This window comes from Miscanthus floridulus, chromosome 10 (genome assembly GCF_019320115.1).
Source record: "Miscanthus floridulus cultivar M001 chromosome 10, ASM1932011v1, whole genome shotgun sequence".
Lineage (NCBI taxonomy): Eukaryota > Viridiplantae > Streptophyta > Magnoliopsida > Poales > Poaceae > Miscanthus > Miscanthus floridulus.
In genome coordinates this window covers 804343-861634 of record NC_089589.1, presented here as the reverse complement: position 1 = coordinate 861634, position 57292 = coordinate 804343, and the positions used below count along the sequence as shown (strand labels likewise).

The 57292-nt window shown below is 48.2% G+C and overlaps 3 protein-coding genes across 4 annotated transcripts; all 3 read right to left on the bottom strand.

The window, feature by feature from the left end:
• Positions 1-10179: 10179 nt before the first annotated feature.
• On the bottom strand, positions 10180-11358 carry LOC136487346 (uncharacterized). The gene is made up of 6 exons (XM_066484506.1): positions 11332-11358; positions 11035-11214; positions 10879-10923; positions 10615-10778; positions 10414-10521; positions 10180-10336 (listed from the first exon to the last, which is right to left on the bottom strand). Exons 1-6 carry the CDS (start codon positions 11356-11358, stop codon positions 10180-10182), a joined length of 681 nt encoding a protein of 226 aa, XP_066340603.1.
• A 10632-nt stretch (positions 11359-21990) lies between these two features.
• Positions 21991-32643, bottom strand: LOC136486045 (clathrin heavy chain 1-like). 2 transcript variants are annotated; one of them, XM_066482821.1, is made up of 29 exons: positions 32350-32643; positions 32053-32257; positions 31144-31232; positions 30833-31039; positions 30289-30387; positions 30088-30196; positions 29843-29922; positions 29492-29716; positions 29338-29403; positions 28457-28573; positions 27800-27997; positions 27573-27689; positions 27431-27490; positions 27227-27313; positions 27030-27113; positions 26802-26936; positions 26661-26723; positions 26486-26590; positions 26293-26405; positions 25940-26192; positions 25707-25843; positions 25337-25615; positions 24227-25229; positions 23634-24119; positions 23361-23531; positions 23095-23280; positions 22833-22955; positions 22638-22748; positions 21991-22540 (listed from the first exon to the last, which is right to left on the bottom strand). In XM_066482821.1, the coding sequence occupies exons 1-29, from the start codon at positions 32392-32394 to the stop codon at positions 22364-22366; spliced, it is 5130 nt and encodes a 1709-aa protein (XP_066338918.1). In that variant the 5' UTR covers positions 32395-32643; the 3' UTR covers positions 21991-22363. The 2 variants fall into 2 exon arrangements, with proteins under 2 accessions (XP_066338918.1, XP_066338917.1); XM_066482820.1 differs by having other exon boundaries at positions 26661-26936.
• A 5618-nt stretch (positions 32644-38261) lies between these two features.
• On the bottom strand, positions 38262-48274 carry LOC136486044 (xylan O-acetyltransferase 3-like). The gene is made up of 4 exons (XM_066482819.1): positions 47680-48274; positions 47155-47526; positions 46877-47032; positions 38262-38947 (listed from the first exon to the last, which is right to left on the bottom strand). The coding sequence occupies exons 1-4, from the start codon at positions 48168-48170 to the stop codon at positions 38539-38541; spliced, it is 1428 nt and encodes a 475-aa protein (XP_066338916.1). The 5' UTR covers positions 48171-48274; the 3' UTR covers positions 38262-38538.
• Positions 48275-57292: the final 9018 nt, after the last annotated feature.

The following is a 57292-nucleotide window of genomic DNA, read 5'->3' as shown; positions in this document are numbered from 1 at the left end:
AGTTGACATCATAAATGTTATTATCTTATCATGTAAATTTAGTCAAACTTGAGATGCTTTGACTCTCCAAGATTATTAGTATGACTTCTAATTTGAGATGGAGGGAGTAGTGTTTGAGTGCTGGCTCAAGGATGACACAAGCTGTAACGCCGTGTCTGTTTCTTTGCCCACAGACAAGTGATGAACAACGCCCATCGGCCGGTGCCATCCCCAAGGTCTTGAGCAACAACTGCTATGGAGATGGCTGCAACAATGAGCTTAATGCCCGGTTCCCCGTCATCAGTTTCAGCGGTAATGTCCCAGGCCACCAATGTCCCCTTCGAGCAAGGGATATGACTACTCCTTGATGCATGCCAAAATCTTTATTCCCGACTTATGAATGACCTATGATATTCAGTTCATCCGCATGGAACCACTCTGCTCGGACCAAGTCCCTGAATCCATCAAATCCGGATGATCTCTTCTCTGCCGAAATGGTATCGTCGTCCCCGAGTTATAGTAATGTTGATTTGATCAGGGTGCTAAGTTTTCACCTTCTCACAAGGCAGCTAGCTATCCTGAATCCTCAGTTCCAGCAGTAGCAGCAAGCACCGCTTTCTCCAATCAACACAGGATCGAGTTTACTCTCCAATGCAAATTAAAGGCTGTGGACAACCAGCAGTTACATACCTTCACACTCATCTCCGTTGCGCGCATCACTTCACTTGGGATTTGCTCCCCTGTCCAGATGTCTCCACGATGCGTTGAATCAGGCATTCAGGCTCCCAAATGAACTCCCACGGTCCCACCCCACCAGCTGGTAGCTGCTGCTTTTGTCCAACGTGAGAAAGCAACAGCAGACAACCAAGCTCAGACCGGAATAACTTGTAAGCCTGACAGTATGCTATTAAGATTCAATGTACTGTTCATACAGAATAAATATCCTGACTCATCTTTTGAACAGGATATGCCTGAAGAAACTAACAGAAGAAAGGCTGAACTGAAAGAGATTTGCTCTCAAATCATCAAGGGTGGTAGGCTTACTTAACCCCTAAGCAAACGACCCTTATCTCTAATTAATCATAACACTAACCGGCTATGCCGCCAGCCTAGGCCCAATAGACCCCTAACGTACTCTAACACTACACCCCACTTGGACATGCAGCTCGTCCTCGAGCTGCAACCTAACCAACTTATAACGATAACTCGACTCGACACAAACCTAACACCTAAAAATAAGCCTTTTACACCTCGGCTCGTTTTGTTATTCTTCCATAAGACACGATGTGAATACGAAGGTGCCCCCATCCAGCAGCTTGAAGACAGACAGTCCTGCCTACAAGAGAGGTGGGGCTGCGGCCTTGATGTTCTTAATTCTTGCTTGATTAGATTGATACATCTCCTCTTCTTATATAGAGAGGTTTACTTGACTTACAAGCAAGGCTTACTTGACCCCTAAGCAAATAACTCTTATCTCTAATTAACCCTAACACTAACGGGTTATGCCGTCAGCCCAGACCCAATAGGCCTCTAATGTACTCTAACAAGGACTAGCAGGGAGTTGATTATTCTCTCATCCGAATGCCATCAGATTTGGAAGAGTTCCCAGAACTTATCACAGAGTGCTCTTCTGGCAGAGGCAGACCTAAACGGTTAGAATTCTGTACAGTTTGAACTTTTTCTGAATTTTAGGTCCCTCAAACTCACTGGACCAGTGGGGGATTTTTTTGCAGCTACTATAAGAAGCACTACATATAAATGAGTAGCAGATATGTCAAGGTAGTTCAGATAACCAACATAATTTAAGTTCTTATGTATTCAGACCCGATAAGGACCAACATGCATTAGTTTCTGTTTTGCTAATTCGGCATATGAGCATCGGATAATTCAAAAAAAATATTGCAAATAAGAAGCTCAAATTATTTCTAGCATATAAGAGTCCATGCACGTATGCTACTAATGTAGTCTGAAATTCCAATATGCACAGTATTTGTGAAGTTGAGGTTTCCTTAGGATTTTGCCGTGCACACAAAAATGTGTAGCAATATCAGCCTATAAATTACCTATAGACAAAAGTGAAACCAAAAATAAAATAAAAAAGGAAGCAAGGGTGGAACCATTGCAGTGGCATGATTTTGGCAAAATAATTGCAACCAAAGTCTTCAAATAGACAACAAACTAATTAAGCAGCCATGTTCAGTAAATCTAACACTCTGCAGCTACTGGTCCGAACCACTGTCACGTGTAGTATAAGATCACTATATGCTGCGCATGATTCCTGGACATTATAGTCTAGAAAGTGACCTGTTCTTAGTACAGGTCACTTTCATTCATTTCACTTATTTTACTGTTTTTTTAGTGGTTTATAGGACTGAGTAAGCAAATGGTATTATGAACGCTTATTGCCTAAATGAGGAAATCCAACATTGTGTAACTGAAGTATGCACACGCTGAAGTCAGAGAGGAAGAGAAATAGAGGAAATCGTGGATAAATCAGGGCAGGAAATGAGATCCATTTAGTTTGGCGCTGGTATATGTCAGGTATTATACTGATTAGACTTCCCTTGATGCACTTACAATGATAGGAATTAGTGAACAAAAAATGCACAAAGAAAACTGTAGATAAACAGAGCAGTTAATCATTGCAATGCAAGCTCCTCGGCTAACTCAATGGGGACCCTCACCTTTTTTTTTTAACACAATGGCAGGATCTACCTTTCAATTAAAATAGGAAAAGATAATTTATGTACAAGCAAGGACACTCTAGATGAAGGTTTCAAACACCCCCCCCCCCCAAGCATGTAAAGGAGGGAAAACACACGCCCCAAAGGGGGGACAACAGCTAAACATAAGCGAGTGCTCTCTTCCTTTGCTCTATGTCTTCTTTATCCTTGCGGCTACTTGCGGCACCGTTTCTATCTTGTTATTGAAAATTCTCCTATTTCTCTCTTTCCAAATATTCCAAAAGGTGTAGATTACTACCCCGTTAAGTCGTCTACGCCCAAATCTTGGCACTTTCCTTGCCGCCTCTTCCCACCATGCCCTGATATGGATGGGGTCTGCCTGGGGTTGTTGTTGCAGTTGAGTGAAGTTTTCCCACGAGAGGATTTGATCCCAAACCGCCTTAGCAAAAGGGCAACATAGGCATAGGTGGAAGCCGGTTTCTAAGGGACCGTTGCACAGCACGCATTGTTGTTGGTGTGGCTACCCTCTCTTTTGTAGGTTTTGCGCCGTAAGAATTTTATCTTGCACTAAAATTTAGGCGAAGATCTTGCATCTGTTCTCCATGTGCGCTTTCCAAATCAATTCCGTACGAAAGGCGACGAGCGAGCCTATGAATTGAATTCTGTAAGCTGAGCGGGTGGAGTAAATCCCATCTTTGGTCCATCGCCAGATGATGGTGTCCTGGATGGCCTGTTGTAGGTGCGCATCCTGTATTCGTATCCAAAGGGACACAAACTCCTCTATGTGGACAGCCGAGGTGATTTTCCTTCCTAGCGAGCGCATCCAATTGTTGTTCCGGAGCTCTTGTTGCACCGTTCGATTTCTCCTTGAAATAAGGCGAAACAAGTTCGGGGCTAGGTACCTAGGAGCTTGTCCATCAAGCCAATTATGGTGCCAAAACTTAGTCTTTGCTTCATCCCCCAAAGTTATAATGACTGAGGAGTTGAAGAGGAGACGATCATCATCAGAACATGGAAGCTCTGAGCCGCTCCAAGACTTGGAGTCGTCCACCCATTCTTGCCAAAGCCAGCGCAACCGGAGGGCTCTCCCAAATCTATGAAGGTCAGGAACGCCTAAACCCCCAAGGTCCTTCGGTCTGGTAACTGTTGGCCAGTTAACTAGGCAGTGTCCGCCGTTGGCATTCTCCTCCCCCTTCCACAAGAAAGATCTCCTGATTTTGTCGATCTTTTTCTTAGTCCATGCCGCCAAAGGAAACACTGTGAGGTGGTAGGTTGGCATGGAGGAGAGGACAGAGGTTACTAGGGTGAGGCGTCCCGCTTTGTTTAGCCATCTACCTTTCCATTTGGGTAACATTTGTCCAATAAGGTCAATGAGAGGTTGCACATGGACCTTTTGTAGTGATCTGATGTGGAGTTGCAGCCCCAAATATTTGCATGGGAAGCCCCCTCTACTACCGGTGAAGGGTGATAGGACTTGGTCTAGGTCGACGTTTGCACAACTGATTGGATGCACTGAGCTCTTTTCTTGATTAATATGGAGTTCCGAGAATGTGCCAAAAGCCTGTAGGGTGATTTTGACGGCTTCTACATCGTCTTTTATTTGGTTGATGAAAATAGCCGCATCGTCTGCATACATAGAGGTTCTCCATTTTGACGCCGTGATGGGTAAGGGGGTGAGTATCCCATGTTGGGTTGCTTGGTCAAGCAATCGTTGAAGCGGGTCCATAGCTAGGATGAATAGCATGGGTGAAAGCTGATCTCCCTGCCGAACGCCTCTGGCATGGCTAAAAGTGCCCCCCTGCCGCCCATTAAGCAAGGCTATCAAGGTGGATGTACGTAGGAGGATAGAGATCCATTCACGCTAGCGCGGTCCGAAGCCCAGAGCCTGCAGAGTCTCAAGCAAGTACCCCCAATGTACCATGTCAAAAGCTTTGTGGATGTCTAATTTCATGAACAAAGCCGGTATCTTCTGCCTATGTAGCCTTTGTACCACTCCCTGGACGTAAAGAAAATTATCATGGCTGCTTCTCTTTTTTATAAATGCGCTCTGGCAGTTGGAGACGAGGGAGTTCAGTCGAGGGGCAAGTCTGTTAGCTAACACTTTGGAGAAGACCTTTGCAATGCTATGGACGAGGCTGATGGGTCTAAAATCTGTAACTCTTGTTGCATCCGTTTTTTTGGGTAGAAGGATGATGCAAGCCGAGTTTAGCCATTCAAAACCCTAGGCATTCAATGTGAATAGGCTGTTCATGGCTGCCATAACATCCTCTTTAATGATTTCCCAACAAGCTTTGAAGAAGGCACCCGTGAAGCCATCCGGGCCTGGCTTTTGTCGGACGGCATGGAATATATAGTATTTTTTACCTCATCACGGGAGAAGGGCACCTCCAAATCGGAGAGATCATGTTGATTGTAGCCATGGGATTGCCAATTAATTGTCAAAGTTCTCGGAACCATGGAGCCAATGTGATTTTTAAAATAATCTCGTATCACCTTTTCTTTCTCTTGATGAGCAACCGCAATCCCCCCATCCGTATGCAGACAATGTATGTAATTCTTTCTCCGGCGTGCATTGGCTCTACTGTGGAAAAATTTGGTGTTAGCATCTCCACAACGGATGTATGTGAGCCTCGATCTCTGTCTGATTCTTGATTTTTCAATGGCTGCGAGCCCATGTGCTACGGGCTTTGAGGCGCCGACATAGGTGCAAGCTCCATGCCAATGAGCAACCTATGCTCTTGGGCTCCTTCTAACTGTAACAATACTTCTTTCACTATGGCGAGCTACAGCCTTCGTATCCCCTATCTTTTTCTTTCTTCCAACGCTTGATTCCTTTTGCCACACGCGCCATTTTGATATGCAAGCAGTTTCATAGGAAGAGCAGAGGCGACCAGCCTATTCAAATGTTTTGGACAAGATCTTGGAAGCCTTCCATCTTAGTCCAGTAATTTTCGAAGCGGAAGGACGTGCTCTGATGGTGGTCAAGCTCTCCCTGTAGTAGCAGCGGGGTATGGTCCGACATGAGCGATGGAAGGGAAGTGTAAGAAAGCACGCGGGGAAGAACAGTTCCCACTCAGGGGGTACATAGTAGTCTATCAATTCTAGTGAGCGTCGGGTTCTCCTGTTGATTGCTCCAAGTGAAGCGGCGTCCATTTAGCTTGATTTCTTTGAGCCTCAAATGATCGATCGTCGCTCTAAATGCCCCCATGAGGCGCCGGTTTAGATTGGAGTTGTTCTTGTCTTCTGCCTGGTAGATGAGATTGAAATCTCCTAGGATGAGCCATCTATTGTGTTCCGGCGGCGGAATGTTCTTCAATTCTTGGAGGAATTGAAGTTTGGCTGCCTCTCCTTGCGGGCCGTATACCACTGTAATTTGCCACCTTGTTCCATCCGCCCTCATGTTGATTTGCGCGGTTATAGTGTTCGAGGTAAGTACAATGTCGGAGAGGTCGAAGAAGTCTTCATTGACAGCAAGGAAAACGCCTCCTCGAGTCTGTTCCGCCGGGAGCACAATATAGGAGTTTACAAATTTCGCTCCTACTGTTCGGCGCACCACATTATGATCCATAACTTGCATCTTCGTTTCTTGTAGACATACAATGGTGGCACCAGTGGTTCTCACTAGCTCGCTCACCAAGTCTTGCCGGGCGCCATCATTCAAGCCCCTGACGTTCCAGTTAAGTATTTGACAATTCAGCTGTGCCATAAAGAAACCAATGGACCCCTGTTGAAGATTAATCTGTGGAGGGAGGCAAGAAGGGAGCCATCTGGGGCTGTGGTACTGGCATTAAGAACAAAGTTAATCACACTGAGACACATGGTCATGAAAGCAGCAAATTGGAGTCACTGATTCATCTGAATGCCAGTGGCTGTCAGCGCAGTGATACAATGCAAGAGTTTCTTACATACAGAGCTGATGCTACAGTGAACTACTAGTTGGAGGGGCCTTCCAGTGTGGTGGGGAGGCGACTGTAGGCCTCTGGCTGTCGCCCCACCGAAGCACCATGACTGGACGCTCACAAACCGAAAGTGGGCTCTAGATGTGAAACTCCTGGAGTGGTGATTGGTTACTATCATTAGTACATTGATGTACCCGTCGCCATCAGCAGGTATCTAAGCGTGCGGAGTGGAAAGCGCTGCTGCAGCATCGAGGCCACACAATGCCGTTAGAGCCTTCATGGCGGCGTCGGTGAGTGGTCCCTTGAATAGGCTAAAGTAGCGCAGTACCGCATCGTCGTGGCTGAGTCCTTCCACGTCGAGGATGCCAAGCCTTTTCATGAGCACCTGTCTGGCCTTCGCCTAAGTATCACCTCTTGGCCAGTTCATGGCTGTAATGCGCACGCTCCTACGTGCCGGAACCACAAGCCTCTTGCATCGCTGTGGCGGGCTGGCTTGGCGTGATGGAACCTGCAAGATGGGTTGAGGCAGAGGGTGTGACATCCCCTCTAGAAATTCTGACACCGCCGCTGCAGTGGCAGGCATGCTGTGGACAGCGTCCTGTACCTCTAGAGTTGCGCTGGCATGCTCCGGCTGCTGCCGCTGGAGATCGTTTGCCATGCGCTGACGGCACGATCAGATGGTGGCCGGTCCACCGGGGGCAGCGTCTGGAGTAGACGAGTCTAGGGCGGAACCGCATCACCTGGGCGCTTCCAATTGGTTGTGCCTGCATCCGGTGTGGGGGGAGCACTTGGCCGCCTAGAGTAGACACGTCCCGTGCGGAAGCGGCGTTCTACAGCGAGGTGTGAGCGCTGCTGTGTCACGATGCCGGGGTCACTGACGGGGGGAACCTGCAATTCATTCAGGCATGAGAGAGGTATAGTGGCCGTCAGTGACTTCGAAGAAGAGTTGCTCGGTGCTGTGGCATCAGGATGGGCGTCCGGCTTCCAGGTTGGAGAGGCTGAGGGCGATGGAGTCATTGCCTGATCATCGAATTGACTTTGGTTAGCACGCACCTTGGGAGGACTTTGTGATGGGTGATGGTTGTCGCTGTTGCCACCACTGAAGTCAGGCGACTTGCAGCGCAGGCGTGGTGCCAGGGACTTTGAGCGTGCCGTTGTGGGCCTCGGCTCCGAACGCGCGTGTCTGTGCGGCCTGTGATGTGCATCCGTTCCCTGCTCTGACCTTGGGTTCGGTGATTGACATCCACGGGGCGGCCGGGGTCAGTCCTCCTGTTGTCACCTGCAGCGATGCTTGGGGTAGTAGAGAGGCGGGCGCCATGGCCAGTAGCGACATTGTCCAGTGGGCGTCGATGACCTCCGTGCTCGGGGCTCGGTGTCGACGTCCACCGTGCCTGGACTCCGAATGCTCTCGCTCCCGGTCCTTGGGCACACGCAAAAGGCTGCGGGTGAGAGAGTACCAGTTGTCACCCTGACATTCACAGCACCCACGACGGTCATCGTCGTCATGGCGACGGCTGCCGCGGATGTCAGTGGAGGGTCGAGGCGGTCGCGCGACGTCTCCTCCCCATCAACGACATTGTAGTCCCACGTGTATACAGGGGAGCAGCAAGCACGTCCATCTGCCCGGTGGGTCCTCCACCAGGTCCAGGTGCACCAGCACCCTGAAGGTGAGTCCCCGGCGACCACGAGCAGGTTGTGAACTGTGAAACTCTGCTTTCCTGCACGACAAGGTCAGCCAGGTTACCTTTGGAATGTCGGACGAGTTGTGCGTCCAAGCCCAGACACAGAGTGCCCTGGTGTCCACACGGTCCAGTGAAGACTTCTCGACATAGTCAAGGTCGCAAGCTCGGGCGACTGCCCTCTTGGTGATGCTCTCATTCCAGACGTGAAGCGGGATGCCCTCCAGGCACAGGCGAACGCGGTACTTGAGGTCGCAGATGTCATCGTGCGTGACCAGCTGCCACAGCCTTGTGTGGATGTCGAGGTTGCGATAGGGGAAGGTCCCCTGTGCCACAGCCTCATCACGGTGGTGTCGGTGGTTGAAGTTGATGAAGAAGTCTTCGGGGGCGTGCCTGACGACGGTGACATCCTCCGAGCGAACCGGAAAGTGGTGGCAGATGGCCCTCTTGATGACCTCTGGCTCCACCACCGGTCGGATCCCCCCCAGCTAGGCCACCATGACATGCATGGAGAGGCGGTCGAGCTCGTGGTCCATGTCGTCGACGGAGAAGGCCACGGCACATGTGTCGAGAGGACGGACAGAGGGGTCCCCAGGCCTGGCCATCGCGTTCGTTCCCAGAGGTGGGAAGTTGCTGTCGTCGAATGATGGAGGAGCAGTCTTGGGCAGGGGGGGTTTGTTGCTGGGAGGATGAAGGTCTGCCTTTGCACACACTGCTTTTATGCCCCCAACGGCCACAAGAGAAGCACCACACAGGGTCCCTGCAGTCCGCCGCAGCGTGGCCAGGGGAGAGACATCTGAAACATTTACCTCTCATGCGCCTCTACAGTTCATCGCTGTGGTGATAATGCGCCAATTTGACCTGTGTGGTTGAGGGAGTTGAATGCATCGTGCCTTTGAACTCAGGGAGACGCCACCAGCGCCTCGGGTGCACCATGGACCATCCGCCTTCATCTTCTGAGGCGAGGTGTGCGCGTGAATGCGCCCCATCGGCCTGCTGGCTCGCCCCGGTGACAGCCCTGAGCCACCCCCTTCAGGAAGGAAAATCCCCATCAAAGCAGGGCGCTGCAGCCTGGAGGGGGGGAGTTGAATGCTCGGCGGATTGAGAGCCAGAGGCATGCTTCACTGCAGCGGATCTAAGGCAAGATTTCGTGGACGCAGCGCCGATGGAGTAGTAACATCTCACAGAGTGGTTGCAGAGGCGAGAGGCGAACTTGACGCGCTTACCAGACGTGCTTCCTGTCTTGTCCGACGCGCCGGCAGCAGCAGCGGGTGCAGCAGCGGTTGCGCCGAGCCGGAGCTCCAGCCCCACGGCGACTAATTTGGGGACTGGGCGACTTCCTGTCTTGTCCGACGCGCCGGAAGCAGCAGCGGGCGTAGCAGCGGGCGCGCCGAGCCGGATTTCCGGCCCCACGACGACCGATTTGGGGACTGGGCGACGGGGAGGCGACGCACGGGGCGTCAGGCGGCGGGAGACGGGCTCGATCTGTGACTGTGGGCCACTGCAAGCTTTGCGAGTGGGATGAGGAGGACGGCCGCGGGGTGGGGAGCGCGCAGTAGCGCACGACGACAGGGGGCCGCGGCCGGTGGCGGTGGATCTGGGTTGGGGAGCGGCGTGCGGGGGCGGGGGCGGGGGTGGGGCGGAGCAGGAGCGGGGGAGCGTAACGGTTCCATTGTCCTACCGGGGACCCTCACCTCAATGTAACCATTTCAAGTGTTTAGCAGGTCCAGTTCCCACATTTGAGAACCAATGGAACAAAACTAACCTAACTGATCTCAGCCAAACAAGTTGCATATTAAGGCACTAATGATTGGGAAAATATCACACAGTACAAAATCAAATGAGTGATGGCAAACAAGAAAGATATTCCGCCGGTCTAATGAGTATCACTCCAGCTGCTTCTATACTCGGTCATACCAAAACTAAACTGCGATCTTCTCAGGTAAATAGTGATTTCTTCCCTTCAGGAGCTTTCAGGAGCTTGGGCTCTTCGGCCTTCTGACCATTCAGCACAGCTTCGATTTTGTTAACCGCATCTTCCAGCCTCTTTGTCAGATCAGACTGCTGTGACACCACTTTCTCCAGCGCCATAATCCTGGTAGAATGCTCAGCGATGACATTATCAGTCATCTCCTGCTTCATGTCGATGTTATCCTTCAAAAGCTGTGTAACCTCGGTAAGCGTTCCCGGAACGGAGTCCCCTTCACTTCCCAGCCTAGAAGTCCAGTAACGAAAACCACCATCGAGCCAAACAGATAATCAATTCCAGTCGCTGTAAGCCTGAATCCAAATACAAATTTCAGTTCAGATATGATGACAGTTCAGATACGATGACTGAATTAAAGCAACAGGAGATGTGGCAGTACAACTCACCCTTCCTCAATAATGTACAGAACAAAGTCTGACACGAACTTCAGTGGCACCAAAACCAACGGCAGCGCATTCTTCAGGGCCTCCAGGCTTTTCTTGCGCTGGTCAGATCCATCAGAGAACTTTCCAACGGCTACTCTCAGCTTGTGACAGAGCTGCTTGTAGATCTATAGTAGAACGATATAATAATGAATTAAAGTTGAGGCAACTTAGGCTGAAACATTATATTCATTCAAATATGACTTTTTATGGTTCCTATTGCATTACCTCAGGTTTCGGCAGTCTGTATGATACGTCATCTAGCTCAATGTACTAAGCAACAAAATACACATATTAGTATGGAAAACAAATGCATGTTTTTTGGATTCCAATGTGGCACATACAACGAAACAAATAGTAGAGAAGGGAATGTAGTCATAATACCTCACAAGTAGAGTTGCCAGGGGTTCCTTCCAGACGAAGAATCGCCAGGTGCAGAAGTTCCGGACCTGCAGCATTGCAATCCTCCCCAAGACTTCTGCGACTAGAAAATGAATAAAAGAGCACGCACAAAGAAATATTTAGTAACTTGCAGAACATCAGATTAATAACTTGCAGCGGGGTCTGAAACAATAAAAGACCAGCTCAAAATGATTTTCACACCAGTGTTTATTTGTCTGATAGCAGGATTCTACAATTTTTTTAAAAGAATACCTAGGAGTCTAGGACCCTGACTATCACAGAAATACTATGGAACCGATTGTCCATTCTGCTTAAAATCTTATTACAGACAACATCAGCAGTTAACAAGACAAAGCTTCAAGCAATAGTAGATGATACATCAAAATCTGAAAAGAGTGGTCAGAAACAATAAAAGACCAGCTCAAAATGATTGCCACACCAGTGTTTATTTGTCCGATAGCAGGATTCTACAGTTCTGTAGTTCCCTGACAAACACAAAAATACTATGGAACTGATTGCCCATTCTTGCTTAAAATCTTATTTCAGACAACATCAGCAGTTAACAGGACAAAGCTTCAAACAATAGTAGATGATCCATCGAAATCTGATGAGTGGTCTGAAACAATAAAAGACCAGCTCAAAATGATTGTCACAACAGTTTTTATTGAGTCTATTTGTCTGATAGCAGGATTCTACATAGTCTATTTGTCTGATAGCAGGATTCTACATTTTTTTAAAAAAACTAGGACCCTGACTATTATAAAAATACTATGGAACTGATTGTCCATTGTTGCTTAAAATCTTATTTCAGACAACATCAGTAGTTAACAAGACAAAGTTCAAGCAATGCTAAATGATCAAACAATTTATCATACTCCAGCATGATTTTAACCAGAAGACATACAGCATCTAACAACATGTATATAAGGTAAAAATTCAATGCATCTAACAACATTTTTAACAACGGCCTCAGGGCCCAAAAGCAAATCTGGTTTTATATGCATATACCTTTGTAAGCCATATTCTTATATTCATCGTCATCCTCTGGAATAGCCATCAAAGACATCTCTCTCCCCCAACCTCCTGTTCCTGCTCGAATAAACAAACGCGCCGATAAATCAAACGGGGATCGGCAACAGAACGGCGATAAATCAAGGGCAAACGAGGATCTAACCGTAGGTGGCGAAGGTCCCACCGATGAAGCCGCCGAGCGCCGCCACAGCGGCGAACGGCAGAAACCTCACCGCCCGCTTGCCGAGGGGGAAGGCGTCGGGCAGGACTGCGACGACGCCACCGCCTCCGATTGGGCTCCAGAGTGCTGTAGGAGGGAGGACGTAGCCGCGACGAGGAGGTGGCGGTGGCGGGGGCGAAGCTGTGTATGTGACAGTGGGTGCAGATGCACCCACGCCAAAATTAAGGGTGTGTTTGGATCTAGTGACAAGAGGTGTCACGTGAGGGCGTCGCATGAGGTGTTCGGATACTAATAAAAAAATAAATTACAGAATCCGTCGGTGCTCCACGAGACGAATTTATTAAGCCTAATCAATCCGTCATTACTGTAGGGGACAGTGACGCCTAAGAGGGGGGTGAATTAGACAACTTAAAATTCTAACTCTAAACTATGGCCTCTTTTTCTAACCTTAACAAAACATATGCAAAAGATAAACTATCTAAATATGCAACTACGGTTTTGCTAGTGTGTTGCTATCTCTACCGCAAAAAGGAGTAATACAATCAATGTAAATGCGGAAGCTAAAGAGCAAGGTAGAGATATGCAAACTCCCGTCGACGACTCTAGTATTTTTATTGAGGTATCGAGAAGCACGCAAGCTTCCCCCTAGTAATCGTTGGAGCCCCTCGTAAGTAATCCCTCGCAAGGGCCTAGCTCCCGGTCGGGTAACTCCGTGGATAGTCTCGGGCCTTCCCCACACGCAAGTGGGTCTCCGACGTGCCTTTCGGCAAGCCTCTCCCGAATGCTCCCCGCCGTCTTCACTATCAAGCTTCCGGCCGAAACGTCGCGGGCCTTGTTCCCTCTGGTACACGGTGGCGGCCACACCACAACCGCAGTTGGTGTAATCTCGCAAGACTACAAGCCCCTCCGATGTACAACAATGGTGCACGCAAGCACCAAGTGGTAAGAGGTATGTAAACATCACTAAACACTAGGCCTAAACCTAGAGCAAGCGTATAAGCGGTGGTCTAATCAACCTAAGCACTTCGCAAAGCACCTACGCTAATCACCAAATGAATCACTAAGTACTATGTAAATGAAGATCACTAAAATGATGTATCAACACTCTTGATATGTTTTCTCAGCTCCACACACCTCATTTGGCCGGTTGGGGGTTGTATTTATAAGCCCCTCTAAGAAAGAAGCCGTTGGGGACGAAATCCTGCTTTTTCTGCTACTGACTGGACACTGATCACGTCCTGACCAGACGCGTCCGGTCGTCCCGACCGTTAGAGCCGCGATCAACTGATCGGACGCTGCCAGCGTCCGGTCACATACCACCGGACATGTCCGGTCGCAATTTCGTTGCTCTGCTGCCAGCGTCCGGTCACATGCCACCGGACACTGCAGTCCTGCGTTCGGTCGCTGCTGTTGATGCCTTTTGTTGTCGAGCCTCTTGATCGGAGCGTCCGATCACTTTCTGACAGCGTCCGGTTCAGCGTCCGGTCACCTCTGTGAGCTCGTTCCTTCGTGATCTTGCGTCCAGCTTTGTTTCTATCTTCGTGCTTGGACTTTGCTTGATTTCTTGGGTCTTCTCTTGTGCTCCTAGGGTCTTGCTTATGGTGTTGATCATTGGATCATCACGTCACCTTCGTCCAAGTCACGTCTTGCACCCTATTGAACTACAAAACAATCACTTGCAAATTCATTAGTCCAACTTAGTTGTGTTGGTCATCAAACACCAAAATCCAAAGTAAATGAGCCTACGGTCCATTTTCCTTACAATCTCCCTCTTTTTGGTGATTGCTGACAACACAACCAAAGCAAGCAAATAATAAAATTTGAAATTTTGAAAACTACCTACTTGCAAGGATGCAATACAAGGGGCAAGGTTATATGATGCTAAAAGATACTACTTGTAAGGCTAAAAGATACCACATAAAAACTTATCTTGCCCTTGCAAATGTCCCCATGTGGCATTATGGATTTAAGCCTTGCTTTCTACAAATTCTCCGCATTACATAGACTAATCCATAATACATTATCCTCCCTTTCTCGGACCATTACCACTGGTAGACCATTACCACTTGTAAATTATTATGATATAGCTTTTGGTCCTACCAATTAATGCTTGCTTTTGGTCCTCTAAATATCTCCTCCTTTGGAATCAAACACCGAAAAAGAAGACATTAGTAGCACAAGGGAGGGTCAAACTTTGTGATCCTTTGTATGTAGAGTGAAATAAGTCACAAAATTTGACTCTCACATTATATAGACTAAGCTCCCCCTAAATATATGCATACATATGGTAGAAGGCAAAGCATATGCATAATTGGCAAATTTTTGCTCAAGGGAATTTAATATATATCAAGCATGGAGAAAGCATATAAATATCAAAATGAAATCAACATTATGCTATCGGTTTAGAAATACCACATGTGGAAACCAGTTTGATTTCTACCACTTGTAATAGGTGATGGATATTTAAAGTATGATGCTTAACTCCGGGGACTCTATTTTCCTTACAATGAGACTACTACACATATGATAAGCTTGAAAATGTGTTAGTCTCAAGACATCCAACTTGTAGAGTAATCTCCCCCTAAATTTGTGCACACAAGTATAGAATACTTGTAGGAAACTTGCACATTGATTTTTAGAATAAAAAATACCACTTGAAAGATGACATCATATGAATGTGAGTCATTTTCAAAGGCGATATTCGAGAGAAATTATCTACAATTTAGACTTTGGCACATATTAGATGAACAATCGAAAGACAAGCTATGTGCCGTGCTCTTAAATACTTTTAAAACATGTAGATTTGGTCCAAGGGTTAAGAATGAAACCGAGCAAGCCTACCATAAGATATACCTAGTGTATGCATGGCAAGAAAATATAAGCATGCAAATACAAACCTAGGCATGAAAAGTAACTAGATGCTTAAGGATGACACTAGTAGGAAATTAAATCTAGTAACACTTGAAGAAAATTGAATCTAGTTACCTAACATGGGAAGGGGAATTTGGGTTCATAATATTCACTAACCCACTTGGCAATGATCTTGTCCATCATGATGCACCTCATGAAATGCACCCATACTTTGCCAAGTCTTTAAATTCTCCGAAGTCCATCGGACTTCTCACTTCTCTTTCGGGATCCAAACCTTCTTGGTGCTCTTCATGTTGGAAATGATTTCCTTTGGCACCCAAAAGCGTTTGACCCCATTGTTGGCTTGCTTGTTCACCTTTATGGCCACTACCTTGTCATTTTTCTTCTTCTTTAACAAGTATGGTGTGGAGGCCTTCTTGTCCACCTTATTAGTGTAGGTGTTGGAGAGCTTGCTTGTTTGCTTTTTCTCTTTCTTCTTTGCTCCTCCCCCATTCTTCACCTTGCACTCATAGGACTTATCACCTTTCTTGTGGCACACGTAGCAAACCATGGTTTGTCCTTCATCAAGCTTCTTCACTCTCTTGACGGTGTTATCTTGATGAAATTAGGCTTGCTTCGCCTTGCCTTTCACTTGAGTCAAGTCCTTGGTGAGGCGAGCTACTTCTTGCTTGAGTTGCTCATTCTCCTTTGCAACCTCTTGTATGCATGTATCTACAACAACTTTCTCAACACAAACTTGGTTGCACAAATATGAGTCTAAATATAAATCATTACAAAAAGTAGAGGCATCCTTTTTAGACATGTTAAAGATATAACTTTTCTTTTTAGATGCCTTGGTGGGGGTTGTACTAAAGGCTTCAAGATTAGCAACTTTATTAGTTAGCTTATCACAATGTTTGCACATGATTTTCATTTTAACAAGCAAACTTTTATAAGCATCTTGTGAGCTAGCTAACTTTTCTTTTAATTTTTCATTTTTCTTTACAAGTTACTCATCATTGATTGTGCATGCATTTGTTGTTGCACTAGCCTCAAGTTGCTCAATTTTAGTAGATAGTTCAATATTGAGATTAGCAAATGTCTCATATTGTTCAAGCAAAGTTTTATATGCTTCTTGTGAACTATCTAGCTTTTCTTTTATTTTTTCGAGCTTCTTTTGTTGACTAGTACAAACTTTAGCATAATTAAGATTTTATTGCACAATTTCATCATAAGAAGACATTTCATCATCACTATCACTCTCACTAGAGGATGAGCTTTCGTTACCTCGTGCCATAAGGCACATACGAGAAAAACTTGATGATGAGTGCTTGTGCCCTCGCCTCTTGTGATGGTCTTCCTCTTCATCTTCACTTGAAGAATCATCCCATGTCCTTATTGATGTGAGGGCTTAGTTCTTGCATGCCTTCTTCTTTGTCTTAGGTGTGGGCTTGTTTGGACAAACTTCCACAAAGTGTCCTAACTCGCCGCATCCATAGCATCATCTCTTTCTTTACTCATTTCTTTGATTGGTGAAGATGATATCTTGAATTTGGATGGGCACACCCTTGACATTGAGCCTTTGGATCATCTTCTCCACCTTGTTGTTAAGTTTGATTAATTCTGCATCAAGGTCGGAGGTGGAGGAGGAAGATTGATCATCATCACTTGAATCTTCATCATCATCCTCATCTTCTTCTTCATCTTCACTTGAGGAGCTTGAGCTTGAGCTTGTCTCAACTTGCTTGCCCTTCATCTTCTTTTTCTCGCTACATACGAGAGCTTTGCCTTTGCTTGATGAAGAGGCTTCTTCTTGACCCATCTTGCATGACATTTCAAATGCCACTATCTTGCCAATGACTATGGCCGGGGTCATGGTGCTCAAGTCCTCCATGTTGTGAAGGATGATGATGATGCTTGCGTATTTCTTTTGTGGTAGCACGGAGATGATCTTTCTCACGATGTCTGCATCATATAGCTTTGTTAGTCCTATTGAATGGAGCTCATTGATAATTAGATTCAAACGAGAATACATGTACGTACAAGCTCATCACCATTCATTGTAAAGAAATCATAATTTTGTTTAGCTAGACAATGTTTTTGCTCACAGACATTAGATGTGCCGTCATTGAGCTCTTGGAGTTTTAACCAAATTTCATGAGCCGTATTTAAAGTGAACACTTGGTTAAACACATCCATGCTAAAAGATTCAAACAAGCAATTCTTAGCTCTAGCATCGAAATGTATTTCCTTTTCTTCACTCTTTGTGGGTTTATCGGGATTCTTAATGGGTTTCATCTCGTCACGAGTGACTCTCCAAACTCCTAAATCAATTACCTTAAGGTAGCAAGTCATTCTAGCTTTATAATAGGGGAAGTTAGTGCCATCAAACTGCGGAGGCCTAGAGGTATCCATCCCAATCACTCTAAATAGCGTCGGCTCAACGGCGGTTAAGCCAAAGGTCCAAATTGAGCCAACCGGCTCTGATACCACTTGTAGGGGACTGTGACGCCTAAGAGGGGGGTGAATTAGGCAACTTAAAATTCTAACTCTAAACTATGGTCTCTTTTTCTAACCTTAGCAAAACCTATGCAAAAGATAAACTATCAAAATGTGCAACTACAGTTTTGCTAGTGTGTTGCTATCTCTACCGTAAATGGAGTAATACAATCAATGTAAATGCGGAAGCTAAAGAGCAAGGTAGAGATATGCAAACTCCCGTCGACGACTTCGGTATTTTTATCGAGGTATCGAGAAGCACGTAAGCTTCTCCCTAGTCCTCGTTGGAGCCCCTCGTAAGGGCCAAGCTCCCAGTCGGGTAACTCCGTGGATAGCCTCGGGCCTTCCCCACGCGCAAGTGGGTCTCCGATGTGCCTTCCAGCAAGCCTCTCCCGGATGCTTCCCGCCGTCTTCACTATCAAGCTTCCGGCCGAAACATCGCGGGCCTTGTTCCCCCCGGTACACTAGCCCCTTCGATGTACAACAATGGTGCGCGCAAGCACCGAGTGGTAAGAGGTATGCAAACCTCACTAAACACTATGCCTAAACCTAGAGCAAGCGCATAAGCGGTGGTCTAATCAACCTAAGCACTTCGCAAAGCACCTACGCTAATCACCTAATGAATCACTAAGCACTATGCAAGTGGAGATCACTAAAATGGTGTATCAACACCCTTGATATGTTTCCTCAGCTCCACACACCTCATTTGGTTGGTTGGGGTGCCCCTCTGATAAAGTAGCCGTTGGGGACGAAATCCCGCTTTTCTGCTACTGACCGGACGCTGATCACGTCCTGATCGGACGTGTCCGGTCGTCCCGACCATTAGAGCCGTGATCAACTGATCGAACGCTGCCAGCGTCCGGTCACATGCCACCGGACGCGTCCGGTCACAATTTCGCTGCTCTGAAACCTTTCTGTACTTGATCGGACGCTGTAGTCCTGCGTCCGGTCGATTTGCCGCCAGCGTTCGGTTGCTGCTGCTGACACCTTCTGTTGTCGAGCCTCTTGATCGGAGCGTCCGGTCACTTTCCGACAACGTCCGATCCAGCGTCCAGTCACCTCTATGAGCTCGTTCCTTCGTGATCTTGCGTTCGGCTTGGTTCCTATTTTCGTGCTTGGACTTTACTTGATTTATTGGGTCTTCTCTTGTGCTCCTAGGGTCTTGCTTATGGTGTTAATCATTGGATCATCACGTCACCTTCGTCCAAGTCACGTCTTCCACCCTATTGAACTACAAAACAATCACTTGCAAATTCATTAGTCCAACTTGGTTGTGTTGGTCATCAAACATCAAAATCCAAAGTAAATGGGCCTAGGGTCCATTTTTCTTACAATTACCACATGTTTACTGTAGCATCACATTGTCAAAACATAGACTAATTAGGCTTAAAAGATTCGTCTCGTAAATTAATCGCAAACTATACAATTTATTTCATAATTAGTCTATATTTAATACTCCATGCATGTGTCCAAACATACGATGGGACAGCGACTAAAGTTTAGGAAGAGCAACCAAACACCCCCTAAAACTTAGTGCTAACTATCATTTTTTTACCACGTGTGCACCCCCTTGCTAAAAATTAATGCACCCACAGATCCAGCAAACTAAGGTTGAGCGGCAAAAGAAGAGTTTTAATCCCACGCCAGCTATCAAGCATATCATATATCCCTAGCTCGGTTGATTAAACAAAGCCAAAGTCCTAATAGTTGCATGCAAAAAGTATATTATACTCCACTGTTGAAACCAACGTATTTTAGTTTTTCTCACACTTTTGTATTTTAGCTTCAGTGCAAAATCATATACCGAAAATAAAATTGTGCACCCCATCTTTCTTTTTTGTCTAAGTTCCCATTTGGTAGAGCTTCAACTCGATTAAGCTATGGCTCTGGCTCCTCAGTGTACTATAATAGAAAACCATTTCTATCTATCTTATTAAAATGAAGTAGAGAAACCACTATAACTACTATTTTTTGTTTCACCGGCTCGGGTGCCTTCGTGCACTATAGCAAGCAGTCGGAGCCATGACAAATAATGCATGTGGACATGCCCGTCCCACTTCTTCACTGCTAAAAGATGTGCACATCAACAGCGAGATATCTACGATGAATTCGTCAATCTCGAAATTTGCCAGTCCAACTTAGTATTTCAGAGGTGTTTATAGGATAAAGTGTATGTGCCTGCGTTTATAGGGATGAGTGTGCGCTCATGTATATGAGGGTACGCTTCTATCTGTGTCTCTCAGAAAACAAATCGTCAAGATATGTACAAACTCGTGTTATAGGATATGGTAACATTTATAAAATATGATATTTTAAAAAAACATGAAACCACCAAAATTTATGAATTATATCTAAAATTTTGTTAAAAGTTTAAACTTTACTCGCACCCCCTATATTTGGCTCTAGCTTCGCCACTGGACGGTGGTGTGGACGAAGACCCAAGCGTAGGAGTAGAGGGAGGAGGCGGCCTCGGTGGTGTACACGTGGAAAGACGTGGGGGCGGACCAGATCTTGGGGTAAGAGCGGGAGGAGGACGAGGAGGCGGAGGCGGCGGCGGAAGAGCGTCATTGCGGCCTTGCGGGCTTGCGCGAGGAGATGACGAGTGTGGTTTCAGGTGCTCGCGATATATGGTCTCGCTCTAGCGTGGTACTGTGTTGCCACACGCGCGATGCGATGCGGCGCGACCCGAGCCGAGCTTGGCATGGTCTTTTTTTATTTTGGCCTAGCATGGTTCTTTTTTTCAACTTGCAAAGCATGGTCTTCCTGGTCGCACCAGGATTGTTTTCCTATGCAGGAGTCGGATCGGAGCCTTGTTTTTTTATTAAACTCAGATCGTAGTCCTGTACCTAAATATCTATCATCATCGTGGTTTACCTGCCGATAAATTTAACTAGATTTATAGAAAACATATCTCCAAATAAATATACGCAAATGCTACGGTGAGAACGTCCAATCCTACCTACGCTCCCGTTCACGGGCTGCAACAAGACCAATGCCCCAATAATTGTAGCCTCTCGTCCACAAGTCCCTAACCGAAGCCTGTTTCTATTCTCCAGAAAAAATCACCACATCTCGAGGGTGGACCTGGCGTTCTCCACGGCGGCCGGAGGCCCGACGGCCAGCATCTCCACCGTGCCCGAGCACAGCAGCCCGCCTTGATCCCTCGCCATCGCCCGTCTTCCTCCCTCTCCACCGTGCCTTCAGCCCGCCGTGGCCTTCTCCAGCTCGCCGACGGCCTTCTCCACCGGAGCAGCGACAGCTCGCGCGCAGACCCGCCACGGCCTTCTCCACCGAAGCGGCGTCAGCTCGCGCCAGCACGAGATCGGGAGCGCCACCATCCAACGTCGTGCCGATCCACCTCGCCCCGTCGCAGAAGGGGAAGTAAGGGAGGCCTGCGCCTGCGCCCCTATCCACCTCGCGTCATCGGAAGGGGAGGCCTGCGACACCGTAGTTCCCCACCAGGTAGGTCATGGACGCACGGCAATACTATGTTCCTGAACGTTTTTCAAACATGTTGTAAGCATATGTTTCAAGTGTTTCGTTCAATTGTTTCAGATGTATGTTTCAATTGTTTCATGCGGATGTTGCAAAAGTAAATCGGGGTGTTCCATATGTTGCAATGGTTGTACACGTATGTTGAAAACATCTATCCCCAATGTTTCATCTGTTTTTTTTACACATATGGTGCAAGTGTTTCAGACACATGTATCAAGTGTTGCATCTGAATATTTCAAAAGTAGATCAGGATGTTGCACTTATTGTAATGGTGTTTCAACTGTATGTCACAAATGTTTAATCTATTTTAGACATATGTTGTAAATATTTCATCTAGATGTTGCAAAAGTAGATCTGGTGTCATAATTTTGTAATAGGACCCACCTGCTTTGTAGCTGTTGGGCCCACGTGCATACGTGTGGGAGCGGAGGGGCGCGAGCGACAGGCGCTGTTAACAAGAGCGGGCACGAACCGAGGCACAGCCCCACATGGGCACGTGCATGCACAGGAAACGAAACGTCATGGGCCCCACATAATGCAGGCGTGAGGCAGGCGCAGCTAGCGCAAACGTCCGAACACTAGCACCTCACAGGTTAAGGGATGGAGTACAAACGTCCGAACACTAGCACCCACATGGGCACGCTAGCAGTTCCAATAAAGTTATTATAAAAATAGATCCAAGACCTTTCTAATGATATTAATTATATACCATAAATATTAATATTTTTATATATAGAGTCAGTTATTTGCCGGCATAGGAAAACAACAGTTAAGGGATGGAGTACATTACACATACTTTTTCCATTTTAGCTTCATTTGCCCTATGGTATGAAGTATTGCAATACATTTATTAGGATCCAATATCATAGATGGGCAAAATATCAATCAAATGTACTGTCCTCTTCAAGAAAAACACATACACTACTAACAATTGCAATAAACAGGCCGTAACAAAGTAACATACATTTGTCGTCCTTCATTGTGCCGACAAGTATCATACAAGCAAAATGTGTCTACCAAGATTTTATCACACTATACAAATGGTACCAGCTTTCAACAGCTCATGCTCAACCAACCTAACCCTCATCCTATCCCATCGTACGGTATAACAGGTTGCAATCCTCAAACTCTGGCTAAGATTTAACTCGCCAAAAAAATTCCTGGTACCATAAAGAATATTAATGCCAAACTGTAACCATCTACAACTCCAAAGAAGTTCCACTTTTGCTTACACCTGGAACAATTCAGATCATCTAAGCTCTCTGCAAAAACAACTCAGTAGCTTCCCATCGGTGGCATCCCAAATGCTGGCATCGGACCAGGGCCCATCGGCGGCATACCCATTCCACCCATTGGAGGCATGCCCATCCCACCCATCGGAGGTGGAGGACCACCCATGCCAGGCATTGGCGGAGCGGGCAAAGCAAGGGGAAGCAGTTGCGCATACATGTTCTGCACAGCACAACGGAATGCAACTTGTCATGTCAATGCCTCAGCATGAGATGATTGATGATTACACAAATAAAACATGTGAGCAGTTTTAGGTTACCTGCTGAGCCACGAGATCTTTCTCCTCCTTCTCTTTGGCTCTTTCTCCCTTCTGCGACTCAATTTTATCCTTCACTAAATCATCCACCTTGCTAGTGTATTCACGGATGAACTGCACACGCAGCACGGATGTTAGTTACTATAGTAAACAGTATGTAAATAAACATCAGCAAAGAAATGGACCGAAATAAGTTACCTGCAACAGGTATGGGAAGGCAAAGTCCAACATGTTGTTCAGCCATGCAAGCTCAAGAGCGACATCTGGCCGGATCAAGTCATAGCAAATGAAGAGGCAGGAAGCAAAGCATTCTTTCTTACCCTGCGTTACATGATTGTATGTGTTTACTAATCAGAATGCAATGCCAAGCAGACAGACTAAGCCTTTTGGTGTATATAGTATTGAATTAGCTTATCACTAGTCTCATATCATCAATCAATAGAATGGGTTTGAACCAAACCTGCTCAATGAAATAGACAAGCAAGTCCTCTGACAGTTCACGGTCACCAGATTGTGAGCATGTCTCCATGCAATCCTTGTACATGTTGTCTTTCTTGGATAGAGCAATGGATTGCTTCCACCTGCCAGCCTTCTTGTAAATGTAGGCAGCAATCCTCCTCATCTCCAGCAATTCATGCTTCTCAAGCTGCTCAAGAAATGAACACAAGTGATTAAATTAAAAGAAGTAACAATAAGCATTTGCATGATTATCTGCCTCTTTTTTACCTTCTGGGCAAGACCTATCTGGTCAAAGTTGTCATGCATGTCAACTGATTCACGGAGTCTCTCATAGTCTTCCTCTTCAACATAAAGCTCATTCAAGGCTTCATTCACAGCAGAGACATTGTTACTCTGAACTGCAACCATATATGGTTTCACAAGATGCAACTGGCCAGCCTGTCCAAAGAGCAACAAGACAATCAGAATTTTGGGATGGAATTGAAACAGGGCTTCTATTCAAAGGGCACCAAGAAAATTAATTTTCATTCAGATGCTAACCTTGCGCATTATGTCTACAACTCTGGTATGATCTAACCGAAGTGCAAGCACATTTAGCATATCATTGATGAGATCCGGATGCTCTTGCAAATAGAAGTGAACTGCCTTGTAATATAGCTCAACATTTGCAACTTTAACGCAAACATCCTTAAACTGCATATGATCCCATGCATCTGGAGAGTGGTTCATAATAGTGGTGCCAGCATTGTCAAATTCATCATACTGTATGTACAAGTAGGTGAGTTCTTTCCAGTGCTGCTGTTCATCACAAGCCCGGATAAGCTTAGGAATATTTAGACGGGTGGAGAAAAGTTTGATGTGTTCCATAAGCTTCTCAGAGCGGTATCTAGCATATAGAACTCCCAATTCTGTGAAGATGCCCATGTGTGCTCGTTCAAGTCCAAGACCACTCTCCATGAGAGCAATAAGTTCACTGAAGCATCCTCTATTCTGGTAGTATTCACTGACTTCTTCCAAGTCATCAACCTAAACAAAAATACAAAAGCAGGTATGTAAGAAAGAAACATATCATAGAAGCTTTGTTATAAAGCAGACTAGAAAAAACTATCAAGTATGCGCTCCTACTTGTATACCTGAACAATAATATTCAGACCACATATTTGTGCAAGACGGAACTCCTCGGCATCAACACAAGCAAAGCAGACCTCCTTCCATGTTTTGGCACTGTTAGCCTTGCGAGCAGCATCCACGGCACCTTGGAACTGCTTCAGCTTAACCAGGGTAACAGCCAGCTTAGCCCAGTTTGAGATGAAAGCATAGATGATCTTTGCAGCTTCATATAGTTCTTCATCATACAGACGGTCACCAACATTTTGAAGGTTGGCAACATTTGGCATAAGAATGAATTCCTCAATGTCACTGAGCCTGTCAATCTTAGCATATGCAAAGATGAGTTCTCCATCGACTTTGGGTTCCCGTGCCTTTTGCCTTACCATCAGAAGGTACTTCACTAAATCATTGTACACATTAGCTTCCTCGGCAGCACGGATGACATCAAGGAAGTGTGCAGCATCATCTGCGCGAATGAATGACTCAATTGCTTCACTGACCAGACCTTCACGTAACTGGGCTTTGGCAACCTGGCTCCAAACAGCATCTTCTTCAACACGGAAAGCAAATTCCTCTGCTCTTTCTATGCTCCGGATGTTGTCCAAGAGAACATCGACAGCCTGCACATTTAAGTTGAACTTCTTGAATATAGCAAAAGCCTCCTCATACAGTTGTGCTTCAACAGCAACTTCTCCAACAGCAGGCCCATCAAAGTTATCAAGTCTGTTGACATAGTCCATGACTCTGGATGGATCTGCCTTGATAGCAGTCAAGATGAGCAGGTTCTGCAGATTGAAATTTCCACTGAAAGCAGAATTCTGAAGAACAATCTTTTCAAGAAGCTCAATCAGTTCATGAGGAAGGTCAGCTGTCATGAATGCCTTAACAGCAGCAGAGACCTGATCAGGGCTCTTGCTTTCAGGCAATGCAGTCGAAACAACTTGGTCAATGAGTTGCCTTCTATATTCATTCTCAGGCTGAAGAACTTTATCCCACAGATCACCATCCATTCTCTCAACCACATACCTGGCATTTTAAACAAATGCAATATGAACATGTAAGCCATTTCTCAATATATAGAGGATTGGAACAAACACAAGGCATCAGTAACAATAACAAAAGTATTTATATACCTAGCTTGTAGCTTGAACAACGAGTTTTTGTTGGTGACATTAATAAGCTCATCGTCACATTGCCCACGTCTATAAGCAACAACAGCAAGTGTAGGATCTCGCTTTTCACAGTATTTGCCCACAACACGAGAGTCATAAAATGGGTTGGTAGTAAGGAAATGCTCAGGGTTATTGTTGCTGTCAATGATGATTTTCCCAAGAGCATTGTGAACATGCACATCTTGGCTACCCTCACTCACTAGATGCTCCAAGAATTGAGTAAGCAACCGTAGGCGGTTCCTGATTCACATATTCAAACAGATGTGATCCACTTAAAAAGGGAATGTGAAACTTGTCACTTTGCGGACCTAAAGGAACAAAGAATTCAAACCTCTTCTCGCATTCATCAACTAGTGGCTCAACAGGAAGGAGAGAACGAACAGAGAGAATCAAACCCTTGATGAAATCTTCAGGGCATTCATCATCCAGAAGTTGCCCAACTACCAAGGGAGCATTACCAGGATTCACCTACATACAAGATAAAAAGAAACAATCAAAAGCATGCTCGACATGCCAGATGAAGAATGACGCCCAAAATAACAGTGAGTTCAAAGATGTACATACTTTCTGTACATAGCCCTCAATATACCGAAGCATATTGTTTGTATATAGATAGTGAGTCAGATCTGGAACAAACCCAAAGCGGTCACAAACATTAATCAGCGGACGTGCATCAGGTAGCTTTGCTTCCATCAAAAAGTTCTTTGTCTTCTCAGCATCATAGAAATTAGACTCCCTGGTTACACGTTCAACTTCTTTGATCTGTCCAGTTCTTGCAGCTGCTTCTATGTATTTGAAATGGATATCTGGATCCTCACTATTGGATGTAAAGAAATTAAATATCAATGCATGCCACATTAGAAATTTGATATTGAGGTATGGCACATTAAGAAAATATCAACATCAGGAGTAACTACCTGGAGCTCAGATAGGATCCCAAGAAAAAGTAGAGGCCCTCATAAGATTTGAATTGTTCAAATAATTTTATGCAAGCATCAACTCCTAGCTGTTCAGAGTATTCTTTCGCAGCCTACAAATGTGCCACAGGTTGGAGAAAAGTTATAAATCTGGAACAAGCAAAAAGATGGAATAAAAATGTTACAGGAATACCTGCACAACAATTTGAAGATTTCCCCTCAGATTGACCAGTAGAAGGTCCTTCATGCACTCTAGTGCCCACTCCCTTGAAAGGGTGCCAAAGAACTCAACAAGTGCCTGTGCAAGGAGTTGTTAATAGACAAGAAATAACAGATACGTTTCAAGAACGTAACTGAAGACTACAGACCTGGGGCTCGATGGCATGGGTATTTACAATGACACGCTTGATATCAGGCAACTCTGAATAATGCTGCAACAGAAAATATGAGATTAGTTTAACAGGGAGGCAAAAGAGGAGATCAGCCAAATCAATGCACAGGTTACCGACCTGGAGGGCACGCAAGTACAATCCAGCCTTTTCACACAGCTGAGCAATACGAGGGCGGTCATAATGACTGAACATGCCATTAGCAAGAATGGCATCTGCAACATTTGGGTAAGTCACTAAGTTGATCTCCAAAACCTACATCGCAATCCAGCAGAGGCCATTGAGTAATTAAACAGCAAGCAGGTCTAAGGCACATATTCATATTGAAATGAACAAACAAATACTAACCTTGGTTTGAAGAAAAGCATGCTCTGGCAAGTTTGGCTTCAGAACATCCAGCAGAAAAGCCGTTGCCTCCCGTATCATGTTTCTCTGTTAATAGAAGGATGTAAGCGGAAGCATGAAACCAAATTACATGTTAAAGACCATGTGGAGAGTTGCTAGACAGCCAATAATTTATATAATAATAGTAATACAAAAGATACCTGAAGGAAGAGATCAGTTATAGTGTTATAATCTACTGGACAACCCCCCTCCATTTGTGACATCATCAGTGCAAAGTTGACAGCTCCCTGGTCCAGAAGATAACAATGACAATGAAGCAAGGATATCTATGATAAAAGGTACTTGTACCAACCAAATAAAATGCCTTATATTAAGCCCAAAAGTTTGTTTAAACAACCAATTACCTGTGGATCTGTACGCAAAATGGTCTGCAGGAGGAAAAGATAATCTGGGGTATATCCAACCTGGAAAATAAAAGTTCAATGTCAATAGTACATTTCAAAGCTAACTCAGGTATAGACTTTAACAAAACCAAAAACAATGTACCTGCTTTGAATATATAAGAATCTTATCAAATTCCCTCCTTTCAGCAAAAGCAGCAACAACTTTAGGGGTTGCCCTGGCCTTTATGTATATTTTCAGTGCAAGATCATTGTCCACAGTCTACATCAAAGGGTAAAAGAAATTATTAGCAACAACCAAGACAAATGAACGTAGTTTGGCATAGTACAGAAAAACCACAAAATCAATAGACAGCATAGGACCCATCTTACCTTGACAAGATCTCCCAATTCCTCACTGCACTCCAGTTTGTCTTCAGCCAACCAATTTTCCAGAAGATTCTTTTTGTTCTGATTGACAACAAGTCGAGATAGCTCAAGAGACTCGAAGGCATTGAGCTTCCCTCGAGTTAGCAATGTGCCAAAGTACTGCAAGAGTGGGGGTGTTTGCCCAGCTTGCACAGGGACACTCTGCAATTTTAATAAACAAACATAAGAATAATTCAGTCAAACAAAGGAGCCTATAGAATGAAAGTTGATTAAATGTACATGAGTCATGATAGCAGGAGTACATGACTAACTGTAGTACTTATCATCTGTATCTATTAAAAGTATAAAACTGAGAAATGATCAGTACATGTGAGAAAACTAACTGTAGTACTTATCATCTGTATCTATTAAAAATATAAATAAAACTGAGAAATGACCAGTACATGCGAGAAAACTAACTGTAGTACTTATCATCTGTATCTATTAAAGGTTTCTCTTCCGCAATACACAAAACTAAACCATGATATTATCAAGGTTCAAGCACCGTAGTTATATTTCATTGAATCCCCACTATGGTTTAAGAAAACATGCAGAGGGGGAACATTTAAAGGAAGTCCATGAACCTCAATAACTTCATATGTTGAAGTACCAGAAACTCACCTGAAATTTTGCAACAGTCTCAGGTGTCCTCAAGAGGCCCTGTGGAGACTCTGCAGCCAACTCAGCTGCTTCCTTGTATTTTGTTTGCGAAAACAGTTCCTGGAACCTTTGCACAACCTGCAATACAATTCAGAATTTCATGAAATCCCCTTCAATATCACTGCATATAAGTTTAACCACACATAGTCTATTCAACAAATAGTATAAATAAAGCATCGTTACTTGCATGAAGGCAACGACAATGGTGGATGCAGTTTGGCAATGAGAAATGGTTTATGTATGAAAAGTAGTTTCTGTTAAGAGATCATGAACACCTAGAACATGATTTTGAAGCTCCAACTATTTTGGAGGCTGTTTACAAGGGATAAAAAAGTCAGTCGTGTGTGCATTTTTAAATCCCTGGGTGTGTACATGCGAATAGTTTTTGGGGACCAGTAAAGTACAAGTGGCATAAACCATAATCGCTCCTGCAGCAGTGTCATTGACAGAAAACCCCCTAATATAACAAGCTCTAGGTGGAACACAGCGCCATATCAGCCAAAGTATGTGGTGTTTTGAACTATAAACAAATCTGGGACTGAAAAGCTGTGAAAAGAAGTAAAGAACTGATCAATCATACAATTTTACAAGATATGACATTCAAATAAATTAGTTTCGGGAGATTGGGTGGACTCCTTTCTTAATCATATTGGTTTTACTCATTTTTTATTTGCTGCACATAACTATCATACACCAATCAATTAGGGCTTGTCCCTCCTGATCTCTCAAGAAAATTAGGGTCACGTAGTTCAGTGATATAAAGGAACAGTACTGTAATTCACGGGAGCCAGAGACAAAAAGTGGTACAGGAAAAACTAGGCGAATAAGTAAGCAGAGCTTACCAAGTTCTCTGCACCAGGAAGATTAGCTCTCTTGGCAAGATTAACAGCAAGCTCAAGGTTGTTCAACTGCATATCGGAATTGTGTTTAAAAAAATTATTTAACACATCGATCAGGAAAGTCAACCCAGAAGTCTAGAAGTGTAAAAGATCATACCTGACCGCTGACAAAAGGCACAACGGTTGCATCATTAACTGTGGCATGTAAAACCTGCCCTCTTCTGTTTATGGCATAAAATCCACCAGTAGAAGATTCTGCTGTCAAGAATATAGGGTCTGGACTGATTCTATTTCTGTAAACTGCTGCAGCAGTTTCCAAGTCATATACAAACAAAAGGCCAAGCTTTGTAATTACATAGATAAGCCCATACTTTTGTGAAACCTGCAGCAAAAAATGGAATAAAAACATAATATTACATCCAACACGCGATGTTCTAATTGCACATCCCCCCCCCCCCCCCCCCCCCCGGAGTGCACATTATTGTCCCTAAGATGCTCAATTGCTCACTTGCATAGCTACAGGAAAATCATCCTGGAAATCTGGTGGGAAGAAGAGGTCGGCTTGTTTCTTCGAAAATCCAGGTTTCCCTACAACCAAACGACCAGTAAGAACGATGGTACCAGCCTGCCGAAATGTCTTTCAAAAGAAAAATGAAGCCCACAAAGCAAAATAAGCAGTGCCACACAAGATGTTTGAAATGTAGTGCTAAGAAGAATGAAAACAAAATCAACTTGAGAACTTTTAATACAAACCTGGCTGGGCGCCCAGTTCAATGACATGCAACTTTGAAGTAATCTGTCCAGCATTAGTTGTCTTTGAGGCGAAACAAATAAGAGTTGATGGGTTCTCATTACCAACCACCTGGACAGATTAGATAAAGAAAGGTTGGTATGTTACTAAATACAAGAAATAAAACAAGAATATAAGAAAATAAGCATCACATGAAACGGTACCTTAAATGTTGCAAAAGAAGCTGCATGGGCTTCAAGTGCCTGGCTACGCTGTTGATCAACAGAAAAAAGTTGCATATTTCCCTTCACCAGTTGTGGCCTCTGGTTGCGCGAAAAGGAGGGCATGCCAATATGAGAAACACTTTACAACAAAGTATTGTGTAATTACTAATTACTACATACAGAAACTGCTTTAGTTCAAGTTCAAAAACAACTGAGTTTTAGAGAGACGATTAAATCATAAGAGGATTGGAATTTGGAACAAAATCAGCAGGAAGGGGGGCAACAGTAATATTATCTGTTTATCAGCACTCATTTGAAGTGTGATCTGTCTATAACCAAGAATGATGTAACTAGCAATAAATTTATGTAAGATCATAAGAGAACTGGAATTTGGAACAAAATCAGCAGGGAGGGGGGCAACAGTAATAATATTTGTTTATCAACACTCATTTGAGTTCCCCTCAAAGAAAAACACTCATTTGACGTGTGATCTGTCTATAACCAACAATGGTGTAACTAGCAACAAATTTATGTAAGATCATACCTCCGGGGCACCAGGTGCAATTCCAATAAGCACAAGCCACTTCTCCGCTGGGTCACATCGGTAGTTGATAATCTGGTTGTTTGCCAAATTAGCGGCCCTATCAAACATCTTGGTGGGCTCAGAATCACCTTCAATTGACCAGTGGTAAACAGATGCTTGTGTCACTAAACCCAACAATTTGGGAGTGATCCATTTCCAAAATACAACCTGCAGTTGAAAAGTAAATATATGGAACGTGCTACTTCAAGTACATCTCGTTGACAGCTAGAAAAATGATGTCATATGCAACAATATTGAAAAGTGTTTTGTACCTGCTCCGGCATCTGGTGAGACTTGATCTTAGTCTTAGCCTCAATGTTAAATATTTGAAGGTGATCCTGTGTTGTTCCAGGTATTTGGGCTGTAAAAAATTCAGCAGATGTTTACCATTGTTTCAAATATTCTCAAACTACACGTTAAACAGCTAATATATAGCTACTCAATGTCTGAACCAGTCATTTGATTTGCAATTGCTAGCATCAATCTGAAGGTGGTAACGAAGCATGTTATGTAAAAGATGAAGTAACTGAACTAAACCCCAATTCAGTGTCCAGACTATAGTAAAGTACCCCAGCCAACAGCAATGCTGACAAGCAAGACTCTATTAACAAAATATATACTCGAACTTAAGTTAAACAAGCAATGCTCAGTAATAAGCAGGTAGAAAGTCATCAATCCAATATGAGCAGCAACACCGAAGACCGAAACACACATGGGTGTTAGAATCCTAATGGTTTCATTTATGCTGAACTGAAGTGAATTTGACTCGTTGCAGTGATAATGATTATAAATATGAATTACATATATGAGGCTAGAATTATAGCACCACCAGCATAATGTTGCCAGAGCCTTGTTCACTCTACATGACTTGCACAACATCAGAGAAACAGAGAGGTATACATAAAACTCTGTAAGCAGTTACTGCACAGATCTCAAGCAAAGGCTTGATGTCACTCACTAGTGCAAAATTCAGATGCCATAGTAAGGAACCAGAAGCTTGGATCGCTGCCCAGTTCCTAGGGAGGCGACTATTCAACAAGGACTTTGACTAGTATGGGCGCAAGGGGAAATCTCATGTGGGCAGCAGAAGCTCGGTATGGCATGATGAGATCCCGCGCAGTGGAGTGAGGCGAATGGGCTAGATCTAGGAGGTGCGGGCGGTAGGTAGAGCAAGTCCGAACCTTTGAGGGCGAGGATCCTGGTGTTGGGGTTCATGAGCGCGGAGTCGGCGGTGATGGGGCGTCGGAGCGGCTGCATGGGCATGGCCATGTCGATGATGACGACGCTGTTCTGCGGGGAGGTCTCGCGGACGCAGATGTACTTCTCCGACTCCATGGTGACGTGGGTGAAGGTGACGAACTGCGGCGCGATGCCCAGGCTGGTGAGCTGCGGAGGACAAGCAACGAATGATCAGTGAGTGGATCAGTGGAGGCGAAGCGGGAGAGATCTGCATGAGAGGGAGGGGGTGGTGGTGTTACCGTGAGCGCCTCGCGCATGGCGATGGGGGCGTTGGCCGCCGCCATGGCGACGGGCGGCGGTGACGAGATCTCTCCCGGCTAGTCTGGAGCGGGAGGGGGAGAGCGCGGCGGCGGCGTCGCGCGGTGCCTCCGCTCGGTGGAGAAGGAGAGGGAGAGATCTGATCTGAGGAGAGGCCGCGACGGAACGAACCAGCACAGCCAGCGGTGCGGGGAAGGGGAAGGGGAAGGGGAAAAGGAGAGAGCACGAGACGCCGGGGAATTTAGTTTAGTGGGAGTCCCATGTGGACATGATGCTTTAGCTCATTTCTCCTCCATTATTATTCCTCTAATTTCCTCGTGCCAATTTATACTCTCATCGAGTTCCTTCGCTACCAAGGTGAGGTTGGGGGTTTAAGTTTAACCACGCCCAAAACTTCCTCCTCTAATCAAGGAAGGGAGGGAGCTTCCTTCATCAAGGTTGAGTTTGCTAGAATGGTAGTATGGTTGATCTCCATCTCTACAACTAAAACATTCATAACTATTTCGTCCACAGGTGCAACACCAAAATCGTTCCATGCGATCAGATCAGGAAGGCAACGCGCACTCGCTCTATGCGATCAGCTCAATCCCCATAACAGCCGCAGCAAATCAGGAAGGCAAAAATCAATTCCCGTAACAATCGTGATCAATTCCACGATCACCCCACGCCGCCAATCACGCGATACCGTGCCGTCACCTGCACCGTGACCTCCCTGGCACTCTATAGTCGCACGGCACCGCGTCCTCACCTCCTCGTGACTGGCCCTCGCGCCACCTTCGCCATCGCACACGCCGTCCGCCGATCAACGCCATTGTTCAGTCGCGCCCTATCCACGTCCTACCTGTACCGGCCCCGTCTGACGCCCCGTCTTGTCCCCGTCGCCTCGACGCCACTGGAGTGCCCGTTGCCTCACCGCCCTGCCCGCTGACGCTGGCGTACCCTGTCACGACGCCGAGCTAGCGACGAGCACCCACCAGGTACGTCACCAGGACCCTATATCCCCATCTGTCTTCCCTTCTAGCTATGCGAAATGGAACACCCAAAACCAAATCCTAACAGCAGCACGTGGGCGAAGACGACCACGGCTAATCCTAGCAGAAGCACACGGACGACGACAACCAGCGGAGCCGTCGCTGAATCGCCCCGCTCAAGTCTCCGTGGCGTCGCGCCCTCCCCACCGACGCTGCTGCTTTGCGCCGCCACGGGCTCAGGTCTCCACTGCCGCTGACACACGCCAGGCACATGGAATCAGAATGCTGCTCCGATGTCCATTGCAACAGATCGCTGATCTCGCCACCTGCAGTCGCGGAGCCTGCAATAGATCGGTGATCATGGCGAGCGGTCGAGCTCCTTAGCGTGAACCACCAGCCACCACTACCAACTGGGCAGCACAAGCATCACGCCCGCGAACTCCTATGCCGCACCGCCATTGCCAAGCGTGAGCTCGCTTCGGGGAACAGCCAGTCCCGGCCTTGCTCCTCCACCTTGGTAAGCCACAGGTGAGCTTCCTCGCACCCCTGCGCTCCTTCTCCACGCACGCGCGCGCGCAAGGTACACTGCGCAACCGTAAGCTCGCGTTGCTAGGAAATGGCCACCGAGCACCGGTCGTGCTCTGTTCCGTGCTCTGCTTTGCACGAGCGTTCCTAGCTTGTTAGCTTGATGACATCAGGATAACATATCCACACTTTCTTCCCGTCTTCCTTCAGAAGAATAAAAGAGAAAATACATTGGAAATATAAGGACTCATACCTTTCAGCATGGACTCAATCTATGGTGGACCGCTCACACACCACACCGTCGATCCATGGTTCATGGATCTGTCAGTGTTTTGTTTTTTATGTGGACATTCTAATAAGCATCATGTTAGTTGTTGACAATTTTTCTGAGGATGTTTATGAAACTAGAATAGTCTCCCTTTGCATGATCGGTTATCGAGACCATAATGTTTATAATTATATTTTTCATTACACTATGGTCAACTACTCAACTGGAAGCTAAATATGCTCCTTTTCTTTTTTTCTATCTCCGCAGTATGGCAATGCTTTAGATTTAGTGCATTTTGGATAGTCCAGAGTGAGCTCATTTGTTTGAACAAGAACATATGCCGTGCTGTTTGGGTAATTTACAGTGAGTTTGTTTGGTTTTAGTCCATCCATTTTGGTTGGAATTTTGAGCTTTTTTGCACTGCCTGATGATTGCCAATTCAATCCTCATCCTACCATGCAAACCAACTGCAGCTTGGTATTCGTGCAAAGCACGTTCTCTTAGTCGAACTATTGAGAGATTAGATTCTTAATTGTAGAATATATTCTAAAACATGTATTGTGAAACATAAACTTGTTATGATTATCTTTCCGTAGCACTTGATTCCTAAAGAAGTGCAAGCTTATCTTTCGCGTATCGTAGGCATAAAGTGATGCGACAATTGAAGTTGATGTTTTAGTTTTGCATTCAAATTTAGAGTTATATTTTAACTGTATCTTTCGTGAAGACTTATGTAATATTGATTGAAACATTATGATTGGGGTATCTATTTTAGATAACTGTACAACACACGCTCATACGTATGTTATCGTGATATTATGTGTTCCCGTTGCAACGCACGGGCATTTACCTATAACTCAAAATTTGATTTCAAACCAAATCTTCAAAATTGAGATTTATAAGGCGTGGTTAGCTCTCGTCATACTATTTTGGGTTATGTTAAAAGTTGAGTCATGCTAGAGTCACATAGAGATCATATTCAAAGAGCTTTGTCATGAACGATATAAAAGAAAAGGAAAAAAAAGAATGTCAGGATATGTCAATTTTTTTTACCACTAGTCGTTAGAAAAAGAGTGACAAGATATGTCACTCTTTTTTTCACCACTAGTCGTTCGTAATTATTTCATATTTTGTCTGAAGGTATAAATATATCCTACGATTACACTTACTTTAAATTTATAAACATGGTGTGTGTTATGGTCATAAAAAAGACATGAAAATTCATGAGAATAAAACAAAAGCTCTGGATAAAGTCATTTCCAATCATAAAAATTATAAGGGAGCACGTCGAAACATATGATTACATTTGTATCATTTCTTATCTGTTATCTCCCACCGCTAATTCATAATATTAGCAACATTTTGACTTGGGATAGGGGTAAGGATACGATAATATTTGGGCTCATTCACGACACAGTTCTTTGTCCATCAGAGAGGTAGTGTGAAAAACTAAATCAAGCAACCACTAAGGTCTAGCACATTTTCTCTCATGCAAGGCGATAATTAAAATATTTGTCTCCAAATAAAGTGACATGCCACGTAACTAGGGGAGTTGTGAAGCCATTGATCATCATCATCATCATCATCATCATCATCATCATCATCAACAACAACAACAACAATAACAACAACAACATAGTCTTTCAGTCCCAAGCAACACAAAAAAATATCTCATCCAACGCAAAACATATCCCATGTCGCTACATGGGCATACGGTTCTTCACCCCAAACAAAATTACAAAAGTGTCTTCTGCTAACTCCCATTCATCTCTCTTCGTAAGAGACTCCCGTGGTCCAGACCTGTCACATATCGTAGCTTCTGACCACAATATGTGCTTAGATGGGAGTTCCTGCTTTTTGTCAAAACTCAAAACAAGCATATGTTACTTCTGCAAGCTACTCCCACTTCGCGAAAAGTCGTTAATCAAGGTGACTGTTGTACATTGCAATGCAAGCCAAACACCTTGTCTAGTCTTTCATCTTGGTTTGCTAGATCCCTAGTCAATACGCCTTTATCACATTGCAAAATATATGGCATAACCAAATTGTGGCATGTCATGATAGCTAACATGGCTACTAGTTTTATTATATTTTCCCTCGGTAATTAACGTTGTAACCGATTTATTATTTGGCTAAGGATGAATATATGTTTGTAAATGACCTTATTCACTATTAGCGGAATATATCATTGATAGCCTACTAATGTGGGTGATATTATCATTGGTGCAATCTATAGATGGTGCAAGTTGAAAGGAACAATGTTAAATTAAAAATACATGATATTTTTTTTCTCCAAAAACATGTGTATACATTTTGCCTACTCCAGTGTTAATGGAAAGTATCCACTTTGAGTAGGTTACATGAGTATTAACAATGCCTTTTTTATTTATTTATATAAATGACGTGACGTGATATATTCTTGACATTTTTAGAGGACGCGCCTATGGTCCAAGTCCATATTTATAGTTAATATAAAAAGAATCAACTAAATTACATTACTTTGTAAGCAGGTATTTTCTCTTTGACTCAAATCATTGCATTTGATGATAATTATTTTGTTCAAAAGGTTGGATCCTGACTTCTTGAGTTGTTCAGAAACAATGGTTAGGGCTCGTTTAGGAATACTTAAATTTACAAGGGTGTATTTAGAAAATTACTAGAAGAAAAGAAGGGCTGATGCCGGTTGGGCTACAAGCAGGCAAGGCCACAACCACCAAGTGCTGAGGCTTTACCTGAAAAAACAATTGGGCTACTGGCCTGACCTGAATTGGGCTTTTTACCTAATAATGAGCAAGAGTTGCATAAGAACGAGGAACAAATGAAGGCCTTTTAGTTGCGGTAATGCCAGGAACCAGACGTCTGTCCACGCGCGGACATCCCTGCTGGTGGATCCCGACGTCCAAAAAGCTATCCTATCCGTTCATTCCTATCCACTCCTCTCCAGTCACCGCAGCGCATCGCCACGACCGCGCTCCACAGCGCCTCCTGCACGCCTTCCTCTCCACCGTCGTTGCGCCCACATCGCTGCGGTGTGCTCCCTCCATGCCCGCACAACCGCTGCCACCTCGCCACGCGAGGCCGCACCCACCTGACTGTTGCTGTCGTCTCCACCGCGGGCACCACTCGCCGAGGGCACTGCACGCGCCCTACCGCGGGGGGCAGCGCAGTCGCTCACCGGGGGCCGCGCAGCCGCCCGCACGCTACCATCCTCGTTCTCCACCGCGACTGCATAGCGGGATCCCGCTGTGAAGTGCTCTACCCGCTTGCTTGCCAGGTTTTGCTGAAATAGCATGTTGCAAGCGTATGTTTTAAGTGTTTCAGATGTTTTAGAGTTATATTGCAAGCATTTAGAGATGGATGTTGCAAAAGTAGATCTGAATGTTGCATATACATGCACATTGCAAGCATATGTTTCAAGTGTTTCCAGGTGTTTCATACGTATGTTTGCAAGTGTTTCATCTGAATGTTGCATAGTTTGCAATGGTTTTCAAATATTTTTAAGGCGTTTTCGCAAGTGTTTCATACACTTGCTTCTAAGTATTTCATTTATCTTTTTTTTTTTTTGTATGTTGCAACTGTTGCATTTAGATGTTTTAAAAGTAGATCGGGTGTTGCACATGGGATGCGTGTGAGAAGCGGCTGGCGGCGCGCACGACGTTCGGGGCGGTGCGGGCCCACTGCTGGTGCGCTCACTCGTGAACCCGGCATGCTAGGTGCTCGCTCTTTCCCTGTGCAAACAGTCTCCGGACGCTAGTGCCCGGATCGGACATCCGGCGCTAGCAAGTCCATTTTAGTTGCGTAGCATCACAACAGTTTTCATCATTTGAAGGAAAGAACACTATTCTGTTCTTTACAGCTCCTTGTTGGCTGTTGCAACCGAAAATTGAAAAGGAAGGGGATCACTGACGGAAGTCTACAGGCTGAAATCAAATGGGTCTCCAAAAGAAGATACACACGCCTGCCATTGAAATGATCTTGCGCCTGTCCTATATACTGTACATTACTCACACACACAAGGGGCCCAGGTAAAACAAAAAAGAGAGAACCTCTGTTTTTTATCCCCGTGTTATTATATTTTCCTAAGCATTAAGAAGCAATAGGCATTTCAAAACAGAAAAAATGGCACATTTTATATCATCCAGCAGGGAAAAGGTTTATATATAGGTAATTCTGCCTGTGAACTAGTATATGTATATTATATATCCAGGGTGCACTTTGTACTAGATCGCTGTTGTTTCCTCAACTAATTTACACTTCAGCTGAACCATCTTACATGCTATACCATCAGTAATCAGCACACCATTTTTCTTTTTGCGCTAACCTTTACTCAATCTACCCAAAAAGAAAGAAAGAAAAATGAATAATCCTACATTCTCCAACAAAAACCAACACCCCCCTTCTGATTCTCATTGGGGAGGAACAGGCAGGGACTGGGATGGAGGGGGGCTAAAATTAGAATGCCATGATGATTTGGAAAGAATCCTCGTGTAGAGTATTTGGTTCCACACGTCTGGCACACCAGGAAGGCACCAGTGGATGCAGTCCGCGAACTTCTCTGGGTCTTCCTTCTGCTTAGGCGTCAGCAGCTTCCCTTGCCGGAAGGTGTACAGGCCCGTGTGGGCGTCCTTCCGGTAATCTGACATCTTTGTGATATCGATCACTGACACTGGGACCTTCTCCATGGACCTGGCCACATTGACCACTAGGTCATACAACCGCATGTCGTGGTAAAGATCCAGGGGTTGGCTGTAGTTCTGATACGGAAGCGTCTCCTTTACACATTTGATCCCATCCGGGTTTCCCCAATTTTGTGGGCTGTTATCACAAAAAAAGTAAGCAAGTTTTAGCAAGACCAACACATAAAAAGGCATGTTAAATATTGCGCTAATTTACAGCCCAAAGCAACAGAAATTAACGACATGATGCCGGATATATGTTGCCAATATCTAAACACAATTGCTTTAAAATTCACTAATTTTTTAGCTGGTAAACAAATTTATCAATATAAATGTAGGAAACAAATACGATTTACAATAGATTACCGCCAAAATATGTGCAAGCCTATGGCTGTAACAAGTGAGAAAATAAACTCAATTCCCAACGTGCAGGGTGGCTGCTGCAGTGCTGCCTCTCATGCTGTTTAGTCCAGGACATGCCCATGTGGAAGCATGTGGGTCAGATTCGTGTGGATTTTTTAGCATACTAGACACTGACACTAACTTTGCAAAATAATACTGCATAGGCTATGAGGCACTCAACACTCACAGGATATCTATATTTTACTCTGTTCGCTGTTCCAGACACTGACTATGACAATAAAAATGCACAAGACTCCAAGCCTAATGAGAGACGTTACCAATTTAAACATAGCTTCTGCATCCAGATTTCATTTAATGATGCAGCATCAATGATAACACCTCTGTTGATTTTTATTTTTTTCTTCAACACGTAAGAGAACTGCGTATCAGTTACTACAATGAAAAATGGGGCAAGAACCCATAAACCACACACACTCACATCAGTAGGTTCTTATATAACCTCTGTTGTTTTACTACTCCTGCCACTATGTTTCTGTTCAGTTTTGAGTGATATGAATTCTACAGTTCTACAAGATTCTTGGCCAGGTAGACAGGCAGGCAACATCGAAGTAGACATCTCACAGATATTTTGAATACTCCTAGTATAAGTTTTTTTTCATAACATTAGTATAAGTATTGAGTGTTTCATCGGAGTATGGACCTGTAGTCTTTTTTTTCATGTATCAACCTAATACCAAAGACTCCATGGTCGCGTGTTCAATTAACAATGGTACGTACCAGCTGCACAATAGTTTTACCAGGGTAAAAAGGAGCTTCTATTCATATCAGAAGCAGAATAGCAGAACACAGATGAGATGACAAATATTGGACCTTGACATTCACTTTACATAATAAATACTGCAAACAGAATTTTAGAAGGCGAGGGTTTTCTATCAGGCAAGTGACCATATCAAGACTTTTTTAGGCATTAAAACAGATCAGCACCAAAGGGTGCTCACAATATCATAGCCTGTGTCTCAGGAATCAGGACAACTAGACATTCCAGTTAGATACTGGTATGGCGACGGGATTTACTTCGAAGGAAGTACGGAGGAGATCGAGGAGCGTGAGAGCGTGAGAGGGTTCGGCCGGCAGGAGCCGTGATTGGGATTGCGGCGGCAAGGGGGTGACGATGAACAGGGAGACGCCGGGCGCCCAAGGGTGACTTGTAGTCACAATCCCAGGCTTACCTTTATTGATCCATAGAGTTTGATACATATAGGACTCAACTTAACCAACTATCCCTAGCTTTTAGGACTCTGTAATCTCAACTAACCAAACTCTAATGACTCTCAATCGGTTGAGCCTAGCCACTTCGGCGTCTATAGACTCTACCGACCATAACATCTCTCCCTCCCTCGGGAAACAGCTCGTCCGCGAGCTGGAAGGAAGGGTGGGCTTCCCGGAATGAAGGAACCGGCTCCCACGTAGCCTCGGACGCAGGCATGCCAGACCATTCGACGAGGACGTGCCAGACGCCACGACGAAGTTCAGAGCGCAGTACGCGTTCCGGTTGCTGGAGAGGCCGGCCGTGGCGAAGTGGAGGAAGCACAGGCTCGGACGTTGGCGGTGTACCACAGAACGGCTTTAACACCCCGACATGGAAGACGTCGTGAATCCGGGCGCCCTCCGGAAGACGAAGACGGTAGGCCACCTCGGCCACCCGCTCAATCACCTGAAAAGGGCCAGCATACTTGGGCCCCAACTTGCCGCGACCGCTAGGGGCTAGGGACTGCGTGTGTCGATGAAGCATGCGGAGCAGTACCCAGTCCCCGACGGCAAACTCCAGGGCACGGTGCTTGGCGTCGTAGAAGCGTCGAGCGTACTCCTGCGCCTGGAGGAGGCGAGCGCGTACGTCGTCCAAGAACTCATCCCGGTTGGACAACATGGTGTCGACGGCCTCCGTGCCGCCTCCCCTAGAACATACGGCAGCAGGTCGGGCGGAGGACGGCCGTAGACCACCTGAAACGGAGTAGTCTGAAGCGCCGTGTGATACGCGGTGTTGTAACAGAATTCCGCCCAAGGCAGCCAGTCCAGCCAGTCGCGAGGGCGGTCACCCGTGAGACATCTCAAGTACATGGTTATGGCCTTGTTCACCGCTTCGGACTGCCCGTCCGTCTGTGGGTGGAACGCAGTGCTCATCCGAAGCTGGACGCCGGCGTGGCGAAAAAGATCGCGCCACACATGCCCCGTGAACACCGGGTCACGATCGCTAACGATGGACTCAGGAAATCCATGGAGGCGCACGATGTCCTGGAAGAACACCCGCGCCACTGAGGACGCCGTGTAGGGATGGCCCAAGGGAATGAAGTGCGCATACATCGAAAACCTGTCAACCACGGTTAGGAGAACACTTTTACCATGGACCTTGGGAAGCGCCTCAATGAAGTCGAGGGAGATATCTGCCCAGACTCGCGAGGGCACCGGTAAGGGTTGCAGCAGTCCCGCGGGGTGCAACGTCTCCGTTTTGTTCCGCTGGCACGTGGAGCAGGAACGCACGAAGTCGCCGCCGACGCGCCGATCATGCTCGACGTAGAACTCGGTACGGAGCCGCCGTAGAGTCTTTTGGATGCCCTCGTGGGCTCCTGTGTGGGCGAGCTGGAGGACGTCGTCCAGGAGCGGGGACGCTGCAGGCACGAAGACGCGTCCGTCATGGAGTATGAGCCCCTCGTGGATGGTCCAGGAGGCCCCGTGCGCACCGGCGGCCACGGCGTCGCGGCGTGCGCGCAACGTGGCGTCGGTGTCCAGCTCCTAGCGGAGGTCATCAAAGAGCCGGAACGTCGGAGTCGAGAGCGCCGCGAGGGACGCCGCATCAGTGTCGCAGAGACCCGCCAAGAGCGGGGTGTCGCCGTCGCGGCGGGACAACGCATCGGCCACCACGTTCGCCTTGCCAGGGCGGTACTCAATCCTGAAATCATACCCGAACAATTTGCTCACCCAGTGATGTTGTGGAATTGTCGAAAGGCGCTGGTCGAGCATGAACTTGAGGGCGTAGTGATCAGTCTGGACGACGAAAGCGCGCCCCCAAAGATAAGGGCGCCAATGGCGGACCGCTTGGACGAGACCGATGAGCTCACGCTCGTACGCAGCCGCTTTGAGGTGCCGAGCCGCAAAGGGCCGACTGAAGAACGCGATGGGATTCCCGTCTTGATGAAGGACGGCTCCGAAGCCGGAGCCGGACGCGTCGCAGTCAACGACGAACGTGGCGTTGAAGTTCGGGAGATGGAGCACTGGCGCCGCACACAGCGCGGCCTTGAGGGCCGTAAATGCCGCGTCGATGGTCTCTGACCACCGAAACCCCTCTTTCCGCAAGAGCTGCGTCAATGGGGCGGCGATGGTGCCGTAGTCTTTGATGAACCGGCGGTAGTAGCCGGCTAGCCCGAGGAACCCACGAAGGCCGCGCGCCGAACGCGGCTGCGGCCACGACTGTACAGCCGCCACCTTGGTCGTGTCCATGGCCACCCCCTCAGCCGTGATGACATGGCCAAGGTAGTGGACCGACGAGGTAGCGAAAGAGCATTTGGACTGCTTGAGATGCAGCCGGTGCTCGCGGAGGACGTCCAGGACGGCGCGGAGATGCTGTAGGTGCTCGGTCCACGTGGAACTGTAGACGAGGATGTCGTCGAAGAAGACGAGAACACTGCGTCGTAGGAACGGCTTGAGGACGAGGTTCATGAGCGCCTGGAACGTCGAAGGCGCGTTGGACAAGCCGAAAGGCATGACCAAGAACTCGAAGTGGCCGTGGTGTGTCCGGAACGCCGTCTTTTCCACATCAGCGGGGTCGACGCGGACCTGGTGATAACCTGAACGGAGGTCCAACTTGGTGAAAAATTTGGCGCCATGGAGCTCGTCCAGAAGCTCTTCGACGACCGGGATCGGGAACTTGTCTTTCACCGTCACGGCGTTGAGTGACCTGTAGTCGACACAGAAGCGCCAAGTCCCGTCCTGCTTCTTGACAAGCAGTACCGGCGCGGAGAAGGGAGAAGTGCTGTCCCGTATGACCCCCTGCTGGAGCATCGCCTCGCACTACCTCTCCAGCTCATCCTTCTGGAGGTGGGGATACCTGTAGGGGCGGACGGCGACGGGTTCGGTGCCGGGCTTCAAGTGTATCCGATGATCACAGGGGCGCGTGGGTGGGAGCCCTGTGGGCTCCGCGAACACGTCAGCATAGGTGTCGAGGAGACGGTCTAGGAGGGCTGGCTCCGCCCCCTTGTCGGTGAAGATGTGGCCGGAGAGTAGCTGCTCTGCGCGGCCCGCGCTTGGCGAGCCAATGCTCGTCCACAGGACGCGGCGGCTGCGGAGGACGAACGCCATGCGAAGACCCTCAAAGTCCCACAGGATCGGCCCCAGGGTCCGCAGCCAGGCGATCCCCAGGACCATGTCGTAGCACTCCAGTGGGATGGAGAAGCAGTCCACTGGGAAGACTTCTTCGCCGATCTCGAGCTTGGCGACGCAGGCGAGACCACGGCACGCGACTTGGTCCCCGTTCGCCACCACCACGTGTGCACCGTGGCAGTCCTGAAGCTGCAGGTCCGCGCGCCGAGCCGCCTCTGTGCTGATGAAGTTGTGAGTTGAACCGGAGTCCAGGAGCGCGGTGAAGAGGTGCGCGCCAATGCGGACGTGGAGTTGCATGGTCTTTTCAGCCCGGATGCCCGTGATGGCGGACAGAGAGATCATGGGCGCGTCGGGGTCGAATGGCGGTGTAGCCGGGGCGTCCTCCGTGTCATCCGGCTCCTCCACGATGTAATCTGAGGCCTCGAGGTAGAAGAGCCTGGCACACTTGTGCCCCCTTATGTATTGTTCATCGCAATTGTAGCATAAACCCATCTTGCGCCGTTCCGCCGTCTCCTCCGGTGTGAGTCAACGTGCGTGGCGCTGATGCCGAAGAAGTGGCACTGGAGACGGCTGGTGCGGGCAGCGCGGCTGGTGCGCCAATAGGGCGGTGCGCCAAGCGCGGTGCCGGCAAGGCAAGAGCCTGCGAGGCGTTGCGGCGCTCATAAGCGCGCGCAAGCCGCATGGCATGCTGCAGGTCCTGTGGCTCGAGGAGCTCGACGTCGACACGGATGTGTTCCGGCAAACCGCTGGTGAACAGGCGCGCCTTCTGCAGCGTAGAGAGGTCGCCGGCGTGTGCGGCACGGGCTTGAAACTCCGCCATGTACGCGTCCACCGATCCTCCGAACGGCAGCCGGGCCAAGTCGGCGAGGTGGTTGGTGCTGAGGGCCGGGCCGAAGCGCTGCTGACACATGCGACGGAAGTCCGGCCATGCGGGGCGGCCTATGTCGCCTTCCAAGACGAGGTACCACTGTTGAGCCACGCCCGTGAGGTGATACGATGCGAGCCAGACCTTGTCCACCTCCCGTGTCATCTGGCCGCGGAAAAACTGCTCACACTTGTTGAGCTAGCCGAGCGGGTCCTCTTTGCCGTCGTAGGTGGCGAACGTGAGTTTGTGGTACTTTGGCACAGCCACGCCCTCCACCTCCGGCGGTGATGGGATATGTGGCGGCGTCGAGGACATGTGCGACGTCGGCGCCGAGACATAGGGCAGTCCTGTAGATGAGAACACAGGCAGCGGTGACGGTGAGTGCGGAAAATTAATCTGGGTGATCGGCACACCCGTCGACGGCGGTGGAGCAGGCGGCCGCGATCGTTGGACCGCTGGAGAAGATAATGGCGCAGACGGCGGCGGCGCCACGGCGGATTCCACGGACACCGCAGCGACCTCGGAGATCACCGGCGCGGAGGCCGCGGGTAGGGCTGGGACCCCACCGAACCCCGGCAAGCCGAATTGCGGGAACGCTGGCCGGCCGTCGAGCACCGAAAGCCGGGCACCCTAGTCCGCTAGGTGGTGGTTGACGGCTGTCATCTGGAGTTGGAGGCCCGCGATGGCCTGCGTCAGCGCCTGGAGCGCCTCCGCGGTCGACATGGGTTGGGACGCGGACGGCACAGTGGGCACAAGGGTGCCCGATGTGCCAACCATCGGCAGCAACACGACGGATTGTGGCACGGCGGAGGCAGACACGCCGGTCGTGGGAGCAGTGGAGGAAGGAGGGACCGTCGCCGATGAGTCCCCGGATGTTGCCATGGTCTCTGATACCAGGTTGGTATGGCGACGGGATTTACTTCGAAGGAAGTACGGAGGAGATCGAGGAGCGTGAGAGCGTGAGAGGGTTCGGCTAGCAGGAGCCGTGATTGGGATTGCGGCGGCAAGGGGGTGACGATGAACAGGGAGACGCCGGGCGCCCAAGGGTGACTTGTAGTCACAATCCCAGGCTTATCTTTATTGATCCATAGAGTTTGATACATATAGGACTCAACTTAACCAACTATCCCTAGCTTTAGGACTCTGTAATCTCAACTAACCAAACTCTAATGACTCTCAATCGGTTGAGCCTAGCCACTTCGGCGTCTATAGACTCTGCCGACCATAACAGATACAGTGGGGCTCCTTTTTCTTTCTACACTAGAGGTTGTTTACAGGTCAAATCCTAGCTTGCAGGTTTCTTGTGATGCAACAAAAATGGCAAAGCAATCTCAGAACACCCACAACAGTGACACCCCACCCCACATAAAAAGGTACCCCTTTATTGTACCAACTGTTTCTTTTCTCATTCTATTTGAGCTGGACCCTCATACAAGTTTGTTGGCATCTAGGACACTCTGCACCAACAATTCCCATTTTTTTCCCAGCTACTAGCCAACTTATGAGTATGGATTCTATTGTAATATTTTCTGCATGCTTTCCTTACTCTTGGCTTGAAACTTCGTCACTTTGAACAGCACATGAATCATACAATACCAAAACACCAGATTCCAAACCTAAGGTTTTCATTTGACTGTAATACTGATCCTTAAACCCAAGTCAGTTACTGTTTAATGTCACCAGCAGTCTATAATCTCATGCTTGCTGACTGTGAACACTCAAGTGATACTCAAGGAGTCAAGGTCTACTTGTTGAAGCCTGGGCTCATATAATTCAATGTGACATGCTTCTAGGAATGTTGAATAGAAGGGACATAAGTTTGGCCTATTGTTTTGTTCCTACTTCCTAGTGGGTCCTGAGCCAAGGAAACAGCTGATCCACTGAGCACATAGTTTGGAGAATTGGACAATGACGTCACGAGGAATACTTATTTTCTGGAAGGTGATATCAACTTTACAAAACATTTCAATCAAGGTATGTATGGCATCAAGCCTACAGTGCCCTCATTTTCTGATTGCAGAATGCAAATATGACAAATCATAGAAATATAAATTGAGATCTACTAGTGAGTAGTGAGTGAAGCCAGAAAATTGAACTAAATTTGGATTTAGCATCCATGCATTAGGCCGTCACTTTCCTTGTGGGTCATGATCTAACCTAAAAGCTGAGTTCCATGATTTGGTGAAGTGGACAGTGACATTGTGCCTAGCTAGCTGGCCCTAGAACCAGAGGAAGGTTGCTTCTCTAGAACTCTATAGAAGGCAATTTGGGCCTAACAAACCACTTGAATCAAGCCTATGTATGGTGTCCAGTCCAATTGAACCGACAGTGGTCCACAAAGTTCAAGGTTGCATTGCAAATCACTCCTAAAGGAATTAATCAATCAAAAGTCCACAGCCAACCACCATTGGTTGTACCATATAGAGGGGGGGAAAAGGAAATATAAATGCAGCAGCTTTCGGTCACCTGAGGTGAGGAGAAGAAATCGTCATGAAGAAGACGGACGTCCGGGCAGGATCGATGTTGTCATTGAGCCAATCAGACCACGTCTTGAACACCTGGCCATACGCCTCAATCCTGGGAACCTCGTCGTTCTCAGACCAATACTTCGAATTCGGTCTCCTGCAAAAATCCACCCAGCGAGATCTCAGAACACGATCCCATTGCTTGATTGCAGAAAGCCACAGAGAAAGAAACAACGCATTCCCAGTCCAGAACCCAGATCAGATGTCGTAGGTGTTGACCTGACTTTGATGTCGGCGTTGTTCATCCACCAGATGTAGGTGTTGAAGATGAGGTAGTCAACGTCCTTCCAGTTCTTGGCGTGGCTCTCGATCCGCTCGGGACTGATGATCCGTTCCTTGATGCTGTGGAAGTTGGGGTTGTCAGAATTGGACTCGACGAGGAAGGGCGCCCAGTAGAACTCGAGCGTGGCGCGGTACTCCTTGGCGTAGAAGGTGTTGAAGGAGCCCCGCTTGACGATCTTCTTCCTGCCCTTGGACAGGATGGGCTGCACCAGGCACACCAGCGACTCCCACTGGTTCCGGTTCAGCGAGTCCCCCACGAACATCAGCCGCTTCCCGCGCATCGCCTCCATGAATCTCCGGGCGTCGAACCTGCCGTGCCGGGGGAAGGAGGGAATTCAATCCAATCATCGATTTGGGGAGCAATATAATAAAGACGCAATCTTTAGCGCAATCAGGCAACTAGGCAAGATGCGAGCTCGCAATGAGGTAATTGGTGGAGATCTGGAGAGGATGAGTCCATACGTGGGGAGGGCGCAGTCGTTGGGCTGCCATCTCCAGTACTGCCACATATCGTCGGGGCGGCCGTTGGCGAGGCAGGTGACCTGCTTGGTGAGGAAGGTGCAGTCCTTCTCCCGGTACGCCGGGACGGAGACGTTGTCGAAGACCCAGCGGCCGCGGGAGAGGTCGCAGGTGGGCGGCGGCAGCGCGAGGGGCGGCAGGCCGGAGACGTTGTAGAGGTCGGCGTCCGGGTAAAGGTAGTCGTCGATGGAGAGCTCGGCGATGGTGCGCGCGTCCTCGCCGTACATGACGAGCGCGAGGAGGAAGAAGGCGGCGGCGAGCGTGGTCACCGGGAAGCGACGCGCCGAGGCGAGGAGGGAGCGCGCGGAGGCGGCGAGTGGGGCGAGGAGGCCCGCGGCGGCGGGGCGGGACGACGACTTGGGGGCCGACGAGGTGGTGGTTGGGAGCGCGGGGTCGGAGGTGGAGATGGAGGTGGGCGGCGGTGGTTTGGCCATGGCGGGCGGAGACTGCTGCTGGTGAAGGGGAAGGGGGTGGGTGGGTGGTGGCGCCTGGCACGGGCACCCAAGGAAGGTGAAGCCCGCCACCCCGATGCCCCGATCCCGCCTCCCGCGGCGACGAACGCGGCTTGGGATTTTGTAGGCTTGCGGTGGGAGCAGAGCAGAGCAGGCAACTGTCGGCGTCAAGTTGGGTGAGTGGGTGGGTCGCCATAGTCAAACTCACTGCTCTGCTAAAATACAGCGAGGCCCTGTTCAGTTACACCCAAAATACCAAATTTTTCAAGATTCTCCATCACATCGAATCTTTAGACGCATGTATGAAGTATTAAATATAAATAAAAAATAAAACTAATTACACAGTTTAGACGAAATCCACGAGACGAATATTTTAAGCCTAATTAGACTATGATTTGACACTAATTGTCAAATAACAACGAAAACGCTACAGTAACGTTTTGCTAAAAAATTTGACATCCAAACTGGCCCAAGCATTTATCCAAGGTCAACGAATTTCCTGATGCGGCCCGTTGCATAGCCATAGCCCATAGCCGCCGCGGCGAGCGAGTCGTGCCTTCGCCGCCGGCTCCGTGCCCCAGCGTATATACGCCACGACCTCAGGTGAAAGAGGATGTACAATTACAAATTGGTGTTGTTCTAAAAATCCAACTGTAGCTCAAAGTATGGTCAAGCTCAACCGACTCTCTATGGGGTTTTCATCAACGAATGTTCTTTCAACGGCTAGTAAGATTTTCTCGTGTCTTGCAATTTTCGAGCCCCGGAAACAATGAACAATCAAAGTGAGAAGTTGGCTTAGGATCTTGATATAGTCTTTTCTTTCAATAAGAGATTGTTTTGTGTCGATTGTCCTTTTATACCATCTATTGTTTTCATCGATAAAAAAGCAGATATGAGACACTCTTTTTTGGTGTCTCTTATATTATTACAAAAATTGGAAGCCCTCGTAGTACTTCTTTTATTAAGGCAATGTTTGCTTAGAGGACTCAAAAATTGCCTAGCCCAGATCTTTGCCGAGCTTCCTAACGCTTATCATTGTTAGGCACCAATCAAACAAAACCTGAGATCTGCTACCAACCGAAAAAACTCTTGAGGTCCGCTTGCAAATGGTGGACGGAAGGAAGGTAATGTCGCCGGCAGGCCGGTGGTAGCCTCTGAAGGTAATAAAGATGGCGCTGGAGTCGATAAACTAGGTAGTGTTGTGATGAAAAATGCAACAAACACATGTCTGCTGCTAAACCTCTGTTCTAAGACATAAAGGGTGTTTGGTCCTTACAAAAAAAATATTCGGAAATGCTTAACTATGTGCGCGTAGGATCCAGAGGCTCGGCGCGCACACCCGCGTGGCCGTCTGATGCGTGGGGGGAAGAAGACGCACTAGCCCGCGTGGCCGTCCGATGCGCTCGACGCCGAGGCCGGAGAAGACGCACGCTGGGGCTGAGCTTGACGCCGCTGCCAGATAAGGCACCACCAACACCCCACCACGCGCCCACGCCCCACTCGCCCATGCCCGACCGCGCCTGTGCTGGCTCCGGCGAAGAAGACGGAGGCGCCTAGGGTTCCGGCGAGCCGTGCCACCCCTTCTTCTCCAACTCCGGCGGGATATAGAAGGGCCGACTAGGGGGAGGCAGGTAGACCCGGCGGTGGGGATGGTCGACGGACGATTTAGGGGAGCTGGTGGCAGTCGTGGCGGCCGGACCAGGTCGGGGCGGGGCGCCATGGCCGAAGTCCGCCAGAGGTCGCCGGAGGTCGCCATGGCCGCATGCGGGAGGACGTGGGGGGAGGGGGAGGGTAAGAAGGTGGTCGCCGCCGGTGGTAGGGTCTCGTCGGAGCTCCACGGCCGCCGCTGCGGCCGCGGAGCTCCGGCGAGACCCTACCGCCATCAGCGGGGCAGTGGGAGGTGGTGGAGGCGGGGGCGCCGTCACCGGATCTGGACACGGGGGCACAAACTCCGGCAGGAGGTGCTGGTCGCGGCGAGGGGTGGTGGTGGAGGAGGCACCGAGGAGGGAGAGAAGACTGGTCGGGGGGAGAAGAGGAATAGTAGACAACGGGGGTACGGAGAAAGCGCGCGGGCGGTTGCTTATCCTCCTGCGCGCTCAGCCACTAGTAAAATCCAAAAATATTACATACTCCGCAAGAGGCTGTTTAGTTGCTGTTCTAGCCTAGGGGCGGTGTCTACCTAGGTATCTTGATCTAGCCCTATAGGCACTCAAAATAAAATGCCTAAGGGCACTATCTGACTTAGATTAGTTCTTCACTATGAGAACGAAAGACACCATAGTTTCTTCATCCGTTCTGAAATCTAAGTTACTCAAGTTTGTCCTAAGTCAAATATTACATTTGTTTAAGTTTATATACAATTCTACCACATCATATAGGTAAGTTCCAAAAATATATTGCATAATTTAACGTAACTTTTGATGTAGTAAATATTTTTCCTAAAAGCCTCAGTCAAACTTTACATAATTTGACTTGGGACAAACATGGATCCTTATATTTTTAGGATAGTGTAGTTGCCTGTGCCTAGGTCATGTGTGAGCTATATAAGCTTGTCGGGTATCAGTATTAGAGATACCTGAAGAGAGGATCTGAGGACCGCGGACGATGACTCGCCTAGATAATCAAGGACGTGTTTTAGTCTTGACGAACCCCAAGGGGACGAGCTCTGTCTTGCCCAACCCCTTGGGCACAGGCCCCGTGTCGCCTGACCCCAAGGGTACGGGTTCTGTCTCGCCCGACCCCTTGGGCACGGGCCCCGTGTCGACCGACCCCAAGGGTACGGGCTTCGTCTCGCCCGACCCCTTGGGCATAGGCCCCGTGTTGCCCGACCTCAAGGGTACGGGAGCCATCTCACCCGACCCTAAGGGCACGGGCTCCGTCCCGCCTGACCCCTAGGGCTCAGGATCCATCTCGCCCGACGGGGACCCATACTGCCTCCAACCACTATGGGTCAGAAGGTATGACCCTGGGGTCAAACTTCTGACACCGGGTGGGAGGCAGGCACGTCTCAACATGACCCATGGCCATGCTAGGCCACACCCCGGGGGTTCACATCACCAACAGTGATGGGTGCATGGTCACTGTGCTACCTACTCCCCGTACGGCTGCTGACTGGCACGTCAGTTCGCCACGCCGTCCACCGGGATGGGATGGGACGCCATGACTAGCTGATAATGTTAGGGCATGGCACCAATGGTGAACAGGAGCCCGACGTGGAGCCATCCCTGTCACCATCTACAGTGTCAGCGGGACCTGCATGAAGGAGAAGAAGGACCTGGTGGCCCTGGAGGCCTTCTTTTCCTTAGCTTTTCTCTTTCTTCCTCTCTGTAACCTACGCCTTCCCCTTCACCTATAAAAGGGGAAGCAGGACGCCCCAAGAACGGGCGAACACATGAGCACACGAAGGAACACATAGCTGAACAAGCTTAGCAAGACTCAACTCCATTCGATCTTTTCACCAGAGACTTGGGAACTTCTCCATCTCTCGCCCGTTTGTAACCCCTACTACAAACTAGTACCGGTAACACGAGCAGCAACACACTGGACATAGAGACATTCTGCCCGAACTAGTATAAATCCTTGTGTCCTCCGAGCACACCATCCGGGCCAGACACGCAGATACAAATTTACTAGCCAGTGATCCGAAACACCGACAATTGGCGCGCCAGGTAGGGGCTTTTTGCGCGTCTCGACATCCACATCAGCCCTCGGATGACTGGTCACGACGTGAGTTGGGTCCCGGGTGCGCACGTGCACTTTAGGAACCTAGACTTCATTGTCACGACGGAGGGAGAGTTGACGCAGGCCCCCCCGCCATTCAGCCTCTCCACTCCGCTGGCCTCGACGCGATCGTCGAGGCGTGTGAGGAGCTGTAGCTGCACGTGCTGGAGGCCCATGTCCCTAGGAGCAACCAGCCCCTCGGCTTCGATTACGGGAGGCTAGAGCACTAGCTCGACGTCTTCCTGGGACCCCGACCGTCTTGGGAGAACCTGCGCTGCCTCACCTTCTCGTTCGCCAACGTCATGACGTAGCTTGTCGGGGGGAACCGCTCTCCCTGGAATACCTCATTCGGAGCACCCCGACAGCATTCCCATTCGGTTTACACAACGCTGTAAGGACCGTTGGCCACCTCATGGCGCAGCACATGCACCCATCCCCTACGAACAATGAGTTCGAGGGGATGACTGAATACACCATGGAATCTTTCCATGACCTTCTCGCGGGAGATTCTTAGTCGCCCTCCAACTCTGACTCCAGCAGGGAGAGCCATCACCCCTCGTGAGAATGTTTTATGGCAGGCACCCCTGAGGGATGTGTCGAAAGCGTCCACAAGGGAGGGGCTACCCCACTGAATGACCTTGACGACGAGGTCGAGGAAGATGCAAGGGCTCCGCCTCCCCTACAGGTGGAGCAGCTGAGGGCGCGGCATAGGGGACTCGAGGATGCATGACTCCAGCTAGAGTAGGACCACGTGGAGCTCGAGCAAGAGATCGAACGCCGTGGAGATGGTGGGTGTGCGCGCGCCATGGCCCATGATGTGAACCAAAGGATCATCGAGGATGATGGAGCCCTCCCACACTTTGCCCAGGCAAGACAGAACATCACCACCGCGGTGGCCTTTCTCTGAGGGCTTTCGGAGCCCGCGACACCCGAGGATCATCGGGCCCATCACGAGATCCGCACGTTGCTCGAGCATGCGGCGGTGCAGTAGGCGGAAAGCTCACTGTCTCAGCAACACGAGCTCGATGCTAGTCAGCGCGCGCCATCGGGACAACATGTCAGGAATGTGTCTGTCCACCAGGCATCATGCGTCGGTGGGGGGCCCGCTGCGGCCCCAGTGCATGGGCATCTTGGTCTCCACCGTGACGCACATAACACCCTGGATGCCCTTAGGCATGGACGAAGCGGTGAGAGAGAGAGGAAGCCAGCCGCAGCTATCACCCTCGTCGCGGCGGACACTACAACAGCGGCGAGGACCGTAGCCCGAGCCCCAACCTGTCGAGACCTCAGGCCTTCGGCCGACACATCCTCAACGCTGCCTTCCCACTGTGGTACTGACCGTCGACCAACATCCCAAAATACGATGAGGAAACGAACCACAGACTGTGGCTCGAGGATTACCGGCTTGCTTGCCAAGCCGGTGGAGTGGATAATGACAGTTTCATTATCTGTAACCTTCCATTATTCTTGGTTGATTTGGTGCGAACATGGTTGGAGCACCTTCTGCCCAATCGGATTCAAGGTTGGGTGGACCTAAAGGAGAATTTCGTAGGAAACTTTTAGGGCACCTACACGCGTCCTAGGAAATCATGGGATCTCAAAAACTACTGACAGAAGTCTAGGGAAACTCTTTGTGAGTACATCCAACGCTTCTCCCGGCAGTGCAATGAGCTGCCTGACGTTACTGACATCGATGTTATAGGAGCCTTCATGTCTAGGACCACCTGCGAGTCCCCGGTTCACAATCTAGGATGCAAGGGCCTATGAACCACCAAGGAGCTCCTCAACATCGCCACCAGCCATGCCTCGGGCGAGGAGGCGGTCGAAGCGATTTTTGACCGCCCCAAGGGCAAGGCAAAGCGGGACGAGGATGCCGACGAAGGCGCCTCCAACCACCCCAACAATAAGAAGAACAAGCAGCGGCGCAAGGGCTCACTCATGGCCACTGCTGACCGCAAGGGGGGTCGGAAGCCCACCGAGGGTACCCTAGACCACTTCGAGAAGCTGCTCGAAGGGCCATGCCTGAACCATGCCTTCCCCGTCAAGCACCTATACAAAGACTGTGTCCTCATGAAGCGGTTCCTATCTGGTGGCTCCAACAAGGGGGCATAGGAAGGAGCCCAAGTCAGCGGCAAACGACATCGAGGGGAAGGACGATGGCTTTCCGACATAGGATGGCTACCTCATGATCTTCGGAGGGTCGGCGGCCTATGACTCCAAGCGCCCCTAGAAGCTTGTGCACCGCGAGGTCTATATAGCCGAGCCGGCCGTGCCTTCCTTCCTCCGATGGTTGTAGTCCACCATGTCCTTTGATCGGACTGACCACCCAAAAAGCGTCCCATAGCCGAGAAGATACCCACTTGAGGTCGACCCGATCATCGGCACAAAGCGACTCACCAAGGTACTGATGGATGGAGGTAGCGGCCACAACATCATGTATGCTGAGACGCTCGATGCCATGGGCATCGACCGGTCACGCATCCGGCTGACTAGGGCGCCTTTCCACGGCATCGTGCCTGGAAAGCAGGCCATGCCACTCAGGCAGATCGATCTACCCATCACCTTTGGGAATCTGACCAATTACAGGATGGAGACCCTTACCTTTGAGGTGGACAGGTTCCACGGGACCTACCATGCCATCCTGGGACATCCATGCTACGCGAAGTTCATGGTCGTCCCCAACTACACCTATTTGAAGTTGAAGATGCTGGGTCCATGTAGGGTCATCACCGTCGGCACCTCCTTCTAGCATGCCTATGAGTGCGAGGTCGAGTGCTGCGAACACGTCGTGGCAATTGTCACCTCCAAAGAGCTCACGACCATTAGAGAGGAGATCGTCGAAGAAGCGCCTGACCCCAAGCGGTCACCTGGGTCTTTCGAGCTCCTAGAGGGCACCAAGGAGGTCCTCATAGACCCCAGCGGCTCCGAGGGCAAAGTGGTGAACATCAGCACCACGCTTTCCTCCAAATAGGAAAGTGCGCTCATCGACTTCCTCTGCGCTAACAGAGATATCTTTGCATGGAGACCCTCAGACATGCTAGGCATTTCTTGAGAAGTCGCCGAGCATGCCTTGAAGATCAGGCCAGGCTCCAAGCCGGTGAAACAGCGCCCGCGTCGCTTCGACGAGGAGAAATGCAGGGCCATCGGCGAGGAGATTGCAAAGCTTTTGGTGGCCAAATTCATCAAGGAGGTGTATCACCCTGAGTGGTTAGCCAATCCTATTCTTGTAAGAAAAAAGTGTGGGAAATGGAGAATGTGTGTTGACTACACGGGTCTCAACAAAGCGTGTCCAAAGGATCTGTTTCCTTTGCCGTGCATAGACCAAGTAGTTGACTTGACCTCAGGGTGCGAAACCCTTCGCTTCCTTGATGCGTACTCTAGGTACCATCAAATCGTGATGAAAGAGTTCGATCAGCTCGCGACGTCTTTCATCACCCTGTTCGGATCATTCTGCTACGTCACAATGTCGTTCGGTCTGAAAAACATGGGGGCTACATATCAGCGTTGTATGCTCAAGTGTTTCGGGGACCTCATCAGGCAAACCATTATGGCCTATGTGGATGACATCATGGTCAAGTCGAAATGGGCTGACCAGCTCATAGCCGACCTTGAGCAGACCTTCGTGAAACTCTGAGCAAACGGCATCAAACTCAACCCCAAGAATTGTGTTTTCGGGGTCCCGAGGGGTATGTTGTTGGGTTTTATCATCTTCGAGCGTGGAATCAAAGCCAACCCAGAGAAGATCTCGAGCATCACGAGGATGGGCCCAATTCAGAACATAAAGGGGGTACAACGAGTTATAGGGTGCCTCATCGCACTCGGCCATTTTATCTCACGTCTCGGCAAATGAGGTCTCCCCCTCTATCGGCTTTTGAAGAAGGCCGACTATTTTGAATGGACGCCCGAGGCCCAGGAGGCACTTGACAAGGTCAAGCAGCTCCTAACGAAGGCCCCGATCCTGGTCCCCCGACCGATGGGGAACCATTTCTGCTCTACATTGCGGGCACTACGCAAGTGGTCAGCGCCACCCTGGTGGTAGAGAGAGAAGAAGAGGGACACACCCTCAAAGTACAGTGTCCCGTGTACTTCATTAGTGAGGTCTTGTCCGATTCCAAGACTCGCTACCCCAAATCCAGAAACTCCTATACGCCGTCCTTATCGCCAAGAGGAAGTTGCGTCACTACTTCGAGTCGCACCCGGTGATGGTCGTGATGTCATTCCCTCTCGGTGAGGTCATCCAAAACCGAGATGCCATAGAAAGAATCATGATGTGGGCACTCAAGCTGATAGGTCAAGGCATTTCCTATGCCCCTCGAATGGCCATCAAGTCCCAAGTGCTTGCTGATTTCATCACAGAATGGACCGAGATCCAAATGCCACCAGCAGTCGTTGACCAAGAGTACTGGACAATGTACTTCGACGGATTGCTGATGAAGAAAGGCGCTGGTGTGGGGCTAGTCTTTGTTTCGCCCCTCGGGGTACACATGAGGTACATGGTTCTCATCCATTTCCCTACCTCTAATAATGTGGCCGAGTATGAGGCACTCATCAACAGCCTACGCATCATCATCGAGTTGGGCATCCGATGGTTTGATGTCCAGGGCAACTCCTAGCTGGTCATCGACCAAGTCATGAAGGATTCAAGCTACCACAACGCCAAGATGGCTGCGTATTACCGAGAAGTCCGCCAGCTAGAGGACAAGTTCGACGATCTCAAGCTCAATCACATCTCGAGCAGCTCAATGAAGCGACCGACACGCTGGTGAAAATGGTGTCCGGCCGAGAGCCGGTGCCGACAGGCGTCTTCACCAGCAATTAGTACAAGCCCTTAGTCTGCTATGAGGAGCCGGAATAGACCGGTGATGGGCCACCTGCCCTAGGCTCGAGGGCTAACCGACCATCGGCTCCTTCCGACCCTGAAGTCATGGAGCTTGATGAGGATCCAGCGGCAGAGCCCATCCTTCTAGCCAACTGGAGGATGCCTTACCTCGACTACCTCCTCTGTGAGGCACTGCCGATGGTTAAAACGGAGGCTCGGTGGCTCATGCGTCGCACCAAGTCCTTCATCATTATTGAGGGCGAGCTCTACAAGTGAAGCCACACCGGGATCCTGCTGTGCTGCATCCCCATCGAACAAGGGAAGCAGTTGCTAAGAGATATCCACGATGGGGTCTGTGGGCACCATGCCGCACCTAGGACCATGGTCAAAAATGCGTTCCGTAGTAGCCAACATCGAATAGATTGTCCGCACCTGCGAAGGGTGTCAATACTATGCTCAGTAGACCCACCTGCTAACCCAAGCACTCCAAACGATCCCCATCATGTGGTCGTTCATGGTCTAGGGGCTCGATCTAGTCGGACCTCTCAAGAGAGCGACCGAGGGC

Coding starts and splice junctions, on each gene's coding strand:
- LOC136487346 (XM_066484506.1), bottom strand. CDS start 11,358: ATGGACAATCGGTTCCATAGTATTTCT. Junction 11,215..11,331: donor ATCGGTTCCATAGTATTTCT/GTGATAGTCAGG, acceptor TTATTGTTTCAG/ACCCCGCTGCAAGTTATTAA. Junction 10,779..10,878: donor ACAGACTGCCGAAACCTGAG/GTAATGCAATAG, acceptor GTTCTACTATAG/ATCTACAAGCAGCTCTGTCA.
- LOC136486044 (XM_066482819.1), bottom strand. CDS start 48,170: ATGGCCAAACCACCGCCGCCCACCTCCATCTCCACCTCCGACCCCGCG. Junction 47,527..47,679: donor AACGACTGCGCCCTCCCCAC/GTATGGACTCAT, acceptor CCGGCACGGCAG/GTTCGACGCCCGGAGATTCA. Junction 38,948..46,876: donor ATTTCTTCTCCTCACCTCAG/GTGACCGAAAGC, acceptor TTGTGATAACAG/CCCACAAAATTGGGGAAACC.
- LOC136486045 (XM_066482820.1), bottom strand. CDS start 32,394: ATGGCGGCGGCCAACGCCCCCATCGCCATGCGCGAGGCGCTCACG. Junction 26,591..26,660: donor CCCATGCCATCGAGCCCCAG/GTCTGTAGTCTT, acceptor CTCCTTGCACAG/GCACTTGTTGAGTTCTTTGG. Junction 24,120..24,226: donor GTCTGAATATTATTGTTCAG/GTATACAAGTAG, acceptor ATTTTTGTTTAG/GTTGATGACTTGGAAGAAGT.